A 72,089-nucleotide genomic window follows, 5' to 3' on the forward strand; every position below is an offset into this window, starting at 1 on the left:
TAATTTAGCCTTCAAAGATGGTTTATAAGAGCATCAAGACTATTTTTTACATGTTTTATGGGCTGTTTTCTGTTTGATAATCCGTATTTTCATAGCTAGACCAGCTATCGCTCCAGAAATTAATGTAATGTTTACAAACACTTTTTTTCTACACGAAGTTTTTGACGCAATTTTACAAAAAAATAAAATGAAAGACATATGATTTTCATTGGATTTGCATAAAAAAGAATATCACAATAAAAGATTATATTCAATTGCGAGAGCTCATTTAATTTTCACAATATGATTATTAAAGTTATTTCAGGTATTTCACAAATATTTTACATTATCTCGCCAGTTTTTAATTGACTAGTGCAAGTTTTCTCAGTGCTTTAACTATTGATTAAGTGGTAATTTAGCATAGCTGGCGTCTTGTCACATTATGGAGTAAATTTGATTTGTCCCCCTTTGCTCAGAAGCTTCGTTCTCAGACGAAATTTGGATGTTTATAATCAAACAATATGCACGTCCACAACCATTTATGTATTTTTCACGGAAAAAAAAACGAAATACAAATTTTTCAAATCTGATCGTTTAAACTAAAATAGTTTTGTAACTTATGTACTTATGGCTTTGAAGAATCTATCGGTATACATATGAATCTAAAGTAAACATTTTACTAACAGACTAAAATGTAAATTCTTTCCGAATTAGTCTACGACTGGTTTGTTTATTATATTAATTTAAGAGCACTATTGAAATTCATGTTTAGAGGTTATTCATGATTATACCATAAAACAGCAATGTATTGAATCTGCCCAATAGATATAAGAGGATGTGGTATGAGTGCCAATGAGACTACTCTATATTCAAGTCAAATTTGTACTTGGCTCACACAGAACAGAAAGCTATAAAGGGCCCCAAAATGACTAGCAGAAAACCATTCACACAGGAAAACCAACGGTCTAATCTATTTAGAAAAAAACAACCGAGAAAACAGATATCTGTTAATACGATCCTATATTTTTAAAAGAGAGGCGGAATACATTAATAAGTAGATTACAAAAATCATTTGTCGCGAGTGTGGAAAATCGTAGTTTAACTACCACGTCAATTCCAGTTTTATTTCATTACCGCCTTTCCAATCTTATTTCTTCTCATACATTAAAAATTAAAAAAAAAAATTACTCGAATCAAAATTTGTTCATTGATAATTTTACATAGGGTTAATTGTTTGAACCAATGCATAGCTCGTGCAGATTCTCGAATGGCTACACTTTTTGGATTTTGGGGGAAATATAAGCTGTTAAAGCTGTACAAACAAAAATGAACGAAAAACAAATATGTAACACAGCAACAATCGACATCCAATAAAACCACTGGCTTTTGACAGGCAAATACGTAAAAATTCACGGAACTAAATGTAGTTGTCAAAAGTCAGGAGCCTTTAGTGCACATGGTTATCGTTTATTGCTGTGTTACATGGTTTTTTTTTTCGTTCATTCTTGTTTGTATCTTAATCTGGCCATTAGTTTTCGTTTGAATTGTTTTACATTTGTCATTTTGGGGCCTTTTATAGCTGACTATGCGGCTTGAGCTTTGCTCATTGTCGAAGACCTATCGTTGTCGATTTCTGTGTCATTTGATCTATTGTGAAGAGTTTTCTCATTGGCAATAATACCTAATCTTTTGTTTTTAAAGATACGGACGTTGTTTTATTGTAATAAGGTTTGAAAAATTTTGGAACTCATTTTAGAGTAAGGAATGTACTTTCCTCGTGTATAGCTCTGCGTCCATGTCAAGTTGTGATAACGCGTTTATAAAAAAAAAATGTGGTATGAATGTAAATGAGACAACTCTCCACAAGAGACCAAATGACACAGAAATTCACAACTATTATAGGTCATCGTACATCCCATGCCGCATTTTATTATTTTTTATATATAGAAAAAAACATACTGAGGTATAATATTACAACATAAGAACAAACTATAAAAATCAGTTGAAACAGGCTTAACTCATCAGATGGATGCAAATAGAAATACATTTCACAAAACACAGAGTGGATCACTGTAAAAAATAGTGTTAAAGTTTAACACGTGAAAGTGTGAAAATGAATACACTAGTGTTAAAAAATATTCACCATGTGTGTTAAAGAGAAATTGTAATTAACACTGTGGCCCGGAATAACACGTTGAAGTGTTAAAATGTATTGATAGATGTAAGTCTAAATTTTTTGTTTCAGCACATTGAAGTACATTGTATGTTTTTTGTAGAACACTTGTTTACGATGATTTAATATGTATTCAATACTATCGTTTTTTAGTTTTATTTTAAAAATTTCATTAAATAATTTAGAAAAATGAAAAAAAACATCATTAACGAATCCAACAGAGTCAAGAACCAATTATCTTCTTTGTACACATAAAGATTTAGCAAAATTAGGCATATCTAATCTTAATATGACATTAATTGAAAACGTAATTATTCAGAAACCAACTATTGGGATAAGAACAAATTAATCTTTAACACGGATGTGAAAACAGCATGCACACAGATTAACACACCCATTAATCTCTTCTGAATTAGCACGTGACAGGATGCTGAAATTTTACCGCCTTTTTCGAAACGCTCCATCTTTTCAAAAGTTGGAATCACAACTAGAATAGTCAGAAAGTGGTCAACACGTCAAAGAAAACAAGCAAACACAGATTTAAATACAACTTTATCAACTAAAATGTAAGTATTTCCTTTTATATATAATTCTGTGTGATGCTTGCCTGTCTAGAGACAATAACATGAAATCTCTGAGTCTTGGCATGACAAGTTCAAAGAGTTGCCGCGCGTTTCCATCACATGTGATGCCGGATGGCTTGATAGTGGTTAATACATATATCCCTATCTTTTGTTAAATACTTATATAATCAAAATAACTTTTTTATCATTTGTGATGGCTTTTATTCTTATAATTTGGAGTTAAAAAGGATTCAACTTAGTTAATTATAATAAACATGATAAAAGGGGGGGGGGGGGGGGTGTCACGTGTTCTCACCAGACAGTGCAGACTTTCAACAGTTCAAAAAACAAAGCATGGGCATATCTTTTGTGTTCTTTCAATACCTGTTACATTTAATGGATTTATCATGTGTGTGTCATATATTTAGAGACGGTTATGCAAACTGAAAATTATATTTACTGACAAGTATCACTTTTTAAACACATTAATCCCATTTTTATGGCACACTGGTGGATTGAGAAGCTAGTGTGAATAAAAAATGTTTGTGTAAAGAATTCTATAAGATCTACATTTTATCCATTTTTCATTTATATAATTTGTTTTAAACAAGTCAGTATTAATTATTGTACAAATGTATACATGTACCTGTAATACTTTGTAACACAGATTTGGAACAATACAATATTAATTATGCTATTGAAAGAGTTTCATGGTTCTTTTGTATTACAAAATATTATGAGGTTATTAAAATGTCTCAATTTACTGTCTTAAATGACTTCAATACTTTGCATTTGCATTTATACATAAGTGATAGGTAGTCTTTTATATAAAGTAATAGTTACACATCTTATGCATCTGAAGTATTTTTTTAATATGTAAAAAAATAAAATGAAGTTAAATGCGTAAAGTATTGATGCATCTAAGTACATGTTTTTGACACATTTAATTTAAACCGTTACTGGTGGTTTGAAGCCATACATTGTATACAGTTTTACCTACATGTAAAAGTTTTTGATGGAGTACTATTGTCCTATGTGTGTTTACACTACAAGATCTCATAAAGATTTCTGCATTCATTTTGTACGAGTACACAAACATGACCCCATGTTTATCATACACTGTCAAATAGGCCAATGTGCTTTCAGTACAAAGGTTTGGAATAATAAGTAAACATGTTATCATGTTGCAAAAGAAATTTTCATTTATTCTATTTAATATTTCTTCACAGGAAACAGAGACAGAAAAGAGTATTGCTCTTGTAAAAGGGTTAGAAAACAATGTTAACAGAAAGAAGGGGAAAGGGATTAAATCCAAGTCATGCATTAAAGTTGTAAAGGTATATTCAATTAAACAGTATTTTGGTAGATTAATTTGTAACAGTTTAAACAGATAAAACTCTGATATTGGTACAAGAAACTGATACTTTTAATTAAGATAGTGGTAGTAATGAATTCAATAGCTCTTTTGTCAAGATGTGTGTATAGTTACACAAAAAAAAACTGCTTGTGATAATTGACATTAGAATTGGCTTTTTTACATTAATGAAACTTATATTCAAAATGATTACATGAATAACCTCAAAACATAGACCAAATTCGAATTTGGGTGGCATCACTTTTATTGTTCTAGATTTATGGCCCTTTTTAAATTATATGCAAGTGGAGGCATCTGTGTCGCATGGACACATTGTCTATTTATTTTTATAAAATATTATGCATGAAATAAATAAGTGAAAAGTTAATTATTAAATTTTTGTACAAGGACCAATTATTGTATTCATCACTGAAGTTCATAAAAAAATAATTGACTGGTTTTTTTTCAGAATGTGCAGAAAATAGATTCCCTTCCCATAAAACACTTGGAAACGGAAGAGGAAGAGGCTCCGTATGTAGTGGTCTTCCTTGACCAGGAGGGAAATACCTTATGTTCACACGTAATTGGAGATGGCAGGAAAATAATAGGACAAACATTAAATGTGTTGGACTCATTACTGTTACTAATTGCAGTTTATTATGTTTTTGATTTGGATTATCCCGAAATTTATTCCCAGACACTGGGGATTTTACAACAGTGGGCTATTGGGGATCAATATACCCAGCAAAAATCAAGCAATTGGATAAAATTCTCTGACGTGTTGTCAAGAAATAAAAATGAGTAAAAACTATACAGATGGTTATTATGTTTTATTAAGAATTCACACTTAAGGAAACTTTCAGAATTCCAGAGTACCTGAGATGACCATGGTTTATATTTAGTGCTGTTTCTGTCTTCAATGCCTTATCTATGATAGTAGATGGCATTATTTCTTTTCAGACTGTCAATCCATTCATTTGTCTGTCCTGAATCTTGTAAAACATTTTGGTGAAGTTAGTTTAGAAGTTAGTTTAGAGTGAAGTAGTAGTAGTAGTCATATCAACTTGAGTGTTAATGATTAACATTTTAACATGTTAAATAAGTGTTTCCAGGAAGGTGTTAATAATAGTGTTAAATCATTAACACTTGTTTTTACAGTGATGTTGACGGGTTAACCGTTTAAGTCCTTTTCTGTAATACACTGGATTGCTTTTTTATACAATTTTGCCTCCAGCATCAATGAAGAGACATCAATGAATTGTTAAAATGAACGTCTGGTGCAGTAAAACTGTAACCATCTTTGCTATTTATTGGACAACAGATATTACTGCATGAAGAGCTAGTTGAGTGCACTGCCATAACAATATAAATCTGGAACACTAAGATGGAATGTCGAAAGGTTAGGTAAATATTCTTTTGATGGTACTTACAGATTAGCTAAGCAAAAAGGAGAGACCAACTGTTCCATTTGTTTAACTTACTTTGTACTATGATGTAACGAACAAGTGTTGTCAAAATATACAACCTCTGGAAATAGCAAACAACAGATAAAGTCAACATTCAAAACCTTTAACGAAATTCATTTCATGTTACAATAAACTATGTACCTAATGGGGATAATAAAAATCCAAAAAGACAAAATATTACAAAAGAATTGGGATTCGTCTTTAGATCTTTTTTCTGGTTTCTATTTGATTGGCAAAGCACTCAAAATAACTTATTTGTTTGGCTCTCAATGTATATTTTGACTAAACGTGTTAACGTAGAGAACATTAATTTGCTTTGTACAGGTCATATGTTGAAGGACAGTTAATTTATTTATTGCAAATTTAACAAAAATATTTACACAGATCAATTGTTTTATTCTTTTTCAAATTCTTTCAAGTTCTTTCTTTCTTTAATAATCTTTCGAACAGATGCAACCTTTCAAAAATAAGAAGTAACGTGTATCAACGAAAGACTTTATTGCCTATATAATTAGCTAATAAATTAACCGAAAATTTAGGTTCAATGATACCATATGTCGAATGTCTGTCTTCATATAGTCGTTTAAAAAAGAGTTTTCACTAAGTTACAAAGTGGAGTGAATATTAATTCGTTTTGCCAAAAAAACGTCAAAAATTATGAGAAAGGGGTTATTTTGATACAGAGCAATCTGACAGATAAGAGTAACCAATTAGAAGTATAATAAGATGGAAATGAAGACACATTTGTTTTGCTTATTAAAAAAAATTTATGAACGGAAATTCATATTTTGATACAATTACACTTATGATGTTGTCAGTGCCGTTACATACCTATATTCAAAAACAAAATGAAACAAAAAACGAAAAACCAAACTCCAATGTAAATTCAAATCGAAAAGTCCTTTATCTAATGTCAAAATCAAAAGCTCAAACACATCAAACGAATGGAAAACAAAGTTCTACTGTTGTCTGTTCTATGGTCGGGTTGTTGTCTCTTTGTCACATTCCCCATTTCCATTCTCAATTTTATTGTCATATTTCTGACATTCCCTTATGTAGAAAATAGTGAACGAAACCTCTTTTATAGCTAGCTGAACCTCTCACATGTATGACATTCGCATTAAATTCATATTGATAATCATGTGTGAGCAAAACAAACAGAAACATAGGTAAAGGTTTCAAACATTTGAGTATAGCAGTACTCGAACGAGGGAATTTCTCAGATTTACTGTTCAAGGTAAAGTTAATTGAAACCATGAAGAACTTATGATTCACTAACAATCAAACCCTTATCAAATGATATGTTTTTGTATGTGGGATTAAATGAGAGCTAATGTATTCCTTCTTCATTTATCGGACACTCGTAGTCTTGCTATTTACCTACACAAAAACTATTATTTGAAGCTTTGTCTGCAGGAATAACAGCATATGTATCGTGAAAAGATGAAAGAAATTTCGCAACTTTTTTGTCTTTGAATACAGACTTTTGTGGATCATTTACACTGTTTTCAACTTTTGAATTCGACGTTTATTGAAAGACCTAATAGCTTACGCCATTTTCACGAGATGTGCAGTTTAACACCTTCTCGTTCAGTCAATAATCTGGCATAGTCCTCAATAGGGGTCATAGTTATTTTGATGTTATGGTTCCAAATGATATGTTGATGTTCTCTGAACTTAGGACCATGATATATCACCTTTCGAAGATGTTAATGCTGAATTATGTTAGATTTCCAGTGATGTAAAAGGGGGACGAGAGATACCAAAGGGACAGTCAAACTCATAAATCTAAAACAAACTGACAACGCCATGGCTAAAAATGAAAAAGACAAACAGAAAAACAATAGTACAAAAAAAGTTTGTTATTTCCCTAAATCAAGGCCCTGCAATGCTTGCTTATAGTTTTATACTTTATGTCCAATGGTTTCGTTGTAACTGTAGGATTTTGAAAAGAAAGTTGGAATTTTATTAGATGTTACCTCTTTGTAATGAAAAATGTTGCTGGTGTTGATAGCATTGATTCCTTTATTAAAATTGAGAATGGAAATGGGGAATGTGTCAAAGAGACAACAACCCGACCGTAGAAAAAAAACAACAGCAGAAAGTCACCAACAGGTCTTTAATGTAGCGAGAAATTCCCGCACCCGGATGCGTCCTTCAGCTGGCCCCTAAACAAATATATACTAGTTCAGTGAAAATGAACGCCATACTAATTTCCAAATTGTACACAAGAAACTAAAATAAAAATAGTACAAGACTAACAAAGGCCAGAGGCTCCTGACTTGAGACAGGCGCAAAAATGCGGCGGGGTTAAACATTTTTGTGAGATCTCAACCCTCCCCCTATACCTCTAGCCAATGTAGATAAGTAAACGATTAGAACACTGAACTGGAAATAATTTGCTATTTTCATCATGTAATTTCAAATTTTTATCCTGTAATGGCTCTGATCAATCTTTTTTTCTCGCAGTTGTTATATGATAGTCCATTTTTATGTATATTTGCGTTGGTTTTTGTTGCAGCTCAGTGTTACTGTTGGTCCGTTGTTTTCCTCTTCTATGTGATCACGGTGTTTCCCTCGGTTTTAGTTTGTAACCCGGATTTGTGAGCGCTAAGTAGATTTATAAATATTGAACAGTCAGAGGCATACTACTGTTGCTTTTACTGCTTACTGGTTCAACTAGGATTTAAAGTAAAGAAACATTAAGAAAATGCATAATTTGGAAAATTGGTTCAATATTCCCGAGGGTCAGTGTACGTGGTTCTGTAATTTTATTGATACCACCTTAAAACTATACAAACATGTGTCGTGTTTGGACTTGCATATAACGTTAAAGAAATCCAAGTGGAAATACCACCAAAAAGGTTAGAAGCAAAACACTCAATCTCCAAAATTTTCTCAGTCCAAATAGGATAATAGTTTCCATGTGCGAATTTGGATAAAGAAAACAATTCTGAACATGGTATATACAGTAAAAGGTATGTTGACATTTGAGTAAATGTAAAGTATAATCTATTTAAACATTCCTTCATTAACATATTGCATATGCCAATCGACATTGACATGAATGGAGAATGTGATATGAATATCTAGATATTAACAATTAGTGTTGGTTGCGAACACAACTCCTCGACAAGAAAAGGATAATTTCAGCTTCCAAGTTGTATCTTCCATTTTTATGCAACAGCATCCAAGAAATACCTGGATATTGAGAAATCCCGCAGTTGTTAAGATATATCAGGTTGCGTTTCCTATGATTTACTTGATAGAGGGCGTCTGTTTACAATGAAGCTATTGTACCTAGAGTTTCAAGTGTTAAATTTTAAAGTTTTGCGAACAAGGTTAAGGGTCTATTGATCGTTATAGAATATCTGTGTCACGCGTGACTACGGCTATTTTTTATTTGTTGTTATCACATACTCGCCTTTATGTCCTCGATTATGATGTTATTGGATGACACTTGTCACCGAATCTGTACTAATCATAACAAAACGACGAGTACCATATGTGGAGCATTATCTGCTTATCATTAAGAAAACGCTGGACTATTTGGTCGATATTATAATCGATGAGTTTGGCGGATTGAAATTCCAACCTTCAATAAAATAAAAACCATCTTGCAGGATTCTGTTATATTTCTTTCATATATTTATGATCATCTTATTTAAGACCCCGTTCACACTAGGTAATTTTTATCGATTTAAACTAGACCGGTTCACTTAATATCGGGTTAAGGGCTAATGTGAACGCTTTGAATCTATCTTCAATCAGTCTAAACTAAAACACCAAAAGAGGTAGTTTAGTTTGAATCGATCTAAAGTAAACTGGTCTTACTTTTAATGTGAACGCAAAGATCGGTTTAAACTAGTACGATTGATTCGAAAATAACGTATGCGCATGTACATGTATAGCGTCAAAACTATCTCAGAGGTTCGTTGTTTTATCCATATTTCTCTGTTAAGAGACCTTTAAAACAAACTGAAAACATGTTGTTTTCGCTGTAGCATAGATTTGCGAAATCTGTGTCTTCTTTTCTTATGATTTATTTTCTTGGCAGGAACCGTAGTATTTCCGGCGTTGGTTGTAACTTCGTTGCTCCAGTTATTATTTTTCAAAATTAAAGAAAACTGCAATAGCCAGTATCAAAAATTTTAACTTTTGATTCAAGAGAAACAATAACTTTATTTACTTTTTTTTCAAGTGTGTTTATCAGTGTATTTGATGAATCAGTTCTGTATTTATACACAATGTTTACAGTTTTACGGGTAAAAATGATAGATCGATTGCGTTTTTGATTGTAATGTAAACGCAGTGGTTCAGATAAGACCGATAGGGACACAGGTGCTTGAGGACACCGGGATCCTGTATGAGCCCCATATAGTCCCTCCCCCTTATTATCATAAATCTCAGATTTTTCGATATATATCACTTATTTGTACCATATGTATAATATTATACCATATTTTAAAACTAAAATATGCATGTTTACTATCAACGTGAATCTCGACTATAGAGCGAAGCGAAAGGTTGCCGCCAACTTCGTTTCAAGAAATTGGGGCAACGGCCAGAAAAAATTGTTTGAAAATGTAATAAAATTTCACTTACCGGTTAAATCAACGAGTCCTTGCTCTTCCCAGATGATTTTCTTTATTAAATATGGATATCCCTAAGTAATAAAATACCGTTTAAACACTTTTGTTCCATTTTTTCTGCAAGTGATGTAGCTTTTTTTTCTCCATTCAACTTCGATCAACGGAAGTAACAATACAACGACATCTGTGTGGTCTTTAGCTTAATAAGGATAAATCCACATGTAACCGCGAGAAATTAGATAGGTACCGGGGTACATGCAGGGAGATAATAAATTTTCGAAAATCTTTTTCTACCCCAGAACTCAATTTCCCGATTTAATTTTAAATTAAAATATATTTCCCATAACTAAATTTAATAATTCGGTAAAATGCTTTTATACTTGCAATTTTTATTGAATGATCAAAACATCATCCAGGCTAAAGTGAAATAATTTTTAGAATATTTTTGACAAAACACTTTTTCTTTTAGGCAAGTGGTGTAAGGGGTATAGGCAAGGAAATTTAAACACAAAAGATGAAAACAGACACAAAAATGTTGCACGAAAAAAGAATATTGAATGTTAGTAAATGAAGCATTTTTCATGGAATTGGTTAAGCACAGCTGTACGAAGATTTTGTTTATGGACGTCAAACGTTTTAAATGTATGCCAAAAAATGAACTTTCATAAAAAAAAAGCAAAAAAAAGAGCAAATTTCATTTTTAATACACACTCTATAAATATCAACGATAAATGCATACACTTTATCTTTGTAACACCACTGTATTTTTCCCTTTGAGAATATTTAGAATTGTTTATTGCTATAGATGTTGCATTATGCATGTCATTTTTTGTATTAATTGAAATAATATTCAAATCATTATAAATTAGACAAGCATTATATTGTGGGATTTCCTTTTCTCTTTAAATATATGACCTCAGACAAAAGAAGTAATTTATTCCAGTCAAAATTGGGGCATTTTCATCCAAGATCATGATAAGAGCTTTTATGTTTCTGTCGATGATCTACAGTTACTGTAGTGTTTGTCAATTTAAGGATTGCAAATATGCAGGTTTTTTTCCTAAGACTTCAATTGCAACTGTTTCAACTATACACGATGTCTTGCAGAACAATTTTGTTAACTGAGCTGTACACACAGTACCCACTGTAATTTCGAATGCCTGCTAATTTTGTTTTGGGCTTAAATCCAGCAATAAACCACATCTCTAAATTTTATGAATATGTTAGAATGTTGAATTTGATATTTGTTTTTAGTCATCAATTTGATACTGTTGCAAAAATGGAAATGCTTAAACCCTTTTGGTGCATAAATCATCTAAACTACTAAACATATTGATAATGAACAAACCCAATAACGTTTAGAATCCTGATGACATCGATTGAGCGAATAAACTAAATCCATCCATACATGATCTTTGGTTCCACATATTCATGTTTTATTCATTTTTTTTTCTAGATTAGACATCAATGAAGTTCATACACAGCGTGACGCTGTGAGTTTGAGAATGCGATATATAATAGTATGTTTTTGGTTAATAGTTCATAACATAATGCTATATTTTTATTGTAAATAATGGGAAGGTCACCATTCACAACAATATCAAAATGAAAAAAAATCTATGTAAGTGATTTAAAAGAGATTTCTCGATGTTATGAAATATGACTTTCGATGTTCAAGTTTTGCAGAAGAGAAGCAGAAAATATCAAAGGAATAGTCATGAGAAAATAAAACCAACAACAGTCTACAAAACACAACACAGAAAATAAAAACTGAGTAACATAAACCCCACAAAAAACTCGAAGTTATCTCATATGCGGAGATCATGCTCCACATGTGGCACCAGTCGTGTTGCTCGTGAAATAACAAAAACGGTGATACGTTCATATGCGAAAAGTCATATTTGAAGAAAAACGGACGGGATTTTGGTTTCGAACATTTTGCGATTCAAAACAATGGTTTCAACGGGTTTATGATATTATTAAGTATAGGATAACACAGCGATTAGATTAGTCCATGAAATAGATTTTATTAGCAAGAGATTAGATTCAAGATATTGCTTATATTACATTATGAAGTCTTTTTATGTTGGTGATATCAATTTAAATTGAGCCAGAGTATGTACAATCTGTTTGCAGTACCGAAATGATGACGACGAATGGCTGTTTAAAATTCAGAGGCAAATTAAATGCGTATTTATGAGAAACACATAATAATGGGATATACATATGTATCCAGCTTTGTAATAGACTGACATCTGAGTCGGATTGTTATGCGATAGTCTAGTAGGTATATGAAAACATGTCAACCATTAAAACACATCATTCTGATTCCGATCTGACCGGAAGTTTAAACGCATTATTTGAATCATGAATACTCAATATATCAGGAGTTCAATTTCATGATGATGAAAACACAGCAAGGCGCCTGTCACACTTAGAAAGTAGTTTTGTGCTTAAAATATGCCAATTTGTCTGAAAATGCGCGAAAAATGACCAACACATTCACAACAAAAACACGCGTCTGGTGTAAACACAAAATTTAAACCTGGTATCTATGATGAGTTTACCGTCCAATTGAACATTTTTAAGATACTGTATGATATGAATCTTAGAACTGAAAAAAAAACCACTTTTAAAGTAACACTGTTTTCCTTTTTTAACCCTTTAAGAAAATGACATTATAACGCATCATAGAAAAAAAGCAATTTCAAATTGTTCCTAGACTGGTCATGAAAAGAAATATTCATTTATAATTTTGTATTTATTTATAAATACATATATATGGATTAACAATACATCATCTATTGATAAATGCAGAAGATGATTATGTTTAATAAAGCATGATAGCAGACGATCTGAAATTCTTAGGTCAATATTTATATAAAAGGATGACATGATTCATCTAACAACATCACGAAGATCATGTCAATGTGTATGTGTTGGTTGTTTGCGTGTAGATATGATAACTTACAATAACGATAATTTCACATGAAATATTTGTATAATTTAATCAATGTCGTCAAAGTATATCCTTCTATTACATATGAAATGACCACATTAACTTTTCGTCCGAAACGTTCAGAATTTCCCTATGAAACAGGATTACAAGAGTACATAAATACTTTCTACACTGATTTTAAAAGCAGAGCTGATGCCACGATAATTATTCAAACTGAATAGAAGTTATCTTGTAGTGAAAAAAAAACCTCTGTACTCTCTAAGATTATTTCTTACAAAGTTGCATTAAAAATATAATTGCTAAAATGTGTTAACAACAAAGTTAACAACACAATAATGCAGAGCAGTTACATGTAGCTATCTGAATAGCATGAATACGAATCAAAATACCATGTACTGATACTTATATTTATCAAAGATACCAGGATTATAATTTAGTGTGCCAGACGCGCGTTTCGTCTACATAAGACTCATCAGTGACGCTCATATAAAAATAGCCATAAAGCCAAACAAATACAAAGTTGAAGAGCATTAAGGATCCAAAATCTCAAAAAGTTGTGCAAAATAAGGCTAAGGTAATCTATGCCTGGGATAAGAAAATCCTTAGTTTTTCGAAAAATCCAAGGTTTTTTAAGCCGGAAATTTATAAAAATGACCACATAATTGATATTCATGTCAACACCGAAGTGCTGACTACTGGGCTGGTGATACTCTCGGGGACGAAACGTCCACCAGCAGAGGCATCGACCCAGTAGTGTAAATATAATTTAGTACGCCAGACGCGCGTTTCGTCTAAATAAGACTCACCAGTGACGCTCATATCAAAATAGTAATAAAGCCAAACACATACAAAGTTGAAGAGCATTGAGGATCCAAAATCTCAAAAAGTTGTGCCAAATAAGGCTAAGGTAATCTATGCCTGGGATAAGAAAATCCTTAGTTTTTCGAATAATCCAAGGTTTTGTAAGCAGGAAATTTATAAAAATGACCACATAATTGATATTCATGTCAACACCGAAGTGCTGACTACTGGGCTGATGATACTCTCGGGGACGAAACGTCCACCAGCAGAGGCATCGACCCAGTAGTGTAAATATAATTTAGTACGCCAGACGCGCGTTTCGTCTAAATAAGACTCACCAGTGACGCTCATATCAAAATAGTAATAAAGCCAAACACATACAAAGTTGAAGAGCATTGAGGATCACAAATTCCAAAAATTTGTGCCAAATACGGCTAACCTAATTTATGCCTATGCGCGTCTGTCGTAAATATAAAATTTTGATCCTGGTATCTATGATATGTCTATTTGGGCTACTTGCGTTTTCAAATGAATTAGAAATACAGGAGGAGGTAGTATACGGACTTTATGTTTGCCCCATTACGTCTTCAGTATTTTGTTTTTACTTTAAATTTTAATAACCGAGCATCTTTATATAACAATTTGTAGTAAAAAATCTGTTTGCATCAGGCGGATAGCTTAAGATTATAAAGCCCCATTTCCAGCAATGCTATTTTTAGCAATTATCTCCTTAATTAGCGTTTTTAATAAACTAATTATGGGAAAACTGCTATAAATCATGTGTTTCTTTATCTAATACTTTCTCCTATTTATTTGTATTGTATTCCTGTAATATTATGTTGTCATTTCAATGTTATATTTAACATTGCCATTAAAGGGAAACTTCGCAAAAAAAATCAAAAATTGATATTATGTCCATTCTGTATAAAAATGCTCAAATTTATAAATATTAAAGTTTTATTCCGCTAGCTAAGAGATCACCATCGATTTTAAATTTTGAGTATCAGTTCTTTGCGTTCCGCCATTTTGTTATCTTGTCCAAATAAAAATCACGATATGTCTATAAACCACAAAGAAACAAAACTACAGTAACCGATGTAGTCGTAATTACGTGTCGATATCTTGTCAATCGTACGGTTGTTTTATCTGACTAACTAACTTGATTCGGAAAATGTTCTTATTTTTTTTATAACCATATAGTCTGTTATTTTTAAACTGTTAATATTGGAATTAGTTAAAAAGTCAAAGTTCAAATCATAAATAAGTGTTCCGTGAAAATTGTTTTTGAAAATCTAATTCGTTCATAATTCTTTAAAGTAATATACTTTATTCAAATAAATTAGGATCTTCGCTCCACTGATCACCCGCATGGCTTAAGGTATTACTCCCAAAGACATTGTGAGGGGTGTAAGGTGACACGTCCAGGTATTCAAGCGATTTCCTGTCGGGCTTGCAAGTTCATGCATCGTTTCACTTCTGTAGGTATTGATCAGTGTACACGGCCGATAACTTATAACTTTCCATTTTGAACTATCAGGTGCATGTATAATATACATCTCTGTCTTGCGTGTCCGAAAGTGATATAATATACTAGTCATTACTTAACTCATACGCTTGTTTATAAATAAAATTACTGGTGTAAAGAATATTATTTATAAAAAAAAAAATGATAACAAAAAAAAAATTAAAAAAAAATGAAAATATACAAATATACGTATTTTTTCTAAGGGTTAATTTGGGAAAATCAGAGACATATAATTGTATTATATGTCTCTGGGAAAATGTAATATTTACTCAGTGTCAATATAGTAAATGACATAGTTGGATCATTCCAGAAATGTTGATTAAAAAAATGTGCGAACTTGTCGACGATTCGTTTATACGCCCGGATAGAAAGTTACGGAACTACAGCGCAATTTGAAATATATACATGTATACATTGAACATAAGAAAGAAACATACATTTTGTGCAAATTGGGGTAAAAGTTTTGTAAATAGACTAGTCCACGTATACCAACAGTATGTAATCATCCAATTCGATAGACTATTGTATACCAAAAGAAGAAGAAGAAGAAGAGGACCAATTTGATTTAAATACAGGTCTATCTATAACTTGCTTTGGTTCATCGAAGTTATGAACATAGTAAAATCACAGATTTATATATCAATTAGATTGTTCTCGAATAATGAAAGAAATTCGTCATCACCACAATTGTTCCGACATATGCAACTGGACGTACACTAATAATCCCCGAGGGATGTGAATATTTTCTAGGAAAGCTATTGAGTATTAAAGTTTCAAATCATTTTCGGGATTTGCTTTCTTTCTTGATATTCAATGTTCACCTTATCAATCCGAAAATACATTAATTAAAAATAAATTTATAACTTTTTGTGTTGTCTACAAAAATAATTCGAATATATACGTTTAACATAGAAAATTTATCTCATGAATATGTACAATTGAACGTATGTGCGTTTTATCTTCTTATTATCGGATGGTTATTAGATAAAGCATAAGTCATCGGCGCGCTTACGATTACGTTAAAATATGATTAAACACCAAGACTTTTAATGATTGTATTTTAAATCCCGGCATGCAAAAACCAGGAGAAAACGTCACGACCTACAGGAAGTAGTTAACATTTTTTCATTAAATATTGAATTTCTCCTTTATTACTGCACATATAGCGATAAAACTTTGTGAATATATATATTATGTCATAATGAACATATTTAAACCATAAGTAAAAAATCGTGAATTTTCCCTTTAAAGTGCGAGGTTTGGCATGCCACAAAACCAGGTTCAACCCACCATTTATATCTATAAAAATGTCCTGTACCAAGTCAGGAAAATGGCCATTGTTATGTCATAGTTCATTCTGTGTGTGTAACATTTAAACGTTGTGTCTCCGTTGTGTCGTTTGTTTTCTCTTATATTTGATTGTGAATTCACATTACTATAAGACATGTCACGGTACTTACTATCCCAAATTCATGTACTTGGTTTTGATGTTATAGTTGTTATGCTCATCGGATTTTGTCTACTACTTAGTCCGTTTATGTGTGTGTTATGTCGTTGTTCTCTTATATTTAATGCGTTTCCCTCAGTTTAAGTTTGTTACCCCAATTTTGTTTTTTGTCCATAGATTTACGAGTTTTGAACAGCGGTATACCACTGTTGCCTTTATCTATTGTCTTATTTGAGCGTGAGATCTATATGTGATTTTACCGCACTTAAATATATATGGTCTTACGATTAAGCAGAAAATTTTCCGCAATTTTGGTCAAAATAAAAAAAAAATCTGACCTATAATCATTAAATTTGAGGACAAATTTGTGCTTGCATGAACATTTATTCATAGCTCTTTCCAAGAGAAAAATATATTAATGATATAATAATCAATCACAGATAGCCAGCTTTTTTCATCTCTATGTCCATGTTCCCTTCACAAATGGCTGCGCCCATGTAACTTTTATTTAGTATATTATAACCTTAAACTCAAATGCATGTGAATGACAAGATCTCAAAGTGTGGACACTGTGGTATTTAAGCACTTTACTTATTGATTGATTCAAGTTTGAAGGGCCTTCAGAAAATATTTTAGTAAAATGCAAATATATTAGTACAACTATTGTCTTGTGATTATTTCTGCTATTTCAACGATGTTAATTGATAGGCTTATAGTTTAAGGCATTGCTTTTGTTGTTAGGAATTTATTGGTAAACTTCTGTACGTCTGTTTGTTACACATACATATCAAGAGACTGTTTGACATAAATATGTCATACTTGTAAGCATTATCTTAATCGTTCTATGGCGCCATTTTATATGAGTTATGATACTTCGACAATTTGTTCTTTTATTGTAACAACAACACATTGCAAATGTCTCAAAGACACCTCTAGTAATAAAAGGGTTGGTTGTCATCATTTGTGGTTTTACGGGAGTTGTGGGACTGATGTTTTTAAGTATTGTATAATTGACACCTTGTGATGAAAACTTATCTGAAACCGTGGGATTGTTTGACATTATGTGTAGTTAATAATATTATACCTTCATTTTTTTGTATAGTAATGGGATTTGTTGGACTTTCACTACTGTACCACAATTACACATTGTGATTACTACATTCTGCATGACAATCTTGTATGCCTTGTCAATTCTTGAATTGAGCAAACCTAGCTTTGTCCAGAATCCTCATACATGTATATATAAAGGGTTCAACTTCTTGAAATACCTAGGTTTGCTTCAGTATTCAGTAGTCAGTATGCTGGAGTTTCTTATCGACAACATATTTGTTGAGTTTGGAGGTAGACTTTTCCAACAAGTTGTCGGAATTCCTATGGGAACAAACTGTGCGCCTCTTCTTGCCGACCTCTTCTTATTTTCATATGAATTGGAGTTCCTCCAGACACTTGTCAAAAACAAGAGGATCAAAGAAGCCAGATTATTTAATTTCACTTTCAGATATATTGATGATGTTCTTTCCTTAAACAATCCGAACTTTTCTGATTGGGTTCCATTAATATATCCCCCAGAACTCGAGATTAAAGAAACAACAGACACGGCTTCCTCCGCCTCATTTTTAGACTTATATCTCGAATTTGACTTACACAGTCATCTCAGTACCAGAATCTATGACAAACGAGACGATTTTAATTTCGAAATTATAAATTTCCCCCCACCTTAGTAGCAATATACCAACTTCACCTGCGTATGGGATATATATTTCTCAACTTATTCGATATTCAAGAGCTTGCAGCCCCTACTCAGACTTTGTAAAACGTCATCAGTGTCTGAGTAGAAAGTTGATGGACCAGGGGTATGTCAAAGAACATCGTCCTTTTTCTAAAAAAGTTCATCGGAAGGTACCAAGACCTTGTTGATAAATATTCCGTATCAACTTCTCAAATAATACACGATGGTCTTGATGTATAGATTCTGCGTACTGATGTTGTGTATCATCTTAACAACATGTTTTATTGTTCTTTTATTTGTTTTTGCTCTATTATTAAGATTACTTTTACTGTTGAATGGTTTTATGTGATATCCGTTTGACGTGGCTCGGTACTTATACATCTCGTCAATGTGTTTGTATTGGCTTTAATTTTTTGGTGATTTGTTTTGTATATGTGACTCTTTGTATTTCTTTTGTGCTTATAACGTGACTCTGTACTTTAAAAGATCCCGTCAGTATGATATTTGTCTATAAATATGTCATTATGATATATTTCTATTATGAATTACTATATACGTTGAACCACAAACGTCAAAATCAATCAATGGCGTAGTGGAATTAACAATTTTTGGATTCTCATAAATTCTATGTATAACTTTTGGACTAGTTTGAATCTCGGTCTATTTCTGTAATTTATTCTTACATACTTTTGATATTTTAACCCTGTATGCGTACATTGCCTATGAAAATTTTAAAATTGTTTGTATGCACATTGAACGACAAATTTATGTGACGTATATAATTTTTCTGACGTCAGACACTCTAATCAATCCATGCGTTCTTAGACAGTAGATGTTTTTGTGTCCTGTTAAATTATTCCTTTTAAAAGTTTTGGATTCTCATAAATTCTATGTATAACTTTTTTGACTAGTTTGAATCTCGGTCTATTTCTGTAATTTATTCTTACATACTTTTGATTTTTTAACCCTGTATGCGTTCATTGCCTATGTAAATTTTAAAATTGTTTCTAATCCTGGTACTTTTGATAACTATTGTATGCACATTGAACGACAAATTTATGTGACGTATATAATTTTTCTGACGTCAGACACTCAAATCAATCCATGTGTTCGTAGATATTAGATGGTTTTTGTGTCCTGTTAAATTGTTATACGATGATGACTGATGTACCCATATTTTGACTATTTTATTAATTGTGACTGTTTATTTAACGCATCATGTAAATGTAGCGGAATTTGACGAGACTGTTATTAAAGTGAGAGGGTTAGCGCTATAGAACCAGGTTTAATCCACCATTTTCTACATTTGAAAATGCCTGTACCAAGTCAGGAATATGACAGTTCTTGTCCATTCGTTTTTGATACGTTTTGTTTTTTGAATTTGCCATGTGATTATGGACTTTCCAAATTGATTTTCCTCTGAGTTCAGTATTTTTGTGATTTTACCTAAAGCTACACATAAAAAATTGGCAGTGCTCTATCGTTTGGCGTTAAGATAAACCAGTTAATCCGAAGCGCTCGTGCATATTCTAATTTTTCATTTCTCAGATTTCATTATCAGAGTTACCTCCTTACAACACATAAAATGGTTCATGAGGGTTAAGAAAAAGAAATTGACTAAGTATAAGTTGTATTGCCACCATCACGATTATTGACCGATTCAATGTGACGGTTTCTCAACGCCCTTATGACATGTATTCGCGGTCTATGATATTTAAATAAACGTATAGTCGTCTGGTTTGTAATTTAATCGATTGTGTTTTTTTTTCTCTCAATTGTTACAATGTGTTTGAGTGTAAGATTCACATGGCAGGTGAAGCATTCATAGCAGGAAACGCTTACCCTTGATCCTTTAGGAGTTCATGTGATTCCTGAGTTATTGTTTGATATCTTGATGTGTTTCTTTATAATATATCTGTAAGATTTGAACATTGGTAAAATTCCTGTTTTGATCGGTTATTTATTTTTGTAAACTAAGAGGACAGATTATTCCTTTTCTGCACTATTGAAGCAAGATTTTTCCTTTTCATTAAAGCAAGGGACTGATTATTCATTTTCACAACTATATTTTTGATATTCGAAAACATACAATTTTTAAATGATTTGTTTATTATTAATAATACATATAATATGGTCACGTCATTATGTACCATTTAATTAGATTAACCACCTTCCTCTGCAGAAATGAATCTTTTAAATTCCAACGGCATATACATGTATTGCATACATACATAGTATTAAAGTTTATTTATAACTAGGCACTTTTAAATGTATTGACAAACATACTACGCCAAGCGGAGCGAGACAAAAACATTTTTTGAAGGGTTTTGGAGCCACTGAAGGACCAAGAAGCTATAAAACAAATGATGCAAAATCATGCTTTCTGGGTGTTCTGGAGACCCTTTCATAATCTGAAAATGAAGTTTTGTTTTAATAATATTTTGGTCTCAAAGCAAAATGTATAAAATCAGTGTAAGACTGAAGTTTCTAGGGACAACAACAAAAGACCAATGTGCACAATAAAGCAAAAATGGAATTCACATAGTTAAGTCTGTGGCTGATGGTTTTTTTAAACTCATGATCAAGTTCATAACAAAACTACTAAATTACAAAAGAAATGCTTTTCAGACATTTCAAGTATATTCAAATAATATTTATACCTTTGTTATTAAAAAATTTGGGAAGTGTTTCCCGATTTTTTTTTTGGGAAAAAGGTGAATTTATGAGGAATCTGGTGCCATCTCATACTTTCGATTAGACCTGCTGAGTTATTTATTGTCTATACATTGCAAGTCAGGTAATTTATTTTCAAACTAAAACAGAACAAACCATTTATTTTTGTGATTATCAAGGCTGAGTTATTTATTTTCGAAATCCTCCTCCCCCCCCCCTTTTGCCCCCCCCCCCGGATATCAAATGGTCGTCCCCTTAGCTTCATGTTCTGCTAAAAAGATGATGCACAGTTACTTTATCGTTTAACAGTTACATCTGAAAAAAAGACAGTTGAAGTAGTTTCTGAAGTAATATTTACGAGGATTTCGATATGATAACGTGATCTTGCAACAATATTGTGTTTTCTTATTGGAATTCCTTTTCTCCAAAAGATTTGGGAGTATAAAATAGTTTACACGATCAATTGATCGTTTCCTTACGTTTCGGAACTACCATTACAAATTATAAAATGACTGTAACATATATATTTATAATCAGACTAAGAATTTTAGCGATAACTAGCCGTTAAAGTTCTATGTTGTTGAATCCTTCCGCTAGATTGCTTTTTAAAATAAAAATAAAAAATAAAAAAAAATCTGACCTATAATCATTAAATTTGAGGACAAATTTGTGCTTGCATGAACATTTATTCATAGCTCTTTCCAAGAGAAAAATATATTAATGATATAATAATCAATCACAGATAGCCAGCTTTTTTCATCTCTATGTCCATGTTCCCTTCACAAATGGCTGCGCCCATGTAACTTTTATTTAGTATATTATAACCTTAAACTCAAATGCATGTGAATGACAAGATCTCAAAGTGTGGACACTGTGGTATTTAAGCACTTTACTTATTGATTGATTCAAGTTTGAAGGGCCTTCAGAAAATATTTTAGTAAAATGCAAATATATTAGTACAACTATTGTCTTGTGATTATTTCTGCTATTTCAACGATGTTATTTGATAGGCTTATAGTTTAAGGCATTGCTTTTGTTGTTAGGAATTTATTGGTAAACTTCTGTACGTCTGTTTGTTACACATACATATCAAGAGACTGTTTGACATAAATATGTCATACTTGTAAGCATTATCTTAATCGTTCTATGGCGCCATTTTATATGAGTTATGATACTTCGACAATTTGTTCTTTTATTGTAACAACAACACATTGCAAATGTCTCAAAGACACCTCTAGTAATAAAAGGGTTGGTTGTCATCATTTGTGGTTTTACGGGAGTTGTGGGACTGATGTTTTTAAGTATTGTATAATTGACACCTTGTGATGAAAACTTATCTGAAACCGTGGGATTGTTTGACATTATGTGTAGTTAATAATATTATACCTTCATTTTTTTGTATAGTAATGGGATTTGTTGGACTTTCACTACTGTACCACAATTACACATTGTGATTACTACATTCTGCATGACAATCTTGTATGCCTTGTCAATTCTTGAATTGAGCAAACCTAGCTTTGTCCAGAATCCTCATACATGTATATATAAAGAGTTCAACTTCTTGAAATACCTAGGTTTGCTTCAGTATTCAGTAGTCAGTATGCTGGAGTTTCTTATCGACAACATATTTGTTGAGTTTGGAGGTAGACTTTTCCAACAAGTTGTCGGAATTCCTATGGGAACAAACTGTGCGCCTCTTCTTGCCGACCTCTTCTTATTTTCATATGAATCGGAGTTCCTCCAGACACTTGTCAAAAACAAGAGGATCAAAGAAGCCAGATTATTTAATTTCACTCTCAGATATATTGATGATTTTCTTTCCTTAAACAATCCGAACTTTTCTGATTGGGTTCCATTAATATATCCCCCAGAACTCGAGATTAAAGAAACAACAGACACGGCTTCCTCCGCCTCATTTTTAGACTTATATCTCGAATTTGACTTACACAGTCATCTCAGTACCAGAATCTATGACAAACGAGACGATTTTAATTTCGAAATTATAAATTTCCCCCACCTTAGTAGCAATATACCAACTTCACCTGCGTATGGGATATATATTTCTCAACTTATTCGATATTCAAGAGCTTGCAGCTCCTACTCAGACTTTGTAAAACGTCATCAGTGTCTGAGTAGAAAGTTGATGGACCAGGGGTATGTCAAAGAACATCGTCCTTTTTCTAAAACAGTTCATCGGAAGGTACCAAGACCTTGTTGATAAATATTCCGTATCAACTTCTCAAATAATACACGATGGTCTTGATGTATAGATTCTGCGTACTGATGTTGTGTATCATCTTAACAACATGTTTTATTGTTCTTTTATTTGTTTTTGCTCTATTATTAAGATTACTTTTACTGTTGAATGGTTTTATGTGATATCCGTTTGACGTGGCTCGGTACTTATACATCTCGTCAATGTGTTTGTATTGGCTTTCATTTTTTGGTGATTTGTTTTGTATATGTGACTCTTTGTATTTCTTTTGTGCTTATAACGTGACTCTGTACTTTAAAAGATCCCGTCAGTATGATATTTGTCTATAAATATGTCATTATGATATATTTCTATTATGAATTACTATATACGTTGAACCACAAACGTCAAAATCAATCAATGGCGTAGTGGAATTAACAATTTTTGGATTCTCATAAATTCTATGTATAACTTTTGGACTAGTTTGAATCTCGGTCTATTTCTGTAATTTATTCTTACATACTTTTGATATTTTAACCCTGTATGCGTACATTGCCTATGAAAATTTTAAAATTGTTTGTATGCACATTGAACGACAAATTTATGTGACGTATATAATTTTTCTGACGTCAGACACTCTAATCAATCCATGCGTTCTTAGACAGTAGATGTTTTTGTGTCCTGTTAAATTATTCCTTTTAAAAATTTTGGATTCTCATAAATTCTATGTATAACTTTTTTGACTAGTTTGAATCTCGGTCTATTTCTGTAATTTATTCTTACATACTTTTGATTTTTTAACCCTGTATGCGTTCATTGCCTATGTAAATTTTAAAATTGTTTCTAATCCTGGTACTTTTGATAACTATTGTATGCACATTGAACGACAAATGTATGTGACGTATATAATTTTTCTGACGTCAGACACTCAAATCAATCCATGTGTTCGTAGATATTAGATGGTTTTTGTGTCCTGTTAAGTTGTTATACGATGATGACTGATGTACCCATATTTTGACTATTTTATTAATTGTGACTGTTTATTTAACGCATCATGTAAATGTAGCGGAATTTGACGAGACTGTTATTAAAGTGAGAGGGTTAGCGCTATAGAACCAGGTTTAATCCACCATTTTCTACATTTGAAAATGCCTGTACCAAGTCAGGAATATGACAGTTCTTGATACGTTTTGTTTTTTGAATTTGCCATGTGATTATGGACTTTCCAAATTGATTTTCCTCTGAGTTCAGTATTTTTGTGATTTTACCTAAAGCTACACATAAAAAATTGGCAGTGCTCTATCGTTTGGCGTTAAGATAAACCAGTTAATCCGAAGCGCTCGTGCATATTCTAATTTTTAATTTCTCAGATTTCATTATCAGAGTTACCTCCTTACAACACATAAAATGGTTCATGAGGGTTAAGAAAAAGAAATTGACTAAGTATAAGTTGTATTGCCACCATCACGATTATTGACCGATTCAATGTGACGGTTTCTCAACGCCCTTATGACATGTATTCGCGGTCTATGATATTTAAATAAACGTATAGTCGTCTGGTTTGTAATTTAATCGATTGTGTTTTTTTTCTCTCAATTGTTACAATGTGTTTGAGTGTAAGATTCACATGGCAGGTGAAGCATTCATAGCAGGAAACGCTTACCCTTGATCCTTTAGGAGTTCATGTGATTCCTGAGTTATTGTTTGATATCTTGATGTGTTTCTTTATAATATATCTGTAAGATTTGAACATTGGTAAAATTCCTGTTTTGATCGGTTATTTATTTTTGTAAACTAAGAGGACAGATTATTCCTTTTCTGCACTATTGAAGCAAGATTTTTCCTTTTCATTAAAGCAAGGGACTGATTATTCATTTTCACAACTATATTTTTGATATTCGAAAACATACAATTTTTAAATGATTTGTTTATTATTAATAATACATATAATATGGTCACGTCATTATGTACCATTTAATTAGATTAACCACCTTCCTCTGCAGAAATGAATCTTTTAAATTCCAACGGCATATACATGTATTGCATACATACATAGTATTAAAGTTTATTTATAACTAGGCACTTTTAAATGTATTGACAAACATACTACGCCAAGCGGAGCGAGACAAAAAACATTTTTTGAAGGGTTTTGGAGCCACTGAAGGACCAAGAAGCTATAAAACAAATGATGCAAAATCATGCTTTCTGGGTGTTCTGGAGACCCTTTCATAATCTGAAAATGAAGTTTTGTTTTAATAATATTTTGGTCTCAAAGCAAAATGTATAAAATCAGTGTAAGACTGAAGTTTCTAGGGACAACAACAAAAGACCAATGTGCACAATAAAGCAAAAATGGAATTCACATAGTTAAGTCTGTGGCTGATGGTTTTTTTTAAACTCATGATCAAGTTCATAACAAAACTACTAAATTACAAAAGAAATGCTTTTCAGACATTTCAAGTATATTCAAATAATATTTATACCTTTGTTATTAAAAAATTTGGGAAGTGTTTCCCGATTTTTTTTTGGGAAAAAGGTGAATTTATCAGGAATCTGGTGCCATCTCATACTTTCGATTAGACCTGCTGAGTTATTTATTGTCTATACATTGCAAGTCAGGTAATTTATTTTCAAACTAAAACAGAACAAACCATTTATTTTTGTGATTATCAAGGCTGAGTTATTTATTTTCGAAATCCTCCTGCCCCCCCCCTTTTTGCCCCCCCCCCCAGGATATCAAATGGTCGTCCCCTTAGCTTCATGTTCTGCTAAAAAGATGATGCACAGTTACTTTATCGTTTAACAGTTACATCTGAAAAAAAGACAGTTGAAGTAGTTTCTGAAGTAATATTTACGAGGATTTCGATATGATAACGTGATCTTGCAACAATATTGTGTTTTCTTATTGGAATTCCTTTTCTCCAAAAGATTTGGGAGTATAAAATAGTTTACACGATCAATTGATCGTTTCCTTACGTTTCGGAACTACCATTACAAATTATAAAATGACTGTAACATATATATTTATAATCAGACTAAGAATTTTAGCGATAACTAGCCGTTAAAGTTCTATGTTGTTGAATCCTTCCGCTAGATTGCTTTTTAATTACAGGAAATAAGAATAAAGCAAAACAGTATTGAAAATGACAGCAGAATTAAAAAGAATATTATTATAGATTATTTAAATCTTTCAAATATCTGCCAAATTTCCTTAATTGAGAAAATATCTCCAAGCAAAACTTGCAATATTACATATCTACAAACTATAGGGATCTACAAGGCATGCATGCTACATAGTTTTTAAAGTGAATATTTGCCTGATTTGCATACCTATTTTCAATTATCAATCTTTTATTTTTTTCGCTTTTGAGAACAAAGAAAGACTTTTTTATGATATTCATTATGTTGCCTTTCTAATGATCAGTTTCGTGTAATGTGCATCTATAATATGATGAACATATGCTATTTTGTGTAGCAAGTCATCTAGTGGAACTTTTGATGAGGTAAATTAAGTAAACAGTAGTTTTCCGATTTTTAAATCTCATCAATCGATTAAATTATAAGTATGGAACATACACTGGAGGAATCGCATGAACTTTATGGATCGAAAACTACTGTGCACTACCAGTAAGCGTCTCTTATTTGACATTCATAACTTGCCACGCCATTCCACGCTCTTTCACAATCGGAGTTAGGACACAAGTGGTAAAATAGGGAGGTGAGATATTCTTCACCAAAAGTGGTGGTATATATAAGAAGATGAAGTATGATTGCCAATGAGACAACTCTCCATCCAAGTCACAATTTGTAAAAGTAAAGCATTATAGGTCAAGGCGGCTGTCTTCAACACGGAGCCTTGGATCACACCGAACAGCAAGCTATTAAGGACCTAAAAATGATTAGTGTAAAACCATTCTACAGAAAAACCAACGGTATAATCTAAATTAAAAAAAAAAACAAACACATAAACAAACGACAACAACTAAACAGCAGGTTCCTGACTTAGGACAAGTGTAAAAAATGCAGCGTGTTCATTATTAAAGTCATATCGACCTGGGATCTACAATATATCGTTACGTGATAATACATTGCAGCTTTTCTTTTGATGAAAGACTGCAAAATGTCAGTTTCAAAATCTTAATGTCAATGGCCAAATGGATATCAAATAATGTCATGACTCCAATTATCGGCTGTAAATAATTATCAAAGGTATCATGCCAATAACTTGATACGCCAGATACGCGTTTCGTTTAAATAAGACTAATCAGTGACGCTCGAATTCAAAAAAGTTAAAAAGGCCAAATAAAGTACGAAGTTGAAGAGTATTGAGGACCGAAATTCTTCAAAGTTTTGCCAAATATAGCTAAGGTATTATATATTCCTGAGGTAGAAAAGCCTTAGTATTTCAAAAATTCCAAAAGTTATTGTATAAATTTAGATATCTTTGCTAAAATGATTTTTCTTCATCATTTAGTAATGAGATGAATGTTTGCTTATAATCCTGGTACTTTTGATAACTATTTGCTTAGCGTGCAATCTTCTATGTTTTCATGCATCGGGTATTGCCATATTGATGATAATGGGTTAATGTGTATACAATACCTTCAAGCAACCTTATCAAATAATTGGCCAATAATTATATTTGTTATCACTGCATGAAATGATTAGTTTAAGGAATCAATAAACTACTTGAAAACTAGTTGTAAGTTCCGAGTTTATTATTTTCCTGGTAGTTTATTGGTCAAGTAAACGCTATATTTAATAGTAGTTTACAAATAGTTTACTGGATGCAGTAAGTTCACGAATCGACACCTGATTTACTGTCCAGTATTTTTCAAATTTATTGAAGTTTAATAGACATACAACTTCAAATTTAATGTAGAGGATACCTGTATAACATGATTTACTACAAATTAAAGTCAAAGATATTCCAAACAGGAAGCTGTTTACTGTGGTTTTAATTCTGATTAAACATCGAGTTGCAAATTTAATACAACAATAAACTTTCATTTAATGCAAATTGAAATCAGATTCAACTCCATGTTTAAAGATTTAATGTGTGATATAACTAGATTTACTTCAAATTGAAACTCGTTTTGACTCCATATGCTATAAACAAATATGTGTATTATTCGTGTTTGTTGCACTAAATATATGCCAATTGATCTGCAAATGCACTACAGAATATATAAATATATGTGGTATTATTGCCAATGAGACAACTATCCACAAAAGACCAACATGACACAAACATTAAAAACTATAGGTAACCGTACGGCCTTCAACAATGAACAAAGCCCATACCGCATAGTCAGCAAAAATTCGCCAGTATTACAAATGAAGCCATAATTGTTCAACCTAAGTTACCTCAACCAATAATTCGAATCAAAGACTCATGATTGCCTCAAAATATGAGATAATAACAGTGAGAGAAACAAGCTGTCTGTAATGGAGACTTTGCCTGACTAAAGCGAAAACCTGAATAAAAAAACAATTGTATAACGTATTAACTAAATTTATTCTTTATTTTCAATTTACAAATACATGACATATGAAAGAACTAACATTCCTTTCTATAATGATTTAAAAACAAGAACAATATCTGCATACATATTGAATTATACAATTCTCCAATGTTGTGCATTTTTGATTTTTTTTGTTATACTGAGCTGTTGTAAGGAACAATAAAGAATAACATTTAAATATAATAAATATTACGATATTTGAAGAATACTATTGTTGTGGTCTGGGAACAGTATGTCTAACATATATATGTTCCTGTTGTGGTGGATTCCATTTTATGACATAACTGATCCTAATTTTAAACTAACAATTGTTTTAATAGAAAGAGTTAGTTCCCTTTGAATACAAAAGTTTGAGCTGAATTAATTAATGAAATCCAACGCAATTTGGAGGGAAAAAGCACCCAATTATATGCAACCGGTTACACCGTTTTTATAAGAATAATAATTTGACAAAATTTTCATACTGATTTTTTTTATAAGAATCTTAATAAATATGAACGTATTTATAAAACTTTAAGTTAAAACTAAACCTTTTAAATATCCCTCTGCTGTATCGTAGTACCATATTTTATTTAATTACAACACCCGATATCCCAAAGTGAATGTTGTTTATTCTCTTCTTTTGATTTCTTTTGATTTTTTGTAATTGCTATTAATTTCACTCTTTAACTTAAAGTTTTATAAATACGTTCAAAATATTCATCTTATCACATTTCAACTGACATAACATGTAAACTAATAAGTGTAAATCATTCGATTATATGAGTTTGTAACGTTTAAATAAGGTTACAATTAAAGCAAAATTCTGTTCATCTATGTCTGCACTTTAAACATACCTTCATTTTCCTTCGTATTAAAACTTAAAAAATTTCTTCATTTTTTAAAGATACGAAAAATGTTCTTATTCTAACAAGAGTTGTTTCCCTTTCATTGTTCAATTGGTATACCGAATCACATAATATTATAAGTCCCTAGTTACGTACGTGTGTATATGTTTAAAATATTATATTTGATTATGCTTTCTTGGACACCAATCAGCAAAATACACAATGAAGAGTTTCACAAAGACAAGGATTTTTAATGTAAAACCAGCTGTTATCTACATGTATATAATTGCTTCCAAAAGGATAGCAGATTCTCTTTTATTACTACTACATGTACATGGCTTTTTCATATATTGTATAATCACGCGCAAAAGAAACATTAAAAATATTGCAATTTAATTTATCCGAAGTTTCTTCCTTTTCCGAAGAATTTCCATTTTGTTTTAAACAATTTACTACTGTGTGTGTGCAAATAAAATAAACTACTTGTTTACGCAGGAGCACATCATATGTTAAAAACAAAAACAACGGAGAAAATTCAATAAAATAATCATTGTTTACATATATTTTCCGTGATGTTATAATTAGGTTTCAAATCAGAAAGATTATAAATTTTTTTGGCCAATAATATGTTATATATAATAATTTTGCCTATTACTACAGTATTGTTGTTGTTGAAGACGGTATGCTGACATGAGGGTGTATTATTGTTCGCATCCATTTGATTTCGTGATGACTGAAATATGTTAACATAATAACTGAAAATTACCAGCGTTTTTCTTAGTTTTTGTAGCTTTGGACATTTAATTATGTAAAAATTAATAACAATTACATGTAGCAATTACGGCATTCCTAAAAAATATACAGTTTAATCAATAACTTTTACTATCTAAACACCCATTCATGTCCTGGCACGACTTCTGGTTTTTTCCTTGAAGAAACTGCCCCAACCTTTCGAACATTATTCTGCCGTCTGCTTCTCTTGCTCAGTTTATTTTCATGTTTCTGGTCTAGTTTTTTGACTAATTTGTCAAAATCGTCAGACCTCCAAGGCAGAGGTCTGACGATAAACGACCCTTCGTCTTCTGAATCGGTTTGTTCAGAAGACATGTACTGTATCTCCATACTTTGTATAACTGTTTCTTTCTGTTCTTTTGGCATGCTTGATTTTTCTTTTAATGCCTTTTTTCTGTTGTTTAATTTCTAAAAAAAAGAATTAAGCTCTAATTAAAATTCCTTTACTTTTATTTTGAATACATAAAAATAGATTCTATATATTCCTTAATAACTCTCCTTCAATAAAGACACTATTATTTTCGTTATTTCTATAAACAATAACGTCCCGCAAAAAGCAATCTTTTTTTTGTATATAATTACACCAGAGACATGTGTATATATGTCTCTGATTACACCTATTATAAGAATGCCAGATTTTGATTGGTTGATAGCCAGTATATTTTTCGCATATTCTAATATTTTTCCTCATTTCAAACGAATTTGCCTGTTTTTCATCACTGCCGGGGATTTTGCCTGAAATACCATGGTATTTGTCATTTTATATATTCCGTTTTCACCCTCTCGAGCATCCTCCCTAAAAAAAACTTGGATATGACGTTACATAAAAAAGCGAGCCAACGCGTATTATTACATGTATAATTCCCACAGTTTTATGATAATCTCCTCTTAACCTCAAAACTATGCAAAAACATGTTAATGAATTGTAGCTTTCCAGTTAAAAAATCAAAGATTTCATTCCAAATCTATACGGTGTAATTAAATAGATATATTATGTTATGGATGGGTATTTGTGGAAAAATACCAGTCTTGGGACTGAATTTTTTCGCCTAGCGGCTCGGGAAATTTTACAGTCCCTTGACTGGTATTTTCTGCAAATACCCCTCCATAACATGATATGTCTTTCCAAAAGCGCCTGCAAAATGATGCAACTTCTAGTATGCGATTCTATATCTGACACCATAAGAAATAGTCGACATTTTATTTTATCGGAACACAGATGAATTATCACGTTGTTATTGGTTAAACGCCGTCACGTGGTGACCCCCTATGAGGCCGTATGGGGTTAGTAAGTTTCATATGGGGTTCGTGACGCGTTAATGGCGACGTCATCTATTAATGTTGTTGTGTTTCATTGTTTATTTTTCAACAAAACGCCGCAGAAAAAGTCCAGCGTCCGATAAATTTGTTATACGGTTAACTACTGACCCCCTACGGATCCATAGAGGGTGAATAAAATTCATAGGGGACTCGGCCTCCGGCCTCACCCCCTATGGATTTTACTAACCCTCTATGGATCCGTAAGGGGTCAGTAGCGAACCATATAACTTTTATTAGCGTTACGGCCTCACCCCCTATGTATTTTACTAACCCTCTATGGATCCGTAGGGGTCACATTAGCAACTAATATCACTTATAATAGAAAATGAATTAAGTTTAAAGGGGTCCTTAACCATTGTTAATTTAGAGTGATATAAGTATATAATAACAAATGAAGCTGCACTCTAAATCCGTTGGCTGTTATAATAGACTATATATGCAGTTTGCTGAAAATCAAAATTGGTGTATCCTTTTTTTTGGAACTAATACAGATTAAAGTAATCCAAGAATCAGGGTTTTTTTCCAAATTGTTTTCCATATAAAAAAACCAGTTCTTACTCTTTTCAATCTGCTGTACACAGCCATTTTCTTGTTATGTTCTTCTTGTTTGCCTGTCTCTTCTCTTCGTTTCTTTGCTTTGAACGATTCAAAATTTGTCTTTATTCCTTCTACAAAACAAATCATCTACTTAATGCAATTCAAAATAATAATTAAACAAACGATTGCTTATCTCGAATTGAGACTAAACCGTGTCATTAGATTGTTTTGATGTGATATGATCGAAATGGAAATAAATCTACTAAAGTTACATGATATTATGTATTTGCTAGGAAGTGATTCGATAAAACTAAAACTTATTTATGATATGGAAACTATGTAGCGTTTCAAAGTATTATTGAAAGTTATCAGTACCACAGAACTGCAATTTCGCCAATTTTTATATTATTTATTTTTTTTGTACTACAAACCTCTTACAACCCCCTCCACTTCGTCAGGATATTGACCTTTTACGAATTCAATGATGAAATCGGACATCTCCTTATTCTCTGCAGAATTATATCTGAAAAAAAGCATTTGAAAATTAATCTTACTGAACATAATTACAGCTGAACAAAGAAGATAATTTCTTAAGCAAGAGTGTAACAAATGTCGGTACAACTATCAATGTGTGCTGAAAAGTTGTTTGAATCTGAATTGAAGTATGGCAATTAAATAAACTTAAATTATCTTGCAAACTTTTCATTTAAAATGACTTAAAAGTTTAGATTTATACTCGAATTAGAGTAAAGATTGAAAGTAGCTTAAATATGATCATGTTTGGTCTAGTTTTTTATTCAAAAAAAAAATCTGTTTTAATGTCGTTAATCACAGATAATCGACCATAATAATTTCCGAAAACCGAATTGTTAACTGATAAATGTTGACACATACATAACTGATCAATTGCATGTAGATAAATCATGCGTTTTTTTCAATTTCCAACGGAATTTTAAAATCATTCAATTATAAACATACTTAAGGATATTGCCAGCTTCGTTCTTTGTTTTCCAGATGAATTCCTTTTCAGCCATACCTTGCTGGAAACCACACCGTATTGATTGCTGAAAGGGAAAAGATACGCTCTTATATGCATTTGAATGCATTTAAGGTCAAATGCATTTAATTGCATGCATAAAATGAAAAACTGAGAACTGAACAAATGCATACATGTATGTGTAGAAAGTCTCAAATTATTTAAAAAGTAAAATATATATACATAGAATATCACGATTTCACAAATATTACGTTCTAATAAACACAACAACATGTTTTCAAAGTTAGTAAAATGTCCCAGTTTTTGTACAATTAATACACAAATTGTAAGCGTGCAATATTTATGCGAATCTTTTGCCGACAACAATCATGTTCAACGCTTAGCTTTGTAATCCGTTGGAAAATAAAAATAAATGACAATTTGCTAAAAGTATTGAATTTTCATTTCGCAAGCATAGAAATAAAGATTGTATATAAGCTATCCCTTCCTACATGCACGATAAATAGTTACTTACTGCAATTTGTGCAGGGACGTTAATTTTTTGGCTTCCTTTTTTTGATGCATCTGTTTTTGAGTGTAGCATTTGAATCAAAATATCCACTTTCTTTTCAACATTACTTTGATTATCTTGTACTTTTACCAGCTGTCTTTGCATTTTGATGACTTCACTTGTTAAAGTGTCAATCTAAAAGAAATACAAATAACTAAATCATTTGTAAATCATGAATTACAAAACTTAATGAAGTTTATCATTTAGAAAACTAAAAAGATACGTCATACATATATATATATATATATACTGTATGTATCCCCAAAAAATCTCAATGTATGAGAGTCATTGACTTTTTACAAGTTGTGTTTATTACAGATTAAAAGCACACCATTATTATTTATTCATTTGAAAAAAATCAACAGATTTAAGATTAATTATGTTAATAAGCATCTATACGCAGGTTTTTACTGTCTTTTATAATTGAACAACATTGAATAATTGTAGCAAATAACTCTCGCGATATTTCACTAAATTCAAGCATTTTGATTATTGTTTGAATTTTAATTTCCCGTAGAAAAATTCTTTTGGTATTATCTGCCTCTCTTTAATATATTTTTCTTTTTATGTAAAATTTGAAAATCATGATAACTGGTTTGATGATTTTTTTTGTCCTGACTGGAATGAAATCCAGATGATTTACACGAAATAAAGAGATATGAATATGTATAACTGTCTTATACAAATAATCCGTGTTCAAAAGTCTGAGTAAAAGAACAAATCTGTGCAGTCTTTGAAAATTATAGTCTTTTGATTCCATCAAGGAGGTTACTTAAAGTTCTCATATAACTTCTTTGATTCCAAAAGTCACGATACCAATCCTCTATAAACAGGCTTCTATTGATTCTCAAAATATATTCACTTATGAATGTTATATATAATATAAAACAACATATATAATGAGGTGAATATATGACAGCATGCATTCATTATTCGGATTCGGACAAAGATATAAGTGCTACCAAAGCTTCAAAATGGATACTTAAGAAATTAGAAATCCAGAAAGAAGAATACCGAGTTGAAACCTGTTACAGATCTAAGTTTGCTGTTTCATTCAGAAGATTCTACTTTAGTAAGTATAGTAAATGAACAGGAATATATATTGTACACGGTTTGGGATGTTAATCTAGAATGGTGCAAAAATGCGTGATATTTAAAGATAACATTTATTAATAAATTACAAATAAAGTTTTGTTGGATAATTGGAAAATGCACACAAGTTCAAGAGAATATTTATCATTTAATTGTAAAATCAAATGACAGAAAAATAAACATAAATAAAACAAATTAAAAACGTTTAACTTGGTGTGAGAACAATTTCCTAAAAATATAAAGGTTAGGTGTTTAATGTGTTAAGCATATTTGATAAGTGTCCCGCAGCTAATTGATAAATGTGTCAGCTTCGAAGGCATAAAGATAATTGTATATATACTTTTAAAATTAATAGACTTGAACAATTAAGATTGAGTCATTCTGCCTTTATCCGATATAGTCCATTGTTTATTAAAAGAGATGAGAGAAAGCTATTGTATTGAGTAACAAAATATTCACGTGTCACATTTAGTCCAGTTCTGCTATTTAAAGTCGTACAAAACTATTTGGGTCATTAGACTGTGAACCAGAATAAAATGTAATTTGCAGACTATCTTTTAAGGTTAGAGCATAAGTTAACATAATAAAATAATTTTTTTTTATAAATTTAGAGGAATCGCAATTGTTGTAATAAATGATGTTATCTAGCAATGTAATTTCATTCACATTCGCAAGTAAAATCTTGATAAATTAAAGGCAAATTAAAGTTTGAGATAAAATTAAGTTAAATGATTTAGATAAAAAATTCTTAACTTATAAAAAAAAGTATTTAACTAATTCGTAAAGATAACTTTTGAAAATTCAATTCTCAATTTGATTCTTGATTCAATATTAAAAGTAAACGAATTAAGGGGGGATAACAGATGACACGACTGTTATTTTATGGCTCGTATACTATTGTCGGGTTTTGTATTATTGTTTGATTTATATCGCAAATTATTTGCTGTATATATACCTATGATGGAAAAGTAATGTAATAGACTGTATTGTAACTATTGTAAACACTTGATTAGACTGTGAACCAGAATAAAATGAAGTAAGCAGACTGGATTATCTTTTAACGTCCTGTTGTCACGCCGAGTCCAAGCTAGTTCCCAAAAAATGTAACATCAATTTGAGTAGTTCCCCGCAAAAAAAAAATTGATAAAACCACGAAAGAAAAACTACAACACGAATTACAAAAACGGGATCAAGTTCCCGCATAATAGATCGTTAACAAATTCTAAAATGAGGGGATTCGCCCTTTATTTCATTTGATTTGGTTAAAATATATAAGGTTAAAAGGTGGGGATCTTGACTGTTTACAAGTTCTCAATCAGGAGGGGATGGCATGCAGTGACCCACAGGGCACGCGCCTTTAATTTAATTTTATTTGTTTAATTGTACCATACATAAAATTCATATGGTTTAGGGGTGGGAATCCCGACCGTTTACCTGATAAAAGAACATTCTAATCTGACATTGAAGCGGTCGGGGTGACCCACAGGGACTCACCAAATTTGTTTCATTGTCCTGTGGTCATTTAATACTGAAGAATGCGTGTGTCTATCACTTACGTTTTTCAAGTTAAAATCATTTGAAAATCCATATGGTTCTAAAGTCAACATCACATATTTAAATTGAAATATATTGTAAAATTATAGAACATTTTCAGTTTTTGCCGCAGTTTCAATTATACAATATTCACATAGCTACCGAAAATGAATAAATAATTCCGATTAGTTGCTTTTGACTCCGTTTTAATTAAAGATTGACCATGATACCATACAACTTTAGTTGTATAGCTTTATGTAGATACGCATTGAAACAGCGGATTGATATTGTATATAAATATTGATTTTGCAACAGTTCGTTTAGACAACATGGTAATAGTGCGAATGATTGGTCTTTATTTTCTTTTAAATATTTATCTTATTATGAAAATAAATTAACATGTGTGTACAATAATAATAAGAGAATGATAACAAGGATCAATACTCGAGTTAACAAAGAGATACAGGTGGTTTTGCTGAAAATAGAAAACTCCGATGAATAAATCGGAATGAAGTGCACATCACTGTTTTGTATGTATTTCATTATTTGATGTGCCTTTCTTTTTGTGTGGTTAGTATTTTTAAATTAAAGGACATTCTTGTTGGAGTAAAATATTGTTTCAATTATTTTCATTTTACCGACATGACCGACAAAACTTAGATCACAAAGGAATAAGGATATTTAACACCTAAACACACGTTTATATTGATTTTTAAAGATAATAAAGAAATATTTTTTTTGGATGTTTAATCTTAATTAAAGTCATATTAAAAAAAATCAAAAAAATACTTCAAATACGTTTTTATATCAAAACGGATAGTTTGCAGTAATTAATTTAAGTTCATTTACTTTTTTCTGAAGAAAATTATTTATTTGTCAACATTTAGAAGTTTCCTTTTTTTAAATTGCTTGCATCCATGTGTCCGACATATCAGTGGCGGATCCAGCCATTTTAAAAAGGGGGGTCCCAACTTAGGACAAAGGGGTTGGGGGGTTCCAACTATATGTTCCCATTCAAATGCATTGATTAGGCAAAAAAAAAGGGGGTTCCAATCCCCGGACCCCCCTGGATCCGCCTATGCATATTTTTCTTATGCAGGTGAACTTAGCTTGACCCTTCTCGTAAACATCCGGTGATCGCAAAATACGCAACGATCTGTCACTAATGTAACTATCATCTGATTTTACATGTTATTCAGTACTAAGTCTTCATAACAGACAAAGAGTTAAAAAAAAATACAATTATAACTTACGATTTGTTTGCCAAATAGAATGATGATTATAATATACCATTTGTTTACCAAAAAAATGATACAATCGTCCACAGAAGAATAAGTTATGATATATGCATGCATTGGTTCAAGAATTGGATACTGAAATATTATGTTTCAACAGTCACTGTGTCATATGACTTTGATTAATTATATGCTTTTTATTTATTTATTCATTAATCGGGATCCTGTCCCCAACTATATATCTTTGACAAAATCGTGTCCGTTGCAATTGTACGCAGACAGATAGACAAAATTAAATCACAATATATAACAACTAGTAAACACTGCATTGTGGGAATTTTCATCGATATTAAAGTTTTTAATTACCTTGTTTGCTGATCCTGTACTCTGATCTTTTCTTGATATACCGTCTGTGACAGGTGTAGGTGATCTGCTAGAACGAACATCTCCAGATAAAGGTGTTCTTAGAAAAGTCGGAATGATTGACCTGCTGGAACATGGTGTACTTGCCAAATTCGTTGGGGTACGAGAATTCATTTGAACGGATGGAGTACTAGAACGACTGACTGATACGCTACTGCATTCCAAAACACTGTCATTTACCGATGACATAGACTCATCGGGTATATTATCCTCTGGTCCACCACATGCTCCTGTCATATTATCACTGGTTGATGTTTCCACTCTCTGTCTTTTGTTGCTGTTTTCATCTTCACCAGATGAATAGTATCGTAGATGAAGGCTTTCATCTCCAATAGACACATTTTCGATTTTATCAAGTTCATCGTCACTAGATAGTAAAGATGAATAATCCATCACGATTTATAACTACGATACAACTCTTTTTAAAGAAATACAAAGATCTAGACTATAGTAAACTGGCTATCTATAAATGAAGGACAGACTACTTATACTCATGTAATATTATTTAGGGTGTGTGTTTTTATAGACAAAGCAAGGAAGTGTAAATTAATTCTGAACGTCCGTGCCCAGAAGTTTTCAAGACAAAGGGAGCACTATATTGGCATGTAGAGTACTTCCATACCCAGACGTTTAATGTATGGTAATAGAAGAACATTTGTCCACAAATGCCCGTGCATCAATGTGCATTGATAACGGGATACGTTAAGAAACAGATCGTCATAGATTGAAACATTATAAAATAAACCACGAAAACACCTAAATAGTATAGCTATACATCGTGAAAAATGGTATACTAGGGCCGTGTCAAGGAAAATTGCATATGACTTGGACGTGTCTTAGGGTGTTTTTATGACACGTCTTAGTACTCAAGTCAGTTGAACGAGTGTCTTAATTTTAAAATAAAATATAACAAATTTGCTCCAAAAGTCGGGATATATCCATAGGTATCTAACAATGGTCTTGGGATAAACCTAGATAAATATATATATATTACAAACATAAAGGAATCTGATGTACCGTAGTTGGCGTTTGTTTATGTAAATAAACGTGTTTCTTGTCTCACTTTATTTTATATGGATTAGACCGTTGTTTTCCCCGTTTGAATGGTTTTACACTAGTAATTTTGGGGCCCTTTATAGCTTATTATTCGGTGTGGGTCAATGCTCCGTGTTGAAGGCCGTACCTTGACCTATAATGGTTTACTTTTATGAATTGTTATTTGGTTGGAAACTTGTCTCATTGGCACTCATATTACATCTTCCTATATCTATATAAAGTTTAAACTTAAATAATAAAATTATTTACATAAATATTAAACTATTATATTGATATTAGAATAAACAAAATATTAGGGGGAGGGTTGAGATCTCACAAACATGTTTAACACCGCCGTATTTTTGCGCCTGTCCCAAGTCAGGAGCCTCTGGCCGATGTTAGTCTTGTGTTATTTTAATCTTGGTTTCTTGTGTACAATTTGGAAATTAGTATGGCGTTCATTCTCACTGAACAAATATATATTTGTTTAGGGGCCAGCTGAAGGACGCCTCCTGGCGCGGGAATTTCTCGCTACATTAAAGACCTGTTGGTGACCTGCTGCTGTTGTTTTTTTCTTTGGTCGGGTTGTTGTCTCTTTTTTTTTAAATAAAATTGATACTTACAACACTTATTAATAAAGTTCTTTACCGAAATATTTGTCAAAACTTGATATATTTATTTGTTATAAAAACGCTTTACGTAGCCTTATTAACCCCTAATCAAGACTCTTCCATCACATGATTCATTTGAAAAGGTCTTCCTGAATCGATCAGACGTACACACTGACAGAAATATTTGCCACTGGTATTTATACTCAAACAACGATTCACTTATAAATGCATTACTGAAAAAGGGTGAGGTCAATTGTTTGTTTGTGTAGTACATGAGACCCGTTCAAATACAATAAAACATAACCCCCTCCCTTTGCCAAATACTCCTTAGAGACAAAAAAGCATTTGAAACAAACAGAAGAGATAGAAATGTAGTGATCCTTAACATCGCAATTATTTTTCTTCGTCTGTAAGCACGCTGATGGCGATCCTACGTTTTAATGCGTAATCGAGACATCTTTAAACTACTGCAAATCATCCAAAATGACTTTCTTAATACTTGATACATTTCTATTCTTTCCAGTCATTTCAATTTTTTGTTTGTTACTATAGAACAAATTTAGCGTTATATGTTTGTATAACGATTAGTTTTTGTGTGATGCTGCATGTAATAAGAAACACTTTACCAAGATAAACAAATAATGTAAATCGATAACAGATAAATTGTACACAGTATAAAGTACGGAATAAGTAAACAGACAAGTATCTTCCAAATAAAAGAATGCGGATTAGGTAAAGAAGTATGCTAATAGGGAAAGATTGAGTAATGCAAGCTATTGTGTATTATAGTGTTATTAACTGGCTGTTTCTGTAACTGTATTGGAACTGGTATAGATTCAAGGTTTGCTATATAGGCCTCGAGACAGAGAATCTATAAATAATCCAATGGACTGGCAATGATGTGAGTATAGGGCCTATATTTCCAATACGGACTGGCAATGATGTGAATATAGGGCCAATATTTCCAATACGGACTGGCAATGATGTGAATATAGGGCAAACATTTCCAATACGGACTGGCAATGAATCTTGAATTATATTAAATGCACAATATATGTTTACATGTAATTAAGCATTCATTGCCAGTCCGGATCCGTATTGGAAATATTGGACCGGGCCGAAAAGCAATATTCATATAGATCATGGGATTCATATGACTAGGACGACGTGACCAGTATGAAACATGCCGTTTTGGAGGGCTGTGTAATCGTACTTTTTTAATAAAACAAAATACTACGTAGTATATCTTGAAATTGCATCGAATTGTGAAGATCAATAGTAAATGGATGTGTTAAATGATGAACAAATCTTGTGATAATTAGGGCGTAAAGTGTTTTTCAATAAAGTTATTGTATGGTATTTTAATTAAACTAATAAATTTTATCAGACAGCGCTAGAAATGGACCTCTGTTCTGATATCATAAATAGGAACAATATACAAGTATATGTTCTTGTGCTGTGACACACGCTTTAACTAAATATTTTAACAACTGATTGTTTAGCGCCACTTTCATCACTTTGTGTTATAGAAGGAGAAGAAGACGTCTATTTCCATAAAACGGCTAACAAAGAGCACATTACGATATAAGACATTATTCTAGGCACTAAAGTGCACAGAGAAAGCAACAGATGTTCGTCAGGAAACTAACACTGGCAATACATTTTGTACTAGTAAATTAGTATAAAAAAATGTGGACACTAACATTGTGATATATAGGAACACAACCTTGCAATGCATCGATATGTGATACTGAGTCGAAAAAATATCATTGAAAGCGTAGAATATTTTCTTTTTTATTTGGAATTTATAATACTGGCTTCACATCTCCGTTCTAAAATGTATAACATTATTTTTCATTTTTTTTTTCCGGAATTTTTAACCGCAAAACGTGTGTTAAATGTTTACTACGGTAACGGGAGATCTTTGGAGATTCATATACTCATTATTTTAATGCTATTTATTTTTTTAATAATATGGTTTTCAGGGGACCCTTTCTGATTCTATACCAAATTAAATAATATTTGATTAATCGGCAGTTCAAGCTTATTCTAAACACACTACTAATGTTTAAAAGAATCCTTATTTCAAGACGTTTCTACAAATTTCGAGAAAATAAAACCAGAAAGAAAAAGGATGTGGGTAGTAATTACCCAGACATGACATTGTGCAATGCTAAAATTTGTTTAACATTTATTCTGACAACTAAGATATTAAGATATGTATAAGAAAAGAATCTTCTTATATCTAACATTTCACAGAATGAATCATATTTTTGTGTCACTTTGAATCATTCGTTTCTTTAACTACTTATTTGAAATAAGTTCTTAAACTCAGACATCTGAATAAAAATTACATTCAAAACACACATAATGGTTTCCTGGCACACATTTCACTCATTATAATAGATCTAGCTAGATGTCCGAAAATTTGAATGATTCGCGTGTCTGCTTTAATTTACTTTTATCTATCGTCAAAAGTCCAATTACCACGGTAACAGATAAATGTTTCAACTTTCTTATATCTAACAGCAGGTTGTAATATATTGAATGAATTGATCAACAAGAATATATTGTGTGATCTGATATCGCCTAAATTTTAGGATGAAATCTAGGGTTTGTCCCAGCATGGAAGTATCATATTATCATGATTATCATTTTTTATATGCATGCATGGTGACCATCCGCCAGCCTTTGACAGTTTAACCTTGATGGGCTTCTCCTTTATCATGTTTATGCATCTTCATCTGACCGTAATCAATGCCATTTTTTATAATAGTTTTTTATGTATAATTTATTGTACATACCGTATTGCAAGATTAATAATTTGATATTAAACCTAAAGGAATATGTTTTTTTTCCTTCATGTTCTTTGATGCAAATTTTGAACGAAAATTAATTTGACTGAAAGTTACAACGGATTAAGTAGATAGTTTATATAAGATATGCATACAAGTATTTTAGCAATAAATGAAATGAGACTTCTATCATAATTCAGAAAATGAGGTATACCTGTTCCTGCGAAAATGATATCTTTTGAAGATAAAATTATGCGCAAATGCTATATGTTAAAAAAAACTCATCGACACAATAGGTCTGCATATGCAGTCATTTAGTCATTCAGTATTTAAACTTAAGTGTATCTACTTTATGTATAAAATGCAATGCTTAGAAAAATAGAAAGGTCCAAAATATCGGGATCTATGTTCTAGTAATTAAATATGTTTTTTCTTCTTTTTACAGACAAGACATGCCACCAAAGCACAAACTATCTACCAGTCATGAGTATTTCAAGAAAAAGAAAAGAAGGAAAATGTGTCCAGGGTGTGGAGGAGAATTTGTCGATAGACATTTTGAAAACCATAAAGTTGAATATTTCTGGGACAACAAATGGAAGTGTAGCAAGTCAAAAAAATCAAAACAAGAAGAAACTAGTTATCAGGAAGTACCAGCAGAACACACTTTATCTGGAATGCACCAGGAAAACCATTGTGAAGAACCAAGCACCTCTGGCGTTAAGCAACCTTGGGCTCATACGCAATCACTGATAGAAGTGAAACGCAGGTTCAAAGATCACTTACGAAGCCTCAGTGGAAGTGAAACCTATCCAGAATCTGACAATGAGGATGAGGAATTTTGGTCTAATGTAACTTTAAACGATATTGATATGGATATTGAAAATGAAAACATTCACGAAATCCAAGAGAAAAAACAGCAGACGGACTTTGATACAGCAAAAACAGAGATGATCAAGTCAACAGTTGCAATATTTCAGTCCATTTGCATTTTTCTTTGCTGTTGGCAATCATTTTATATAATTACAGATACTGCCTTAAGTAGCATTTTGTCGTTTTTATCCACAGCATTTAAACATCTTTCTGCTGAAAATGTTGCACTAACAGGTGTTTCATCAATATTTCCCTGCTCAGTGTATATGTTGTACAAAAATCTCGGCATGAAAAAAGACAATTTTTCGAAATACGTGATATGCAAGAAATGTTTCACTTTGTACAACTATGAAGACTGTATAATACTAATTGAAGGGGAAACGTCTTCAAAGAAATGTTCGAATGTTATGTTTCCAAACCATCGACAAATTGCTAGACGAAATCAATGTGGTGAACCATTACTGAAATCTGTGAAACTAAAGAGCGGAGACATAAAACTATATCCATATAAGACCTATTGTTACAAATCTGTGAAAGAATCACTATCTACAATGGTAAAACAGAAATATTTCGAAGATAAGTGTGAAGAATGGAGACACAGACGACAGGAACCAGGAGTTATGACAGACGTGTATGACGGAAAAATTTGGAAAGAGTTTGGAGAAGACAAAAATCAACACTTTTTGAAAACTGAGAGAAATTACGGTCTGATGCTAAATCTTGACTGGTTTCAACCATTCGATCATGTTCGATATTCTGTTGGCGTCATCTATGCTGTTGTGTTGAATTTGCCACGAGAAGAAAGATTCAAACTGAAAAATGTGTTTCTAGTTGGCATTATTCCGGACATGTCTGGCGAACCATCAGTCCAAACATTTATTAAACCATTTGTCGAAGAAATGAAAATTGCTTGGAGTATCGGATTTTCTATGCGGTCACACAACAATCCGAAGAAAGATGCAAGTTTTAAATTAGCGTGCCTTTGTGTTGGTTGTGATATACCTGCCACGAGAAAATTATGTGGGTTTTTAGGGCATGGTGCAACACTAGGGTGCTCCAAATGCACCAAAAAGTTCCCTGGAGAAGTTGGGAAAAAAAATTATGGAGGCTTTGATGTACCCAATTGGATATCTCGCTCTTTACCTGACCATCTTCATAACCTCGAGAGAATTAAAGAAGCTACAACAAAAACAGACAAAGAAAACATGGAGAGTCAATTCGGCATTAGATATTCACCTTTATGTGAACTTGATTACTTTGATCCGATTCGTATGTCTGTTATTGATCCGATGCATAATTTATACCAAGGAACCGCAAAAAAAATGATCAAACTTTGGTCAGAACTTAAAATTCTAGAAAGTGATAAATTAAAAATTATTGAAAAGCGTGTTGACTCTGTTTCTGTTGCAGCTAATGTCGGCAGCCTTCCCAGAAAAATAGCTACATCATTTGGCGGTTTCACAGCTGATCAGTGGAAAAACTGGACCAATGTCTTTTCTATATTTGCATTAAAAGGTGTAATACCATCTGAAGACTTAGAGGTGTGGCGGAAATTTGTTCTTGCCAGTCGGTGCATCACAACAAAAACAATAACCACTGTAGATATACTTAAGTACGAAAAACTAATTTTGGAGTTTTGCGCCGGATTTGAGAGGATCTATGGGGATACAAAAGTTACTCCAAACATGCATCTTCATTACCACATGGCAGATTGCATTCGAGATTATGGGCCTATTTACTCTTTTTGGCTATTCAGCTTTGAGAGATACAATGGTCATCTTGGATCGTTACCGAACAATAGCAGATCAATTGAACTTCAAATCATGCGACGTTTTCTTCGAGATTCATTCGTTAATTGCCTACAAGTACCATCTGAATACAAAGAAACATTGGACAAAGCGTTCTTTCTAAAAGAACCAACTGCAGTTTCGGTAGATGTACAAACCGATGAAGACGTTTCATGCATTATGTATATGGGAAAGAAAAATGCACCAATCAGTGATCAACAATGGACCAACATCAAACCATATAGAATACAAAAATCAATGGTTGACAGTCTTTCATCAGCAGAACATGCTGCATTAAAAAAAATGTACAAGATGTTGTATCCGGGAAGAGAAGATATGATTATCCCGATGTCCAGCAGAAGATGCAGTTCACTCTTTCTTGGGAATGAGGTATTAGGTTCGTGGGATTCAAGGCAGAGGCGATCATCATATATTATGGCATACTGGAACGATTTTGATGGGAGAATAATGCGAGACGCTGAAAGTGTTGTTTTGACTCCAGGAATTGTACAAAAGTATATCCTCCACAACTTGATCGTCGAAGGCAATAATCAGATCCACTTGTTAGCCAAAGTAAACTGGTTTACGCCTCTACCAGCTTCATTACGATACCACTGTGGAGAACCTATCGAAGCTTGGAATAGTGAACTTATTGACACATTTGGTCCATCAGCTTTCATACCCGTACAGAGATTTTTCTGTAGATTTGTTCAGGCAGACGGGTTTATATCTAATAAGACAGTTTCCTTTATTTGTCCTCTTAATAATGGACTAAATGTTTGATAAGCTTTGATGTCATAAATTTTTAAGCGAGGAACAAGATTTTGCAGATATTTTTAATTACTTTATAATTTCTAATTGGCAAACACTTTATGTAAACAAAATTCCACGCGCGTATCATGTATATTAAAGATTCAATTACTTTCTAAATACCTGAACCTATACGCAAAAAATACGAAGTTAAAATATCCATTCGTAATACTAATTTATCGTAGGACGTGTAGAAAAATCCGTTTGTTCGGAACAAAACTCGAACAGATCAACCCTGATATTTAAAGATGTCTGCACGTTGATTTTATTTACAGTCAGATAATTTATCATTCAAATAATTTTTGGTATATGAGATAAATATTTTCTGTTAAAAATATCTAATTTCCCGCTTTTCCAAAAACGAGGTTTATGAGTTTCTTATATGAAGTTTGACAGGTGTCGTTTCAACAAAGCGTGTGGTAAAAAAAGTCTTTCGACACTCTCACAGGTTTTAAAATGCTTTTTTAAATACTGTGGATTCATTTATTTTCGTGGATACCAATTTTCGTGGATTAAGAAATACTTGCATGTTCGTGGATATTTAATTTCGTGGTCTTGCCAAATTTTGTATCCTTTCCTATATAAAATGTGGTATTCTTTTAACATTTAAATTCGTCGTTCTCCTGTACCCACGAAATCCACGAAAATTGGTATCCAACGAATAATAATGAATCCACAGTAGTTACGATTGTGTTCTGCACAGAGTTGTGGTGTATTGTTTATTAAATTTTGTTCATCTAGACCTCTGGAATGATTTTTCAAGTGAATATCTTTGTTAACTCTCTGTGAATTAGTTTTATGCATGAAGCGAATTTTTATTTATGAATTGATTAACAATCTTTTAAACACATTATTTTTACTGAATAAAAGGATGTGTACTTTGATGGGTTTTACATATGATCTTAATATACACTTTTAAAATTCTTCCTTTTCCAATTCCGTCTCAAATGTTCCTTTGAGTTCAGTATGCAAGGATTCTAGATTCATAAGAAAAGAGGCCATGGCAAAAAATGAAAAAAAAAACAGAAAAACAAAAGTTCACATGAAATAACATAGAAACCTACAAAATAAGCAACAAGAACCCCACCAAAAAATAGGGGTGATCTCAGGTGCTCCGGAAGGGTAAAAATCGACCCTTCCGAACATCATTACTTTTTGCAGGAAACTCAAATGTATAAATGAAAGAAGCATTGAACGAAAAAATAAGCTAAAAATACATGCGACGAAAGATAACTATTTAAAGATAACAATGAAGATAGAATCTCACAAAACGTAAGGCAACCTAATTATGTCTGTCTATGTCTGTCACGTGTCTAATAAAAATAATAATAATTCTTTATTTAATGAGTGTTACACAATTAGCTAATCTTCCTTCAGACCCTGTCTTTCTGTGTTGTGATATTACACTATTGTTTCAGATAAGGTAAAGGGTCTGTTCCAATTTAGACCCCTTGCTTTTGTTTGCACATGACCAAAGTCCGGAATCTGATGTTCTGTTGGTATACAGTTCATAAGTTTTTCTCGTTTCTCGTTTTTTAAATAAAATTAAAACTTTGGTTTGCCATTTGAATGGTTTTACACTAGTCATTTTCTATAGCTTGCTGTTCGATGTGAGCCAAAACAAATACAGAAAATAATATATATATATATATATATATACATGTATATCAAAGTCAATGTCATAGGCAAACAAGAAACACAATCTTATAATTTTGAATTATTAAGACTGAAATATGAAGACATAAGTATTATTTAACTTATTCCGGAAAATACACAAGCAATGTAAGCATGACCTCCCTGTCGTGTATTGAAATAGTTTTTTCCTACGTTTGTATGCCCCACCTACGATAAAAGAGAGACATTATAGTTTCTGGTCTGTACGTCCGTCCGTTTGTCCGTCCGTTTGTACCGGTCAAGGTTGAATTTTTTTGGTCAAGTTAGTTTTTGATGAAGTTGAAGTTCAATGAACTTGACACTTAATACTTATGTTCCCTATGATATGATCGTTCTAATTTTTATGCCAAATTAAAGTTTTGACCCCAATAACGGTCCAATAAACATAGAAATGGTAGTGCGAAGTTAAAGTTAAAGTTTTTGGTTAGGGTAGTTTGTGATGAAGTTGAAGTCTAGTCAACTTGAAACGTCCTATGATATTATCTTTCTAATTTGAAGGGCATAAACATCAATAATTTTCAACCAATGATATAAAATAAAAGATTAATGAGAACTATGTAAGTTCTAAAAGAATATGTAGATAAGAATCTAGTATATGTGTTTTTAATTAAATATAATGCATTTTAATCCATATAAATAGGTGTCCTAAGGTGAGGACGATCAATGCGATATATCAAGTTAGACAAAGACATGTCATAAGAGAGAACACGTAATTATCCTAAAATAGCTTTGGGAACACCACCAAGAATTGCAATCAAAAACTTATTCTCGAGGAAGGTGTATTTACTCAACGAAGAACACAATACAAACATTAGGATACATGTATGTGGTATTCCTATCAATGAAACAGCTATCCACCAACGTTCATATGAAGAGGATTTAAGCAATTATAAGCAATTGCACGGCCTTTAACAATGACAAAAAAAAAACAAAAAAACAATACCGTATAAATAGTTGGCAATAAAAGGGCCCGACAACACAGGTACTTGTCTCAGATTTTGTTTTCCTATTTACCTTAATATAATAGGTATAAATAGGATTTTTTTTCTGAGACAATGGTGCCTCTGCCCGACAAGCTAACATTACCATTGTCTATCAGTTTACAATTTTTATCGACAGAAACGATTTTGTACCATTAATGCACATTAACTTCAAATAACAATACGTATATAACAATAAGCGTTGTGCTTCCAAGAAATGAACTAAAATGTTCCGGCTCCTTAAAGATATATATGCAGATCATGCTTCATATATGGCAACCGTCAAGTTTCATTCCTAGATGTAACGTTCAAGGCAAACAGGACGATGAAAACATGCAATACTCTAAGGAACATATTGCTGGTTATCTGTGATATAAATATTACTGAATTGTAACCAACACGAGATTGTTTCGGAGCAGCTCAGATTGTCATATTATTTGCGATCTATGAGTTTGAATGTCCCTTTGGTATCTTTTGTCCCTCTTTTCGAAAGGATAACTATAATTACATTACGTGGAACCCATGGGTTTATAGCTTGCTTCTTATTATCAAATATATCTTATTTGTCGGCAGGGGTCTAGAAACATAATTATTTCTTGGTCATCTTTCCACCACAGAAGACAAGTTGGACTGTGTGTGATGTATAAATTCGTCCGGTCAGAAAGAGAACGTTACGTTACAAGATGCCGATACTTTATTATAGTATGAACCCTTGCATCAATTCTGTGAGAGGAAAGGTGTTGGTCAGTTACAAGGCCTAAATTCTGTTCCTTTTCCATATACCAATATTTTCAATTTGAATTCCAACTTTCCAGGCACCATGCCGGTATAACCCCTATTCTTGACCTAACTATTGTATAGATTTACTTTTAATTTGTCTCATCCTGATAATGCATGACACATTTTTCCTGGACCTTAGTCAAATACAATAGTACCACAGAAATTGTGTGAGGACATACAAGCTCCGCAATATTGTATCAAATTGAGCTATACAAGCTATACACAAGAGCTGCTAAGATATTTTTCAAAGACATGAAAAGTTAGGTAGACGCCATCATCTCTTTTATGTCAAGTTTTTGTTTGAAATCGGCCATCATGGTCAATGTCTAGATATATAAGTCAAGGAGAGAGACAAACTTAATTATACAGTGGTATCCTTTCAAGTTCGATACGATAGATCGATACATTCGACGGAGTCACCATCATTGAAATATTTAGCGAGAGGACATCATCTACATATCGGACTGTTAATATTATTCGAATGTTCCGAAGGAAATGTTACTCGTATGAATAATGAAATAGTCTACGAGCATAAACCCAGTTAATTTCCATGTAATGCCGATTCCTTGAAGAAAAGTTGTCACCCAAACTAACAGATATGTAGTCAATAAAAATTACCAATCATCTTGAAAAAAGCAGCTTCAGAGAATTTCTGCATGAATATAAAGAGATTTGTTTTTAAATAACGTTGATAAATTTATTATTCGGGAACTTGGTCCCTTCTTTGTGATTCGTGTTGTATTCTTTCTTTCATGGTTTTGTCGATCCTTTTTGCGGGGAACTGCTCACATTTATGTTACATAGTTTATTTCTCTAAGTTAACTCTATTTTATTTTCCGTTTCCAACATAGAATTTTCCATCATTATAAATTGTTCATTACTGAATGTTCAGTGAAAAATTCCTGTGTGTTTAGGACGATGGCCATGCGTAACGTTAGGATATGCAAGGTTCTGGTCTGCAGGGAGGGCGGACGGGAATGTTGGACTGTCATTGGACATGTTACGCACGGACTCCTTCTTTAACGTGCAAGCAGCAACACTCGTTTACACAAAGCACCGAATTACATAGATATAAGAAGATGAAGTATATATATGACTGCCAATGAGACAACTCTCCATCTAAGTCACAATTTGTAAAAGTAAACCATAATAGGTCAAAGTACGGTCTTCAACAAGGGCCCCAAAAATAAAACCGTTTAAACGGGAAACCCAACGGTCTAAGCTTTTAAAAATAACCACACCAACAAATGATAACCACTACACATCAAGTTCCTGTCCGACTACCTATATTTATGTATCCTAAACAACCAAAATGGAAGCCGCAATAGCGCAAGGATTTTACTACTGGAACCATTAGTACCAAAGAGGACAATATATCTAAATCCCAGTTAAACCTTGGGGTCTATCACCAAGTATACTTTATTCCCCCCTGAAACCAGATATCTGTATCTACGTTCAACTTTGCTTTCTTTTTTATGAAGCAAATTGGACAAATAATTTTGATTTAAAATATTAAATATAAGTATTAAATCTTTAAAGGATAACAAGAGAAAAAAATCTCTTACAAGTCTATGGAATATTTTGTATCCACATCTGATTCGTTATACATCATGTTTATGTTCGCATATACACAATGGTTCAGTAAGGATTTATTCAGGATTTAATTATTCTAGTAAATATCTCTGATAAATATCTTTCGAAAAATCGAAAAATATCCATTATGCATTTTTTTTAATAATTTTATAAAGGATCAATACAAAAATGAAGATTCCTTGTCTAAACATGTTTACTATAGAATACGTTATGATATTATAAAATGTATTTTAGAATATAATTCATATGTTTTACATCGCCTTTCTTGGCAGCTTTTTAGCTAAGTAGACATATTTTCTTTTAAGTCTATTCATGCATGGTGAAAAAAAAAAAAAGTTTAAGAAAGAGAAAAACTGTATGGAATATGATATTATTTACTATTTAAACACCCGTCTACATTTGTAAATATATAAAAAGAACTTTACATTGTTTAGATTATGTATATGTCGACTTTCTAAATTTGAAGATAAACGACTATGTTTCAAGTCAGAGTTCAAATTATCATATAATAGTTTAACACGTCCCATTAAGTTAATTGATCAGGAACGCCACGATCTTATTGTGATGAAAGCTTTATAATAAAGTACTATTGGCGTCCTTTGATCCTTTATCAGAAAATGCACCCTACTACGAAACATTTGTTCTTGCGGATGTGAAAATATCTGCCAGATTTAATTTACATCAGAGTTAGGGCATTGAGGTCATATAACCTCTTTAGTTATTTCACTTCCATGGTAAGGGTAAAAATAATTGAATAGTTTAAAGTCAGGCGTTGATAAAATGAATAATAATAATCTTTATTGTCATATATATTTCAACAAATCCAACATGTTTGTGACAAACAGAAAAACAAACCTACAATATACACATATATTATACATGTATCTATTGTTGCAAGTATATACATGTAATATAGTGAAAAATTTAAAGACAAATTACAGCATATTAATAAACCACAAAACTTTAAACCATGCATCGGTAAATCAAGCCCTGTCCTCAGTTTAAAAACGAGCCTAAAATGTGTTGAATTTTTTGATTGATTGATCATGATGAGTATGTATTGTAGTTTTTGTTTGTTAGTGCAACACATAAAGTCAATGTTCTGAAAAGCATTTGCAGGGAAGTTATCATTTCTAACATGTTTATTTATTTCGCAATGAAAGAAGGAGTGAAATTCACCATCTATAACTTTAAAAGGGCAAAAATGAAAAAAATAGTTTAAACATGGCAAGCAGCTAATTTCCGATATTTTTTCTTCTACTAAAACCATTCATGTAGTGTCAAATGTGTACTTTTAGATTTACACATATATTTGTTTTACAAATTTTCGGACACGTGATTATCTTATTACTGTATTATAGAAATTTGTTCAGATGGCACACAACTTCAATTTTACAGATACATGTACATGTAATTGCAAATTTTTAGTATTTATTATTAAACGATCTGTTGGACACCCATAAGCAATCTAAATCGCAGGGGAGTTTTAAACTCCATACAGGATTATAATTTATAAACTCAAGTTACGATCTTTGTATACAGACCTTTATATTTAAAAAAAAAACTTATGGAAGTTTTGATTTCAGATTTTAATAGATACCTAAACCATGGAGGTATAAGTTTTACTTCCATGCCTAGACAGTGCATTTGGAAAGGTTCAGAGTTTGAATTTGAAAATCCATATTGGATTATAATCAATAATTCAAGTTTATACGACCTTTGTATACAGACCTTTATATTTAAAAACCTTATGGAAATTTGGATCTCAGATTTTTATAGATACCTAGACCATGGAAGTATAAATATAACTTACATGCCTAGACAGCGCATTTGGTAAGGTTCAGAGTTTGAATTTGGAAAGGTTCAGAGTTTGAATTTGGAAAGGTTCAGAGTTTGAATTTGAAAAGGTTCAGAGTTTGAATTTGGAAAGGTTCAGAGTTTGAATCAGAAAAGTATTCTTGATATCCATTCGTTAGGCTAGCATTAAAAGAACAAAAGCATGAGATTATGGACCATGTATATTTTTTCTTCCAATAAAATAGACTTGTGGTTAATTTTCACTTATGTTTTATATGTTGTACACTTGTATTGTGCATTGTTATGTAAATCATATGTGCTTTATCCAATGGATAGTTTGGATATTTGCAAGTACGAAATTTCGACACGTTACATGAAGTATAAAAAATACAGGGAAATTAACCGTACCTCTATAAAATTCCATTTCCTTTAAATTTTGCTTTATCTAAATCTTGAACTCTGCTTTAATACATAAGGCCAATGTATACCAAATTGTATATGCCTCATCTGTCTATATAATAGAAACTGTGATTGGTAAACAAACATAGCTGTAATAGTTACACAAAATATTCCATTGAACCACATTTGCGTCTTCCTTTCTATGGTACTATCAAAAAGATGAAATATACATGTACATACAAAGACACATAATACCGATTTCTCGATTTCTACAGATTGGATTGCGGTGCGATTGCCCATATATTACGACATTTCCTAGATCCGTCACCCATTTTGTCTGAAAATGATAAACCACTTAAAAAAGGAGACTAGTAAGCAAATATTTTGACTGTTACTTTTAAAAAAGTGTAAGCGCTTTACAAATATGATATTCCATGAAGGGACCGTTCATCTGCCCCTCCCCACTTTCTTATCTTCTGACAGTTGTAATAGAAATTTCGCTTGATTGGAGTCAGTGTTGACAAAGTCGTCTGCCGTTGAACATTAAAAACAAACCTAAATGATACAATCGATGGCATACCTACTCTTGTATTAACTATATTATCAAGATCACCGAAGTTAAAATGATTTATTCAATATTTTGGGCAAAAAATACAGTATATCTGTTCATAGGAATAGGCGCACAATTCGGGTTCTCCGAAAATCAGTATAAAAAAGTGATGAAAAATGTTTGCGCACTTATGTCTTGCAAATACATGGTTCAACTAAATCAAAATCATTTTACCCGTAAACGAAAAAAATTGTATGAACAATTAGTTGCTTGCTGGTTTAGTGACACTTTCATTACGCTTGGTTTTCCATGACAATCAAGATTAATTTGTAGAGAAAGCCAGAGAAAACCACTGGCCTTCCACAAGAAAACAAGTAACGTTTGTCTATTTCTAAGGATCTAAGCTGAACACGCTTTTCCGAAGAAAGAACCACATGCAGTCACAGCCTCAGTTTTGACACGCTTGTGGCCATTATAGTACTAGATTGTGATTTCGGGGCCTTTTATAGCTGACTATACTGTATGGGCTTTGCTCATTGTTGAAGGCCGAACGGTGATATATAGTTGTTAATTTTTGTGTCATTTTGGACTCTAGTGGAGAGTTGTCTCATTAACAATCATAACCACATCTTCTTTTTGTATACGTAAACAACTCGGTGATAAAGTTCTCTTCACATATCGACAGATCCAGTTTTCTTATGGCAAATGAATATTCTATTATTCTATATCCTATTCATTGAAATGAATATGGTTTGTTGAATTGGTTCGTCTTAAATATATCTGTAATACTTGCCACTGCACGATGATACGATTTATTAACCGTTCATAGGAATTTCGAAATTGTTCTCTTTCAACTTTTCTTCCTGCATACTGTTTAGGGGGATGACCATGTTATTGTTGGAGAGGGACAGTAGACGATTTCGGGAGGAGAATAACAATTTTCCCCTTTCGCGAAGCCGGCTTTTATTTTTATTTCTCTAAACTGGTCTTTTTTCCAGAGACATGTATAACAAGACCAGAATACTCAGGTGTTATAATCTCCCTCAAAGAATATCAAATGTTCGTTCTCATATAAATAAAGAAAATCTTTATTATTTTAAGTTCTGCAAGATTGTCTAGTTTTCATTTATGAAAAAAAACATTCAAAGCTCAACTTTCTCACATGATTAAAAAAAAATCGGGTGCTTCGCATGCTAAAGTCCATCATTATTCCTGAAACACATTTCGAGACTTTTTTTTCTCCGCTTTATGAGAAAAGTAAGCGGTCTATTTTATATATATATATACAACTCGTCTAAACATCAACCCAACAATGTTAGATCTGTAAATTTGCTTTCGCAAATTTTTGGTTCTTCCCTCGCCGGGATTCGAACCCATGCTACTGTGATATCGTGACACCAAATCGCCTGCACTGCAGCCGACCCGCTAGACCACACGACCACCTGGGCTCTCAAATAAAAGAGCTTTCGCTGGCCATGTATTACCTTTCCACGTCAGTTTTAATCTAGCGGCGTACTACGGTACATGATTTAAGACGTTACGCACGGTATTGGTGCCACTTAGCGTTACACGACGTTCCTAATAAAACGACGATTTTGACGTTGTTCCACGGAAAGTTTCAAACGTTGACCTTATATTCTACTCATGTGAAATGCCGACTTTTTTAAGGCAGTGCAAATACAAAATCCCATTTTTGAATAAAATTTTAAATACATGAACAATTTTTTTATTTTTGCGAAGAATTATAGCTGCAACAATAAAACAAAATAACAAGTTGATGTCTTTTTAAATGATTGAAATATATAAAAAGAAGATGTGGTATGATTGCCAATGAGACAACTCTCTACAACAGACCAAAATGACACAGAAATAAACAACTATAGGTCACTGTACGGCCTTCAAGAGCAAAGCCCATACCGCATAGTCTGCTATAAAAGGTCCCGAAATGACAACGTAAAACAATTAAGACAAGAAAACTAAATGCCTAATTTTTGTAAAAGAAATGAAAGAAAGAGTCTGTTTTGTACATATTTTTTGATGTTTTTTATCTTCAATGTTTTAAAACATTCAAACTTAGTTTGATACTATGAGTGAAACAAATGCAGGACAAATCTGAGGCGAATCTCTCTACTCTTAGGACGAGCGTGCTTACAACATATCACATTGGCTGTATAATGCATATTATTCATTTTAATGTTTAAGTAAGACCACAATTTTAACATCAACCACGATTTTATGGAAAACATTAAAAATAGAATATTTAGTTTTCTCGTTTGGATTGTTTTACATTTGTCATTTAAGGGGTCTCTCTCTCTATGGCATACGAGTATTTTCTCTGCTAAAACTTTTTGTTAAATAAGTCAATGCAAGAGTACTTTTTCTCATAAGATTAATTGTAAGAATTTTCATTCATGTGAATAGCTTCGAATTTTTTAATAGCAACGCTAGGAATTACAGATACTATCTGGCTGATGAGGATAATTAAGAAGATCTCACTTTTGTTTGCATTTCCTTTTTCAATGTATCTTGCTTTTATAAAGTGGGGGTGTGGTCATTAGTAAGTTTTCTCTTTGTTTAATGTTATAGCTCCGGGGCCTTGTCTTTATGGAGTATCCCAGTTAAATATTTCGACATCTTATATCCTTGAAACAATGCAGATCTACATTTTAATGCATATTAAACGGGAACTTCATTTATATAGATCAGACCATTTTATGAAATTATGATATGCCAAATATGCAAAAAAAGTCGTATACAGTTTAACGTTATTACGGTAACGGGGACATTTCATTGGACATCTTAGTTCGTTTCGGATTTTCTACCTGCAACTCAAACAAAAGTACATACCATATAATTTTAAAGGAAATTAAATGTATTTTCCATTCATATCAGTTTACAGGGGATACAAATTTGAGATATAGTAGAATTTCGTTTGATAAAAAGCCTCTAAATTATTATTTGTGTTATTTTGTCCATCGGGACATTTTATTGGACACGGGAAAAATTACGATGTTTTTTAAATAAGACCGCAGTTACATAATGATGACTTCAGATAGCTTCTTTGGAACATGTATATTTTTTCTGATATTATTAAAATCCATTTTCGTATGTTATATATTATGAAATTGAAGACAGAAAGTTTTTTTACGGGTTGAGCAGCAAATTGGGACATTTTTTCTCTTTTTTGTTTAAACTTTTCTGACGATCATCCTACTCTTATAGTTAAAAACGTCTATTACTTCATTTAACTTTAAATGTATACAATATAGTTGTAAAATTTTAAACCATTCTACTTACTAATGAAGCCGCACTGGGATTTTAAAGACGCACATAAAAAAAAAATTGTAACAGCGGGACACCCTTAAAATGACGTTATGGGCATCGAAATGAGCACATTTTTTCATTAAAATATAGACAAAGCACAAATTCATCAATGTTATTGATTTCTATGGTTTATTTCCTTTCGGATGATATGAATAACATGGCTATTTATTGTATAGGATAAGAGCTTGAATTTGAATAACCCGCCATCTAACCCTTATTTCCAAAGTGACACCAATATCGTGCGCACCGTCTATATAAGTACGTCTGAACCAGTGACAACTCTACAACAGATTTATCCATCGGATCATCAGAATTCATGGTGATACATTGCTGTGTACATTCTGTATATACAACTCGTCTAAACATCAACCCAACAATGTAAGATCTGTAAATTTGCGTTCGCAAACTTTTTGTTCTTCCCTCGCCGGGATTCGAACCCATGCTCCTGAGATATATATCTATGCATATATTTGTATTTAAATCTACGCATTTTATACGTTCAGACAGGATCTACACATTTTTCAATTACGATGTAAAATGAAGTCATATTCTGATCAGTATACACAATATAGTATACTGCTTTGTGATTCGTCTGCAACAATATTTCAAGAGTTTGGTTTGATACAGTCGGGAATCGAATATAAATACGATTTTTCTCATTTGCAGAGAACATACTTGCCTTAGATTTCAGTTCAATGGAGTAGATATACGCTACGGGATTTAGTTCTAAATATTTTAAACCCCCAAAAGGGTACGGTAAACTGTCGAAGCATTTAATATTTCAGTACTATAAGGCTAGGTTATAGTACTAGGATGAACCTAGCACTGCTTTCGTGTTTGTATAATATTTAGGGGCCAGCTGAAGGACGGCTCCGGTGCGGGAATTTTTCGCTTCATTGAAGACCTGTTGGTGACCTTCTGTTGTTGTCTTTTCTTCTATAGTCGGGTTGTTGTCTCTTGGACACATTCCCCATTTCCATTCTCAATTTTATTAGAGTATGACGCAAATCTAGGCAATGTGTAAATAGTACTAAAAACGCAATCACGCATGGTGAAGTCAGAAGTCGGATCAGTGAAATTATTCTGATTCTACTTCTAAATAGATTGAACATAGCACATTTTCACGCTTTAGAACCGTTTTATCAAAAGTATGTGACTTTTTAGATTGAGGCTTTTTAAAGCAGAAACTTTTATCGAACATATCGGCTTCTTTATATGGACACTCCAAATATTATAACGTAAACACATTTTATGTTACATATATGATTACAAGCATTAATCACGAACATTGATTCAGATAATATTTATAGTAAGAACAATTAGAAACAAGCACTTGACGTATGTTTTATGTCAGATAAGTAATGAACAGTCATTGTGCTAAATCCGACATCGGCGATTGTTCCAACACTGTCCAAGATATATAAGCGGATTTTTGATATGTTTCAACCGGTTCTTGGATGTTCCTGTCCAAAGTCAACATCAAGTCCTTGGGTGTTCTTGTATTCGTTTAGTTTATTATTTAAGTATATTCTGACGATGCTTTTTCAATTTCGCTTAATTGTTATTGTTTTATATTTAATTACTTGTAATTGATGGCTTAATTTCAATACAGTGTATGAGATTAGCTCATTGGTGACGGTCATGCGATGAACTCGTATCTGTTGGGATCTGTCCATGGATGTGGATATTATCTAATTCTATATTTTTATCCACGGGGATGTTTTATAATGTGTCCACACAGACAATTTTTTGATATGATAAAGTATTAAATGATATTTATCGCCTTGTCAACTAAACGTATTGTAACCTACATGTATGATTGCGAACTTGAATACAGTGTTACTTTGAAAAAGGAGCTGTTTCATCAGAGCACGTGTATACCATCCTTATCTTCTTATTTATATTTTTGTACAGGTACATGTATAATGATTTCAGTTCAAAACGCTTTTCAGTATTATTTTCCAAGGACATAGACATATTTTAATAACACTAACCACTAATAAATATTATCATGTGGTTGGACCATATTTCATACTTGTAACTTTTATTGTTAACTGCTGAACACTTACAGGACACTATTTTATTACAATGGACATTATTTATATCAAAATTCAATATTTTATTTTGTATTCTTCTCATAATAAGTATAGTAAAGTTGCTCAAATTTGATTTTTATACTTTACAAACTTCCTTCTTTCATTGTCATTAGCATTAACTGGGCATTTCCAAGAAATTAATGTCTCTATATTCATTTTCAACCATAATATGTTTGTTAACATTTGTATATTAATCAGTCTTTTCAATTGTTCAGATTTTATTAAAATTCAAGTATATTAAAACTTTTTAATGACCTTTGTATTGCTTCCCTTGGAGGACACAATTTAATAGCAGATTCTATGAAAGTTGTCCTGTGGTTAACACTATTTCATGGTTTTTGCAGTAAAAATATGTCCACTTAAGCGACAATATTTCATGGCAATGGACATTATTTTAAAAATAATTTTCACAGGACACTATTATATCTTACAGTTGGTTCATATTTTTATTTTTCTTTGGTTTCTTAATCTCAAAGATTGGCCAGACTCTTTCAATTGTTTTGTTTACATGAACAAATACTAGACATAATCATGATCTGTAACGTGTTAACAGTTTAGGAAAAAAGCCATGTCCTTAACATTTTACAGTATTTTACCTTTTCTATTTTTTAACCTTGATTGCATATTACAAATTCGTTTATGTGCAGGCATTGTTGTTGTAGTAAATAGAAAGATATAAACGGTAAATTAACCAATTAGCATGTATCTAATATTTAAGAATAACCAAATAAAACGTTGTTGTAAATGCAGCGCAGTTAGTTCCCCTGGACGCATCTTTTGTAATCAAAGGGAGGTAAACTCTACGAACATAAGGAAACAATTTTGGATTCATACTAAGCAAAACAAGATGTATGCTAAACAATTACAATCTATGCTAATGTATTGCAAAATTTAAAGACCCTGACTATACCGATAATGCAAAGGAATATAAATAATGCCGAATAATATACGAATGATTAAACAGTTTAGTAGCATAATACACCATATTTGATGTTTATAAAAATAAGAGATGTGTCACCAAAATTCAGATGAAAACAAAAGTGGATTTAAGTTATAGGCAACCCGTTACCGTACAGAACGTCCTTCAACGATGAGAAAAAACCCTATACCGTATAGTCGGCTGCAGTAAGCCCCGACATAAAAACTATGAAACAATTAAATTGAGAAAACTAAAAGACATATTTCTTAATAACCCCAAAATTGTTAAATTAAGTACGAGGAAAATAGAATTTGCAATGTAAAAGAAGTTATATTTATGATAATGGAAAGGGGAGAAAAGAATTAGTATAAAATTCTTGAAATTTGACTCCCCAAACATAGTTTTTTTTTAATAAATGATTTATTAGCCGATAAATCCAACCTCAGATTAAATAACTGTTGTCTCAAATGTCTTCTCAAAAGTAATGTATAGTAACTTTCCTCGTTATCCGATAATTCAGTGAACAAATGCAAAGAAGAAAAAAGAATAGAATAACTTGAATATACAATTAATGCTTTATTTTGCTAATTTGCTTCAAACCACTCCTAACTATATGTATACTATAAAAATAACTCTCATTAAAGATGGGGTCAAATGAAATTTAACTAAACTTTTAATTGCAAAAAAACATAACAGATTAAATTCTCATAAATTAGAAGTAGAAAATATTTTAAATTCGCATTATTCGTTATTCAATTCCAACTAAAAAACTTTTTATAAATTCTGATAAACTTGAAATATATTGTATTGTAAATTTACTTTAATGTGAATTAATTTTCAAATCGAAGCAATTCAGTAATTTCTGACAAACTTGTAGTATAATTTGCCTTAAATTTCAAGTATATTTCTAAACTTTAGTAGAAAGAAATTTACTGAAAAATTAAATGTTAGTAAACTCATGTGTTCATGCAGTGTATGATAAAGATCGAATTTCCATCTGTTCTAAATTATGATAACAATCATATTTATCATCTTTATAACATTATTTGCATTACAAGATGTCATTTTCCTATGCTGAAAGAACTTCTATAACGCAATTAAATTCCTCATAATTAGTTTAATATCACTTGAATTCTTATAAAGAAAAACATGATTTTTCAAAGATTTGTATCTTATTCGTTTACATCATTGGCCTTTTATTAAGTTGTTATATATGTTGTGTACAAGTTATCATGTTGTACACGTTATAATTTGTACAACAAAATTGTACAAATTATAATTTGTATTTTGAATTAATTTGTACAAAATAAGGCTAAATTTCACTTATAACTTGTACAATAATTTATCATATGGATATTATTATAGAAAAAGGGTTGATACCCACTATAAAAAATTCATATTGATTCATTTATATTGCCTTGAACTTATAAATTGAACTCCTGTTAACTAGTCTTTCACATGGTCATTAACAAAAGTATAAGTTATGGTATTAAAAAAATGGCTAGTATTGTTGACCAACAGGATCAATTTTATCAATAAATTAAGCAATTTTCTGAGAATAATACATCGCTGTTAGGGCTCATAACATAATTCCCTTAATAACAAAATACAAATTACGCTTCGTGCCATACTCAAAATGGTTTAATTCTTACTTTCAGATGACACCATATTTTACTACTTATCCATTGAGTATATGCATGATACTATAAAAACAGCACATGGTGGGGTCGGTCATGGAGGTCTCCATAAAATTAACAAAGAGCTAAAAACATTTTGCTAACATTAGCCGGGAAGCAATACGCATATTTACAACCAACTGTGAACAAAGTATTGAAAAGAAAACGTTCTGACATATCAAAACTTGTTGTTAAACCTATAATTTCTGTTGAATTCAACTGTAGAGGGCAGGTTGACTTTGAAGACCTTCAATCTTTCCCCGACCAGGAATTTTAATGGATAATGCATTATCAAGATCATCTTACCAAATTTAGAGTGCTTAGAGCTCTGAAATCTAAAAGAGCTGCTGATGTTGCGTATCAATTACTTGACATTTTTATTCTCTTTGGTGCACCTCATATCCTCCAAAGCGATAATGGAAGAGAGTTAATTGCACATATAATTACTGAACTGAAATCGTTATGGTCAGGATTAGTAATAGTTCATGGGCAACACAGACATCCCCAAAGTCAAGGGTCTGTAGAAATAGCAAATGCAGACATTAAAGAAATGCTCATATCATGGATGAATGACAATGACACACGACAGTGGTCTGAAGGTTTGCGCTTCGTGCAATTTCAGAAAAAATAGATCATATCACAGAGTATATTGTGTAATTCGAGATGTCATGGTTTGCTCACCTGCTCCAACAAAAAAGAGCATACTATATCATTGTATAGTATTGTAAATAGATTTATCAGTGTGTTTCATATTGGCTCGTAATTAAAAATGAATTTATTTTTTATCATTTGATTTGAAACTTATCATATGTAAAATATTGTACAAGTAATAAGTGAAATAAAGCCTTATTTTGTACAAATTGTACAAATGTGTACAGGTACGTTTTGTACAAAGTCTGTAATTTGTACAAAGTCAAAATACAAATTATAATTTGTACAATTCTTTTGTACAAATTATAATATGTACAAAATGATAACTTGTACACAACATTATATATACTCCCTCTCTCTTAAAACGAAGCTTTTTTTAAATATCAAAAGACTATTGTAATATTTCAGGGAAAAGCAACAACTATATTATTAGATTTTTTGTAAGGCTCATAACAGTACACATGCCCTATGTAATGAATAAAATTTAAACAAAAGTTATAATTAAATGTCAATCATGACGTCATTACGCAAATGAAATTTGCACTTCAACGAATTGTTTTTTCTATTTTAATTTGTCTATCAAAATATTTATATAGCTGGTAAAACAGGAAAATGTAAATGTTAAGTTGAAATAAATATGAAATATTTTGCTTGTATGTAAACTAAGATAGTAGATAATTTTTAAATAATAAAACATAGAGGTGCATCCAAGGTCATTTATTATGTGTTATTGGTTTTCTACTTAACATTTTGTAATGCAATCAACTCGACGTGAAATGATGTAAGTTAATTCAACGTTTGACGTAATCATTATCCTCTAGAGATGGAATAAAAATCCAATTCGGATAATTTACCTTGAGAATTTTTCTTTTTTCAATATTTTATGATAAAGAAAACGAAAGGGAAATATTTCGTATAAAAATGCAATCACTTCAATAACACTTCAATGCCCAAGGATTAAATGAAAAAAATAAGGATGATCTCAAAATGAGAGTTCAAAAATATCAATCGTACAAATTTATACGGAAGTAGTTTGATGATTTCGATTTTACTGTTATACATGTTTAACGACGTTCAAATCTCATAACCCCATTAGGAAGATATACATCAAGATGATAAAGGAAACTGAGAGAATCATATGAAGACCAAAAAGGAACAAGACTGTATGCGTTGACAAGATAATATTCGCTTGCTATGTGAATCCACACTCTGTCACTAAAGGGATAATCGGAAATTTAAATATAATCGGTTAAACTACAGGAACGACACATCGTATCTGTTATTAAATTCTAATTCGGAAAACATAAACGAACATAAAATATTTATCAAATATCCACAAACTCTTACATGGGAGACGCCACTTGCAGAGACAAGCGCACATTTTATTATAAATATGATATGAGTATAATATTGTTCATATAAATATATAGCTATTAAGCAGCTGCTACTGGTTTCCCCATACTTGTGGTCCACAAATCTGAAAATAAATAATATGATTAATAATATTATTTATTTTGCAAAATGCTACTGTACACTTTGACTGCAATGGCTCGAATGACTTTAAACCACCTGAGTTCACTCGTGCATGAACTCAATATCCCAATCAAACCAACCTTACTATAATTAACCAAACACCTTTTAACTATAAACAAACAACTTTACATGTTCGATCTTGTACAACTTTGATAAATACATCAATTGGTAATAATGACCGTGAGGTTAATTTGGTGTTGAATTTACTTTTTCGTCCTCATGACTCTGTAAGAGCACGGCCTTGTTAATAAGGTACATAAATGTTAGTATACATGCACGAGCGTACCATAATAACTGAACAGGTAAACACCATATGATTGGGCAGAGGGTAAATTATTGCTTAGAAATGGGAGAGAAGTAAAAGAAATAAGTTGTAAATTTCTTACGTCCTTAACGTTTTTCGAGATTTACCTTTAACAGGAACGCTCAAAGCCTAATATTTGAAAGTCAACGATGTATAAGAACTGGATCAGTTAAAAAGCTGTATGATAAAAAAAAATATTACCCAACAAATTTGTAAACAAACAGTTTGGAAGTTTTTTTATAAATCAATTCAGTGACGAAGTACAGACAACTGAGCTGATGATACGGTTCTTTATATTGGTATGTAATCATTTTAAACGTTTCAAATTTATGAAATTATATTCGTACATCAATGTTTTTGATACACCAATAACAAAAACTGAAATATATTGAACTGATACACTTTGTAATTATTCAAAATTACATCAGAAACGTAAACTTAATTATAAAATAATGAACCTGTTAAGGGGAGAGAATACTCGCATAACTTTTCGAATTGACACATAATACAACGAATGCCACTCTTGCATACGAATGGCACATCAATAGAATATTTTAACTGCGCAATCGTCCGCCGCCTCCAATTATGATTCTAAATTATAAATATAACCAAAAGTTGTTAATCTATAGATAGTGAAGACTAATGAAAGCTAACCCACTGTTAAAATATTTTTTTGCAATTTTTTAAAACTTCCTCAGAAAAATGCTCGAGCCACTTGACTTTCAAAGCTAAAAAATTAACGATTTTACACAATATTTGAATAAAGTAGTTAAAGATTATTCGCTTCTCAAAGTGTAAGACGCAATAAAATTCGTATGCTTGCACCTTCCTACCGAAATACGGATTTAATTAAGTCCTGAACATTTCGACATTTCTTCGTATATTTATAACAAAACCGGTTTTAACCAAATCACAAGTACGTGTTAAGATACGACTAAATACCTATTTCTCGATATGGTCAGGTAAAATTGCTACTCGGAGAATGATCGACCAGGGCTGTCCAAAATGAAAACAACACTTTATAAATTTCAAGCGTCCGAAGTTGACAATTAGAAAGTTGAAATCATTCGATTTTTTTAGATTCTAGTCTGAAGTCTCCCTTCTGTGTCAATATCCTGAAAAAATAAAGAGCAGACATGCTAGTTTCAATAGCATCCTAAATCAATCCCGGGTGCAATGGAATATATGAGATGCAATAATATGACAGTTGATTTCCATTCGTTTGATGTGTTTGAGCTTTTGATTTTGCCATTTGTTTAAGGAATTTCCGTTTTGAGTTTTCTTGGGGTTCGGTGCTTTTGTTATATTGCTCTTCGCTGAAATGTTGGTAATTGAGTATCATGATATCATCTTAAAGTGATCTCAAAGAACCTTACAAGAAGCTTTTTCGTTTTGTCTCAGAAAATGAAGGATATACATTCTGCTAAATATGAGTACAAAAAGCTATGTTTACTAAAACAATGTGTTATATGTTCATTAATGCAACATGTACCGTGTGCTGACATACCTACAATTAATATATATGAAATATGACAGCTATCATGGTGTCAGTTGCAATAATATACGACATTCTTTTTCTTACACTGATGTGCACTTGCTGATAGTCTAATGTAACCCGAAAGTTTTTTGTGTAACATTTATGTATTTTTTCCGGAGTTCAAAGGCACGTGAATACAATTGAGTATCACTCTCGACTTTCGAACTAATCAATATTGACGTTTTTAATTGAAGGCTTTGAATGAGATATAATTAACGTTTAAATGTACAAAAAGGATTAATATTGTACCTAGAATATTATTTGTTCGAAGTAGTATTTTTACCTATAATGTATGTTAGTAGATCACATATCGTTGTCAATATAATAGAATTTGATGCGACTGTCATACAAAAGAGGGGTTTAGCTAGCTTCATCCCCAGGTTTAATACACCATTTTCTACGTAAGAAAATGTCTGTACCAAGTTATGAATATGACAGTATTTATCAATTCGTTTGATGTATTTGAGCTTTAGATTTTGCCATTTGATTAGATACTTTCCTTTTTGAATTTTCCTTGGAGTTCAGCATTTTGGGGATTTTACTTTTTTCGAACAAAACATATTACAAAAACAACCGATTTATACTGTTTGAATAAAACAATATTTTATATCAAATAATACAAGCGAAAAATAGATACAAGAACACATGGTATGAGTGCCAATGAGGCAACTCTGCATCGAAGTCACAACTTATGGCCTTCAACACGGAGACTTGGCTCACACCGAACAGCAGGCTAATAAAGGGTCCTAAAAAATAAATAGAAATAAAAAAGTCCATTAAACCTACAGGTTATTATCACTTGTGCTCCATCAAGACTTTTTCCTAACTGCTTTCATAATAACAGTATACCTCTTAATAAACGAAACACCTTTTTGCCTTTAAACTTGATCAATACTAGAACATTTCAAAAAGTGTTAATTTACATTGACCATAAGTATTAACACTGGGTAAAATTGTTCATTGTCGAGTTTGCGAGGTTGGATATTGTCCTGAGTGCTTTTTGCTCTTTTAAAAGTATCTCTGCCTTTGCTTCTTGTTATCGTGAGTGACACGAGGAGTTCAAAAGAACATAACACACATACACCTTTTTTGCTATCTATATAAAAGTAGAAGATGTGGTGTGATAGCCAATAAGACAACACTCCACAAGAGACTAAAATGACACAGAAATTAACACGTACGGCCTTCAACAATGAGCAAAGCCCATACCGCATAGTCAGCTATACAAGGCTATACTTATTATTGTCACTCTTTGCAATCAGATGAAGAACGAAGAAAAATGTAAACGAAGAAGTTGTTGAAAATAATACTATATTGGTGATATCCTCACCACCTAATTTCCAGAAGCCTTACACTTATCACCTACTTCCTAGAAGCCCGGAACTTATTTGCTTTTCTCTTTTTTCGTCCCAACAGCTGTCAATGGACTTTTAGCAACCACCAATAACAAACAACAATCAATTCCAACAAAACACTAGGAATGCAACGTTGAATATACCGAAAGCCATCTCCATTATTCCAAGGCTTTCTATACAGTGTAATTACGACAAAAATATCAAATATCAATTGATAATGTTGAAATGACATAAACACTGTTATGTAGGCCGCCGTAATTCATTCTAGTTCGGAAACCGATCATACCATAAAAGTTCTCTCAAGAATACTAATGGAAGTAAAATCATCCCCATGAGTATTCAGGAAGTCATTTTGTAAGATAGGAAACAATGACCGATGTAGATTGTTCTTCCGTTATTTTTCTTAGCAAAGCAGCGTTAAGAGTTATTGTCGTCAAAACCTCAGACATCTTATGTACTATAAGAATTCATAAAATACACCAAGCATATATTTTGCGCGCTTAGTAGCACATCCAATAACCAAAAAAAGAAACCGAAATAAATTAAGAAGTTAAGGAGCATTGAAAAGCATATGAAGTCCAAATAAAGTTAAATATAGGGCAAAACAATTTTTTTATGTGACAAATTTTATCATTGTATACAGCAAAATATAAAAGACTATCAAAGAAACAAGGCATTACAGAAGCTATTGAATACTTAACCTTTTTAAATAGTGCTAAGGAATAAAACAAAACCTTTATTTGATTGACTGATTTTAGTTTACTTAACATTCTCGTGTTAATATTTCATGCCTATTCATGACAAAAAACATTAAATGTAATACGTGTGTATGGGCTGCAAAATGGATCGATATCCATGTACAAAAACAGCTGTTAAAGTTTAGAAATTTTAAGTGTATGTTTGTCAACACACGATATAAGTTGCATTTATAAACATTTTACACATTGATTTAGTAACCATTTTTTTGTACTGATATGAAGCAGGTGTAATACAGATCTTTCTCAGAGACAAAAAGGAAATATTTTTGCAAGGTTCTTTTAATGGTACAATTGAATTCATCTACGACTGGTCTGAAAAATTTAGACCGAGCAATATGATTTGATTGATTGATTAATTGCTGTCTCAGCATAACAAAACTAGACATGGTTTGAAAACTTGTCTGCACTAGGATCACCTAAAGATCATCTTCAAGTGTATTTAATACGTTTTTTTGTAATATACTGAGCCAAAAAAATTTAGCAACAAAAATATGAAATTTTACTTTATTACAAAATTGTAACAATATATGATTTTAATAATAAAAAAAATAAATTATGACATGTCAGAAGCAACATGAATGTTTATCACTCACATTCATTAGGATTTTCTTTGTATGGAGCGCGGGATGGGTCAAAATGCGAAAATGAGTATAGTGTTAATCAAAATCAATTTCTCGGTCATGCCCTAAGTGCATCAATGAAGGATTGCCAGACACACCAGCAGCTGTCCCTAATCAATGCACTACTCTTGTGGCCGGAAAAAAACTTATCACGTGTTGATGCAAAGCGAAAGTAGTTTTTCAAGGTCTACGACATATCGACCTATTCTGTGCAGTTGCAATTTGTCGATATCTGTTTGTTAGTCACTAAACTGTTGACTTATGCACATTTAATCGAGCCACGACATCAGAAACACTCATTCTGGCATCAACCATTCCAATAGCCTTCTGACTGTCATTTTCGGGAAGACCAGGTTGACGGCCCATGCAATTTTTTCAAACTTTTTTGTGTTTTTCTTACCAATGGTGTTTTTTTTTAACGTTAGTGAACAAACAAACAAAAAATTGTTTTAAAAGTACAGGTACAGAAGGTAAAACATCAATTTCACGTGGAAAGCTAAAATGGCGCGAAATCAATCATTCAGAAAAAAGTAAGACTGTTAAAAATTACAGGTAACAATAAGGATTATATCAATGATGTTTAGAAAAAAAATTGCAGAAACAACAAAAGAAAAATTGAAAAATAAAGTGTTGCTAAACTTATTTGGCTCAGTATAGATACAGATATCTTTTCAAAAACTAGTGTCAAAATAGGGATTTGGTATAATTGCCTTTGAGACTATTCATCAAAGACTATTATTAAAAGAACGAAGATGTTAACATTACCAGACCAGGGTACGATCTTGAACAATGAGTAAAACAAATATCGTAAAGTAAGCTGCAAAAGGCTTTAAATTGAAAAGATGAGAAACAGTTAAAAAGAAAATGAAACAACGGTCTGATTTCCCCCCTCGTCAATGTTAATCAATTATGTCTGACAACATTAAACAACAACCAGGCTCTTTGGTTGAGACAGGCACACATAGAATGTTGCAGAATTATACATGTTGGTGATTGCTCAACCTTTCCATACAATTAGACAGTGGTATAACAACACAACATAAGAACACACTGTATAAATTAGTTGGAAAGTAGTCGACTCGTCTGATACGTACTATAAGAGTACTAGCAGTTTCTGAAAACTAGTTTATATTCCTATTACAACTAAAAAATAACCCATACTTTCGAAGACTAAAATATCTATTAAAGCAACTCAAACAAGTTCCATACAAAGACGTCAAAAGCAGTCTGAAAAAAGCATTACCATGTGCAATGCCAAAATACAAGTTACTAGTACATGAATAAGTGTATTTAAAGGACCAATACGTATTATAAACTTTATCTTAATATACGACCTCTATAAATATAAATGATAAATTAGCATTTATTTAGTAATTCAGGGAAACAGTTCTTCACTGAATCATTTTCAAGTAACTTTTATGTACTATAAATTCAAAAATTATTGCGTGCATTTATTGTAATTTTTGACTAAATTGCATTTTTAATCTTTGCGAAAATCTTGTTTAATTCAGATAAAAAAAAACAACACAAATATACATTTCAGTAACATTGATTATGACATGAGACCTAATTAAAAACATTTTGTCAAGAAAGAGGTATGACGGTGACAATATAAATCCCCCGACCTGGGTGAAGAGTATTGTCAAAATATACTGTACAGCTATTGTTAACGAAAGGTAATACATTGGCGAAAAATACCAAGGGAACATCCAAAAAGTAACTGACAAAAAAAAAGAAAATGAAAAACGACCAAAAGGTATATAAACAATTCCACAATACTACACATACACTAAAGAATGGGCAATACGAACCCCATCAATGACTGGGCGATATCTGGTCCTATGTAATTGTGTTATATAAAAGAAAAATAAGGTTTCGTTTGAGGATGGCAAAATCAAGGAAAGGCAAACAAAATTGTGGTTACGTCGATTATAACACAATTCATACCATTGGCGATACAAATATTCCAATAGCAGCCAACTGAATAGAAACGGAGTCCAAAAACTTGACCACTTGGTTCAATATCTTCTATTTTATAGGCGAAAAACTTCTATCGTGAAATCATATATGGAAAACTAGGTTCTGGAATATTATATGAATTGAGAGATTTACAATTTATACAGGTGTTCGAAAGCTGCCACATAGAAATGGAAACTTCACAAATGGGAGGTGAAATCAATCCTTCTGTTGTTAAGTTTTGTTCTCAACTGATCCTCATTGTTATTTTCTATATGTGTGTCAAGATATGAGGCATAATTTACTGTTTATGTAGTCACCTTTATATAAGGTCGATGTCATAAAAGCGTTAAACACAGTTACCAAACTGATAAATGATTTATTGGGAGGACATCATCTATGTAACAAAATGAAGTAAAGGATAATGTTAGCTTCTGAATTCAGAAACACGTCGATAAAAAAGGATATTATATTCAGCCAATCTAAATTAGAATATTTGTATCTATCATACTATTTTTTTTATTTACAAAAGAAGATGGCAACTGTTTTAATTCCATTTTAGTTTAAAATAATGTAATAACATCTTTTATTTATCTTATTTGGCTGATGTAACTTTAAATAAAATTAAATACATTTTTTTTTCTTATCCCCCCCTTTACAACCAGTCTACATAAAAAAGATGGTTTACTTGATTGCGTTGATAACACTTTAGTTTAAACTGTTCGACATTTTTTAGTGTTCATAATTAAATAACATATAGATATGTGCTTTGCACGAAAATTTGGCGTAAATGAAATGTATGTTTATATTTTCAACAGACAACATGCGATAGTTAAATAATAAAAAAAAAAATATGAATGATTGATTGTTGTTCGCTTAACATGCTGATAGTCATTTTTATTGTTCAGACGTTTATTTTGTTGGTTTACAAGGCCAGTTATAATCCACAGATGTTATTAAAGTAATATAATACAACTGTTGACACTGTGTGGTCAGATAAGAGTAAATGGGTGATTTTGGAATGTAGTCCTTTGCTATCCATCTCTGTTGGAATACTACAAGAGACTGTCTGATACTTTAATCGCCTTATAATTATTTTATTACAAGTTCCAATCATGTTGTGTTTGCCGATTGATAAATGCGGAAAGAAGTTGAGAATTGATTTGAATTTTAAGAAAGCAAAATTAAGAAGTTCAAATTTTAACTCCCTATGGTCAAATATTTTACAGTTTTTACATAAAAAGCTTTGTTCCTAAATTGAAAATGGAAAATGTCTGATTTATATATAAAGTTTACACTTGTGATCTCATTCAAGCTGAATGAAAGCGAAATCCAGAGAATGTCCTTTACAAATGAAAATCTTAATTTATAAATGAGTATGTCCAGTAAGGGC

General features: G+C 31.9%; 3 protein-coding genes across 4 annotated transcripts; 2 read left to right on the forward strand and 1 right to left on the reverse strand.

The window, feature by feature from the left end:
* The first annotated feature begins 2,370 nt into the window (after positions 1–2,370).
* LOC134713991 (uncharacterized) lies at positions 2,371–4,880 on the forward strand. 2 transcript variants are annotated; one of them, XR_010106456.1, is made up of 3 exons: positions 2,371–2,718; positions 3,945–4,052; positions 4,539–4,880. XR_010106456.1 is itself a non-coding variant. In XM_063575250.1 (2 exons), exons 1-2 carry the CDS (start codon positions 3,897–3,899, stop codon positions 4,872–4,874), a joined length of 492 nt encoding a protein of 163 aa, XP_063431320.1. In that variant the 5' UTR covers positions 3,830–3,896; the 3' UTR covers positions 4,875–4,880. The 2 variants fall into 2 exon arrangements, 1 of the variants encoding a protein (XP_063431320.1); XM_063575250.1 differs by lacking the exon at positions 2,371–2,718 and having other exon boundaries at positions 3,830–4,052.
* Positions 4,881–29,148: 24,268 nt separating this feature from the next.
* Positions 29,149–34,132, reverse strand: LOC134713993 (uncharacterized). Its single transcript, XM_063575251.1, has 5 exons — positions 33,968–34,132; positions 33,435–33,520; positions 32,888–32,979; positions 32,478–32,587; positions 29,149–31,007 (listed from the first exon to the last, which is right to left on the reverse strand). Exons 1-5 carry the CDS (start codon positions 34,106–34,108, stop codon positions 30,690–30,692), a joined length of 747 nt encoding a protein of 248 aa, XP_063431321.1. The 5' UTR covers positions 34,109–34,132; the 3' UTR covers positions 29,149–30,689.
* A 1,411-nt stretch (positions 34,133–35,543) lies between these two features.
* LOC134715487 (uncharacterized) lies at positions 35,544–46,684 on the forward strand. The gene is made up of 2 exons (XM_063577688.1): positions 35,544–35,657; positions 43,173–46,684. The coding sequence occupies exon 2, from the start codon at positions 43,180–43,182 to the stop codon at positions 46,165–46,167; it is 2,988 nt and encodes a 995-aa protein (XP_063433758.1). The 5' UTR covers positions 35,544–35,657; positions 43,173–43,179; the 3' UTR covers positions 46,168–46,684.
* Positions 46,685–72,089: the final 25,405 nt, after the last annotated feature.

The sequence above is a fragment of the Mytilus trossulus genome, chromosome 4 (assembly GCF_036588685.1).
Source record: "Mytilus trossulus isolate FHL-02 chromosome 4, PNRI_Mtr1.1.1.hap1, whole genome shotgun sequence".
In the NCBI taxonomy this organism is placed as follows: Eukaryota; Metazoa; Mollusca; class Bivalvia; order Mytilida; family Mytilidae; genus Mytilus; species Mytilus trossulus.

Coding starts and splice junctions, on each gene's coding strand:
- LOC134713993 (XM_063575251.1), bottom strand. CDS start 34,108: ATGCAAAGACAGCTGGTAAAAGTACAAGATAATCAAAGTAATGTTGAA. Junction 32,588..32,887: donor AGTGGAGGGGGTTGTAAGAG/GTTTGTAGTACA, acceptor TTTGTTTTGTAG/AAGGAATAAAGACAAATTTT. Junction 31,008..32,477: donor TGTACAGCAGATTGAAAAGA/GTAAGAACTGGT, acceptor TCTTTTTTTTAG/AAATTAAACAACAGAAAAAA.
- LOC134713991 (XM_063575250.1), top strand. CDS start 3,897: ATGTTGCAAAAGAAATTTTCATTTATTCTATTTAATATTTCTTCACAG. Junction 4,053..4,538: donor CATGCATTAAAGTTGTAAAG/GTATATTCAATT, acceptor GTTTTTTTTCAG/AATGTGCAGAAAATAGATTC.
- LOC134715487 (XM_063577688.1), top strand. CDS start 43,180: ATGCCACCAAAGCACAAACTATCTACCAGTCATGAGTATTTCAAGAAA.